Genomic DNA, 65,447 nt, shown 5'->3' with positions numbered 1-65,447 from the left:
GCCTGTGCGGGAGGCAGCAGCAGGGGAGGCAGCAGCACAATGTGGCCAGCAGCTGGAGAGCGCCGAGGCTTAATGCATCCCAGCACAGCCCCCGGCGAGGTGCTGGGCCCTGGGAGGTGGGGTGGGATCCTGGGATGTGGCACTGGATCCAGGATGTGGCACTGGATCCAGGGATGTGGTGTGGGATCCAGGGACATGGCACTGTATCTAGGATGTGGCACTGGATCTAGGATGTGGTGTGGGATCCAGGGATGTGGCACTGGATCTAGGATGTGGCACTGGATCTAGTACATGCTGCTGCATCCAGGGACATGGTGTGGGATCCAGGGACATGGCACTGGATCTAGGATGTGGTGTGGGATCCAGGGACATGGCACTGGATCCAGGATGTGGCACTGGATCTAGGACATGCTGCTGCATCCAGGGACGTGGTGTGGGATCCAGGGACATGGCACTGGATCCAGGATGTGGTGTGGGATCCAGGATGTGGTGTGGGATCCAGGGATGTGGCACTGGATCTAGGATGTGGTGTGGGATCCAGGTTGTGCCACTGGATCCAGGGATGTGGTACTAGATCTAGGATGTGGTATGGGATCCAGGGATGTGGCACTGGATCTAGGACATGATGCTGCATCCAGGGACGTGGTGTGGGATCCAGGGATATGGCACTGGATCTAGGACATGATGCTGCATCCAGGGACGTGGTGTGGGATCCAGGGATATGGCACTGGATCTAGGGATGTGGTATGGGATCCAGGATGTGGCACTGGATCTAAGATGTGGTGTGGGATCCAGGATGTGGCACTGGATCTAGGACATGATGCTGCATCCAGGGACGTGGTGTGGGATCTAGGATGTGGCACAGGATCCAGGGATGTGGTGTGGGATCCTAGGACATAATGCTGCATCCAGGGATGTGGTGTGGGATCCAGGATGTGGCACTGGATCTAGGACATGATGCTGCATCCAGGGACGTGGTGTGGAATCCAGGATGTGGCACTGGATCCAGGGATGTGATGCTAGATCTAGGATGTGGTGTGGGATCCAGGGATGTGTCACAGGATCCAGGATGTCGTATGGGATCTAGGATATGTCGCTGGATCCAGGGATGCAGTGTGGGATCTAGGATGTGGCACTGGATCTAGGATGTGATGCTGCATCCAGGGACGTGGTGTGGGATCCAGGGATGTGTCACAGGATCCAGGATGTGGTGTGGGATCTAGGATATGTTGCTGGATCCAGGGATGTGGCGCTAGATCTAGGATGTGGTGTGGGATCCAGGATGTGGCACTGGATCTAGGATGTGGTGTGGGATCCAGGGACATAATGCTGGATCCAGGGACATGGTGTGGGATCCAGGGATGTGGCACTGGATCTAGGATGTGGTGTGGGATCCAGGGACATGATGTGGGATCCAGGGACATGGCACTGGATCTAGGATGTGGTGTGGGATCCAGGGACGTGGCACTGGATCTAGGATGTGGTGTGGGATCCAGGGACATGATGTGGGATCCAGGGACGTGGCACTGGATCTAGGATGTGGTGTGGGATCCAGGGACGTGGCACTGGATCTAGGATGTGGTGTGGGATCCAGGATGTGGCACTGGATCTAGGATGTGGTGCTGGATCCCAGGGCACAACCCCAGGAAGTGGTGCTGGATCCTGGGACCTGATGCTGGATCCCAGGCTGTGGTGCTGGTGAGGGGCAAAGGGACATGCAGCCCTCTGCTGCTGCCCTGGCCAGGGGGGACTCAGAGCTCAGGCTGGTGGGGGCCAGTGGCAGAGGTTAGGGTTTAGCTTTGGGGGCTAAACCCCAAAAGAAGGTGATCTGGGGGACAGCAAGGCCAGAGGCAGGAATTTGAGCTCTCCTGGGATAAAGTCATCCCTGGGGAGGGAATTTTCCTGCTGGGGTCTGCACTGAGGTGTGGGTTTTGGCAGCAGTGCTCCTGACAAAGCTCCAGTCCCAGCTCCTGGATTCAGGAGGGGGCTGCCACCAGCTCCAGCACCTCCAACCATCCCCCCACAAACCCACTGACTCCCCTGAAAGGAGGCTGGGGTGAGGTGGGGGGCAGTCTCTTCTCTCCTAGTAGCAGATGAGAGAACAGGAAGTGGCCTCAGGTTGCCCCAGGGGAGGTTTAGGTTGGACATGAGGAGCAATTTCTTCCCTGCAGGAGTGGTCAGGGATTGGCACAGGCTGCCCAGGGAGGTGGTGGAGTCCCCATGCCTGGAGGTGTTCCATAAGCCTGTGGCACTTGGGGCCATGGTTTGGTGGCCAGGGTGGTGCTGGGTTGCTGGTTGGACTGGATGCTCCTGGAGGGCTTTCCCAACCCAGTCATAGAATTCTCAGGGCTGGAAGGGACCTCAAGGCTCAGCCAGTCCCAACCCCCTGCCATGGCCAGGGACACCTCACACCACAGCAGGTTGCTCACAGCCACATCCAGCCTGGCTGCAAACACCTCCAGGCAGGAGGCTTCCACCACCTCCCTGGGCAGCCTGTGCCAGGCTCTCACCACCCTCATGGGGAAGAACTTCTTCCTCACATCCAATCTGAATCTCCCCACTTCTAGTTTTGCTCCATCCCCCCCCAGTCCTATCCCTCCCTGACACCCTCAAAAGTCCCTCCCCAGCTTTCCTATAGCCCCCTGCAGATCCTGGAAGGCCACAATTAGGTCTCCTCAGAGCCTTCTCCTCTCCAGCCTGCACAACCCCAACTCCCTCAGTCTGTCCTCATAGCAGAGCAGCTCCAGCCCTCTGCTCCTCCTCGTGGCCCTTCTCTGGACACCTTCCAGCACCTCCAGATCCTTCCTGTGCTGGGGGGCTCCAGACCTGGACACAGAGCTCCAGGTGGGGTCTCCCCACGCAGCTGTGATCTGCTGGCAAACCCCAAAGCCTTTGGCAGCCCTGGGTTTAATTACCCCCCCCCAGGCCTGCCATAAATCCCCAGCAACAGGAACTTGAGGTGGCTTTGAAACGACAGCCATCGGAAGTGCCTCGCTCCCGGGTCGGCCCCGAGCAGGATATTTGCTTCCCCTCCTCTGCTGCGGAGGATAATTCAAACCAGGGCAGGATAATGGGAAACAGCACCCCCAGCACGGCTCCAGCAGCCCCACCAGCGCTTCACTCCCTCCTCCTCCTCCTCCTCCTCCTCCTAGATTCATAGAATGGGCTGGAAGGGACCTTCAAGATCATCCAGTTCCAACCCCAGGCTCCAGCAGCCCCACCAGTGCTTCACTCCCTCCTCCTCCTCTTCCTCCTTCTAGATTCATAGGAAGGGTTGGAAGGGACCCTGAAGGGCTCCAGCAGCCCCACCAGCACTTCACTCCCTCCTCCTCCTAGATTCATAGAAAGGGCTGGAAGGGACCTTCAAGGCCATCCAGTTCCAACCCCAGGCTCCAGCAGCCCCACCAGCACTTCACTCCCTCCTCCTCCTAGATTCATAGAAAGGGCTGGAAGGGACCTTCAAGGCCATCCAGTTCCAACCTCAGGCTCCAGCAGCCCCACCAGCGCTTCACTCCCTCCTCCTCCTCCTAGATCCATAGGAAGGGCTGGAAGGGACTTTCAAGGCCATCCAGTTCCAACCTCAGGCTCCAGCAGCCCCACCAGCGCTTCACTCCCTCCTCCTCCTCCTAGATTCATAGAAAGGGCTGGAAGGGACCTTCAAGGCCATCCAGTTCCAACCCCAGGCTCCAGCAGCCCCACCAGCGCTTCACTCCCTCCTCCTCCTCCTCCTAGATTCATAGGAAGGGTTGGAAGGGACCCTTCAAGATCATCCAGTTCCAACCCCAGGCTCCAGCAGCCCCACCAGCGCTTCACTCCCTCCTCCTCCTCCTCCTAGATTCATAGGAAGGGTTGGAAGGGACCCTTCAAGATCATCCAGTTCCAACCCCAGGCTCCACCAGCCCCACCAGTGCTTCACTCCCTCCTCCTCCTCCTAGATCCATAGGAAGGGCTGGAAGGGACCTTCAAGGCCATCCAGTTCCAACCTCAGGCTCCAGCAGCCCCACCAGCACTTCACTCCCTCCTCTTCCTCCTCCTCCTAGATTCATAGGAAGGGCTGGAAGGGACCTTCAAGATCATCCAGTTCCAACCCCAGGCTCCACCAGCCCCACCAGGACTTCACTCTCTCCTCCTCTTAGATTAATAGAATGGTTTGGGTTAGAAGGGACCTCGAAGATCATCCAGTTCCAACCCCCCTGCCATGGGCAGAGGCTTCTCCCACCAGCCCAGGTTGCTCAAAGCCTCCTCCAGCCTGATTTTATACACTTTCAGGCTTGGAGCTCCACAACCTCCCCTGGGCAACCTGTTCTAGTGTCTCACCACCCTCATGGTGCGGAGCCTCTACCTAATGTCCCTTCCTAATGTCAGAGACATCCCAGTAATCATAGAATCACACAACTGTCAGGGGTGGAAGGGACCTCAAGGCTCAGCTAGCCCCAACCCCCCTGCCATGGGCAGGGACACCTCACACCACAGCAGGTTGCTCACAGCCACATCCAGCCTGGCTGCAAACACCTCCAGGCAGGAGGCTTCTACCACCCCCCTGGGCAACCTGTGCCAGGCTCTCACCACTCTCCTGGGGAACAACTTCTTCCTCACATCCAATCTGAATCTCCCCACTTCTAGTCTTGCTCTATCCCCCCCATCCCAAGTCCTATCACTCCCTGACACCCTAAAGAGTCCCTCCCAAACCGAATCCACCCAGCCCTAAACTGGCACTCCCAACCCACAGGTGGTGCCAGCTGGGTAGCTGCCAGCCTGGGAAGTGGCCCCAAAACCTCACTGATTGGTTTTTTTTCCCCTCCTGGTTTTGTTGTGTCCTCCCCCAGCTCCAGGTCCCCCGGTGGCAGCGGCGGTGAGGTCCCACTTCAACGACTGTCCTGACTCCCACAGCCAGTTCTGCTTCCACGGCACCTGCCGCTTCCTGGTGCAGGAGGAGAAGCCAGCGTGTGTGTGAGTGCTGGGGGTGAGAGCTTCCAGGCTGGGCAGGGCCCTCACAGCTCCCCCTGGGGGGATCCCCCAGGAGTAGAGCTGTTGAAGCTGGGATTGCTGGGATCCAAGTGGATTCTTTGGTCCTTGGGCTGATGCTGAGGCTGCCCTCGGTCCCTGTGCCTCTGGGTGATGCTGAGGCTGCCCTCGGTCCCTGTGCCTCTGGGTGATGCTGAGGCTGCCCTCGGTCCCTGTGCCTCTGGGTGATGCTGAGGCTGCCCTCGGTCCCTGTGCCTCTGGGTGATGCTGAGGCTCCCCTCGGTCCCTGTGCCCCTGGGTGATGCTGAGGCTGCCCTCGGTCCCTGTGCCCCTGGGTGATGCTGAGGCTGCCCTCGGTCCCTGTGCCCCTGGGTGATGCTGAGGCTGCCCTCGGTCCCTGTGCCCCTGGGTGATGCTGAGGCTGCCCTCGGTCCCTGTGCCCCTGGGTGATGCTGAGGCTGCCCTCGGTCCCTGTGCCCCTGGGTGATGCTGAGGCTGCCCTCGGTCCCTGTGCCCCTGGGTGATGCTGAGGCTGCCCTCGGTCCCTGTGCCTCTGGGTGATGCTGAGGCTGCCCTCGGTCCCTGTGCCTCTGGGTGATGCTGAGGCTCCCCTCGGTCCCTGTGCCCCTGGGTGATGCTGAGGCTGCCCTCGGTCCCTGTGCCTCTGGGTGATGCTGAGGCTGCCCTCGGTCCCTGTGCCTCTGGGTGATGCTGAGGCTGCCCTCGGTCCCCGTGCCTCTGGGTGATGCTGAGGCTGCCCTCGGTCCCCGTGCCTCTGGGTGATGCTGAGGCTGCCCTCGGTCCCTGTGCCCCTGGGTGATGCTGAGGCTGCCCTCGGTCCCTGTGCCTCTGGGTGATGCTGAGGCTCCCCTCGGGCCCTGTGCCTCTGGGTGATGCTGAGGCTCCCCTCGGGCCCTGTGCCTCAGGGTGATGCTGAGGCTCCCTTCGGGCCCTGTGCCTCTGGGTGATGCTGAGGCTCCCCTCAGGCCCTGTGCCCCTGGGTGATGCTGAGGCTCCCCTCGGTCCTTGGCCCTCTGGGTGATGCTGAAGTTCTCCCCACCCCTGGTCCTCAGGCAACCGTTGATGTCCTTCCCCACCCTTCCATCAAGTCATGGAATGGTTTGGTGGCAGGGATCTTTAAGCTCATCCAGTCCAAGCCCCCTGCAGCCAGCAGGGACATCCCCAACCAGAGCAGGTTGCTCAGAGCCCCAAACAGCCTGGCCTGGGATGGGGCAGCTCTCACCTGTTGATGGTTCCTCCCGCCCTGGCCTGTCAAGGGCTCCTCACCCCCCAGCCTGTTGATGATTCCTCAAGCAGATGGTTCCTCACCCCCCAACCTCCCAAGGGCTCCTCACCCTCCCTGAAGCTCTTCACCACTGGCCCTCAGGATGCTGCTGATGGCTGTTCTGTTGTCCCCCCCCTTGCCCCTGCAGATGCCACTCTGGGTACGTGGGCACACGGTGTGAGCATGCTGACCTCCTGGCCGTGGTGGCTGCCAACCAGAAGAAGCAAACCATCACTGCCCTGGTGGTGGTGTCAGTGGTGGCCTCGGTGCTGCTCATCGGCGTCTGCGTCCTCATACAGTGAGTGTGGGGAGAAGGCTATCACAGTATCACAGTATACTGTGTCAGGGAAGGCTGTGACAGGGAAGGCTGGCGGGGAAGGGGAGTCCAGGGCTTGATTTGGGGCTGGGTGCCACCCAAGGAGAGGTGAGGGACATCAGCCCTTGATAGTCCCCACCCTACTTTCTTACAGTGAGTGTGGGGAGAAGGTTGGGGGGGTGGTCCAGGGCTTGATTTGGGGCTGGGTGCCACCCAAGGAGAGGTGAGGGACCCCAGCCCTTGACAGTCCCCACCCTACTCTCTTACAGTGAGTTTGGGGAGAAGGTTGGGAGTCAGGGGGTGAGGTAGAGGGAGAAGGTTGGGGGTCAGGGGATGAGGTGGGGGTCCAGGGCTCAATTTGGGGCTGGGTGCCACCCAAGGAGGGGTGAGGGACCCCAGCCCTTGACGGTCCCCACCCTACTTTCTTGCAGTGAGTTTGGGGAGAAGGTTGGGGGTCAGGGGATGAGGTAGAGGGAGAAGGTTGGGGGTCAGGGGGTGAGGTAGAGGGAGAAGGTTGGGGGTCAGGGGATGAGGTGGGGGTCCAGGGCTCAATTTGGGGCTGGGTGCCACCCAAGGAGGGGTGCGGGACCCCAGCCCTTGATGGTCCCCACCCTACTCTCTTGCAGTGAGTTTGGGGAGAAGGTTGGGGGTCAGGGGGTGAGGTAGAGGGAGAAGGTTGGGGGTCAGGGGATGGGGTGGGGGTCCAGGGCTCAATTTGGGGCTGGGTGCCACCCAAGGAGGGGTGAGGGACCCCAGCCCTTGACGGTCCCCACCCTACTCTCTTGCAGCTGCTGCCGGCTGCGGAAGCGGTGCCAGTGGTGCCGGGCACCCATGGGTGCCCAGGAGAAACCAGGTGGGCTCCTCAAAGGGGGCACCTCCTGCTGCCACGCTGAGACGGGTAAGGGGCCTGGGGGGCACCAGGGTGGCACACCGCCCACCAGCCCCCTCGGGGTGTAACCATGCTCCCCTCATCCCCTTCCCCACAGGGGTCTGACGGAGCCAAGAGGGGGTGCCCACCATCGCCCCCCCCACCCCGGGAGGCCCACACCAGGACCAGCACAGCGTCTCCCCCTCTGCTTTGGGGCTTTCCTTTGAGTTTGGTTTCCTCCTTTTGGGGTTGGGGGTTGGGAGGGGGGTATTGGCCCCCTTTGCCTGCCTCCCCCCCACCTTCCCCATCTCACCTTGCCAAGGGAGATGGCAGCAAGCACCCAGGGCTGGGCATTGCCCACGCTGCAGAGCCAACGCCTGGCAACTGGGGGCAGACTGGGGGTTGTTTGGGGCTTGTCTTTTAGGTTTGGTCGTCCTGATTTTAGTTCTCCTCTTTTTTTTTGGGATATTTTTGTTTGTTTGTTTGTTTTTTATTTGTTTGGTTGGGATTTTGCCCCCTTTACACCCCTCCCCCCAAATAAAAACCCTTGCCAAAGATGGCAGCTGGGCATCACCCTCTCCACGGATCCAAACCTTGGCAACTGGAGGCAAACTGGGGGTGGTTTGGGGCTTTTTTTTTTCTTGGGTTTGCTTTGCCTGAATTTAGTTTTCCTTTTTTGGGGGTGTTTTATTTTTTTCCCCCCCCTCCCTTCATTCCTCCTCCACCCCCCAAAAACCTTGCCAAGGAAAATGGCAGCTGGGCATCACCCGCTCCATGGAACCAAACCCTGGCAGCTGGGTTGCAAACTGGGGGTTGTTTGGGGCTTTTTTTGCTCTTGGGCTTGCTTTGCCTGATTTTAGTTTTCCTTTTTGGGGGGTGTTTTATTTTTTTCCCCTCCCTTCATTCCTCCCCCACCCCCCCAAAACCTTGCCAAGGAAGATGGCAGCTGGGCATCACCCGCTCCATGGAACCAAACCGTGGCAGCTGGGGGCAAACTGGGGGTGGTTTGGGGCTTTCTTTTTTCTCTTGGGTTTGCTTTGCCTGATTTTACTTTTCCTTTTTGGGGGGTGTTTGGTTTCCCCCCCCCCCCGCCTTTCATACCCCCCACCCCACCCCCCAACCCTTGCTGAGGAAGATGGCAGCTGGGCATCGCCCGCTCCATGGAACCAAACCCTGGCAGCTGGGGGCAAACTGGGGGTGGTTTTGGGGCTTTCTTTTTCTCTTGGGTTTGCTTTGCCTAATTTTAGTTTTCCTTTTTTGGGGGTGTTTTATTCTTTTTTCCCCCCTCCCTTCATTCCTCCTCCACCCCCCAAAAACCTTGCCAAGGAAGATGGCAGCTGGGCATCGCCCGCTCCACAGATCCAAACCCTGGCAGCTGGGGGCAAACTGGGGGTGGTTTGGGGCTTTCTTTTTCTCTTGGGTTTGCTTTGCCTGATTTTAGTTTTCCTTTTTTGGGGGTGTTTGGGTTTTTTTCCCCTCCCCCACCCCCCAAAACCTTGCCAAGGAAGATGGCAGCTGGGCATCGCCTGCTCCAAGGATCCAAACCCTGGCAACTGGGGGCAGACTGGGGGTGGTTTTGTTTCTCTTTATGGTTTGGCTTTTGGGTTTCCTCTTTTATTATTATGATTATTGCCCCCCCCCCCCCCCCCCCCCTTTTTTCCAACCCCCTCCTTACCACCAAAAAAATTGGCAGCAAGCCCCCCAGAACCATCACCTGCAGAGCCCAACTAGGGGCAAAGCTGGGGGGGAAGTTTGTGTTTGGTGGTTTGTTATTGGTTGGTTGTTTTTCCCTTTAAGTTTGGGTTTGGTTTGGGGTTTTGCCCTGCTGGTTTTTTTTTTTGGGGGGGTGTTTATTTCCCAGATTTCATTTTTAGGCACCCAGAAGCCTACCCTCCACCCCTGTGGGTTTGGAGCTTTATTTTTCTAGCAAGACAAAGAAAAGCCACAGCTCAGGCTCCTTATTTTTGTTTTCTGGGGGGGGGGGGGGGGGGGGGGGGAGACAAATCCGAGCTTCTTATTAACAAGAAAATGAAATGGAATCCTTCAGCCTCCTGAGGTTGGTGCTTTAACCCTCCCCAGCACCATCCTCCTTGTAGTTTGGTTCGGGGGTGTTGGGGTTGTTTGTTGGGGTTTTTTTTTGCCCCCTCCTCATTACCAACCCCAAAGTTTGGGATTTGGGGAGGGTTGGGGTTTTATTTTGTTTGGGGTTTTGGGGTTTGGGTTTGTTTTTTTTGGTCCTTTGGGTAATTTGGTTTTGGTCATTCTTGATGGCTTTGATGTTTTAAAAGTCCTGGTTCCTCTTTGTTGTCTTCTGTATATGTTGCACTGAAAGTTAATATTTAATGTTTTAATTTATTTTGTGTGCTTTAAATTAATGGTTTTTGATTTCTATAAGATGTTATTGTGATCAGACCCTTCTCTTCCCCCTCCCTTCCTCCCTCCTCCCCACCCCCCCCCACCTCCCAATACCTGGATTAGAGATATTTAAGTGATATAAAGGACACTTTTTTTCAGAAAACTTCGACTTTTGGGGCATTTTTGGGGGGCAGGAGAATGTTTGGGAAGGAGATTTTGGGGGGTTCTGGGGCTGGCTGGTAGGGATCTCCCAGGGCAGGGCTCAGTCCCAGGCTGGATGTCTCCAAACAGCACAGCACTGACACACACATCCCAGGGATGGGCTCAGCCCCATTTCCACACCTTTTCAACCCAAATAATGAAGTGAAAGGGGGGACGGGTGCTGGGCCTGGGGGCCATACCCAGGTACTGTGCCTGGGGCTTGTGCTTGGGTATTGTGCCCAGGGCTGTGCCCCTGGCTGGGTGCAGTGCCTAGGAGCCATGCCCAGGTCCCTGGGTGCTGTGCCCCTGTTCAGATGCTGCCATTGGGGTCCCTGGGTGGATGTATGTCCTGCCTGGGTGCTGTGCCTATGCCTGGGCGCATGGCTAGGTGTGGGCTCTGTGCCCGAGTGCTAGGATACTGTGCCATGCTGGGTCCTGTGCCTGGGCGCGGTGCCCCGGATTGCTTTGCCTAGGTCTGGCTACTGTGCCTGGTGCCCGGGTGCTCCGCTCACGCCCGGGTACCGTGCCCGGTATCGCATCGCTGCGTAGTGCAGGGCCGAGCGGACCCGTGCCTGCGCTGCGCAGCGCTGAGCCGAGCGGAGCCCAACACCTCCGCGTACGTCTCAGCGGCCTCCAGCGCCGCGGGGCAAACACCGAGCCGGGCCGACAGTAGCCGAACACACCCGAGCCCGGCCTTGGGCAGCCGAGCAGCCCCCGAGCCGGGCCGAGCGCGGCCGAGCAGCCCCCGAGCTGGGCCGAACGCGGCCGAGCGCAGCCGAGCAGCCCCCGAGCCGGGCCGAGCGCGGCCGAGCAGCCCCCGAGCCGGGCCGAGCGCAGCCGAGCAGCCCCCGAGCCGGGCCGAGCGCGGCCGAGCAGCCCCCGAGCCGGGCCGAGCGCAGCCGAGCAGCCCCCGAGCCGGGCCGAGCGCGGCCGAGCGCAGCCGAGCGGCCCCCGAGCCGGGCCGAGCGTGGCCGAGCGCAGCCGAGCAGCCGCCGAGCGCGGCCGAGCATCCCCCAGCCGGGCGGAGCGTAGCCGAGCCGATCAGCTCCGCCTGGCCCAGCCCAGCCCGCGGCGGTGTTCGTCCCCCCGCGGGCGGAGCCGGGGCCGGCATGGCGGAGGCGGCGCAGAGCCGAGCGGAGGCGGCGCAGGTTCGGGTGCAAGCAGCGGTGGAGAGCGCGGTGCAGGCCCTGGAACGGGACCGGATCCGGGGCATGCAGGTAGCGGGAGGGTAGCCGAAGAGAGGGGCCCGGGGAGCAGGAGGTGGGACACACACACGAGGGGTCCTGGCCCTGCGAGGCAGCCGCTGCCCGGCCCCGGCCCCGATCCCTCCCCGTCCATGTGCCCGGCGGGAGCCGCGGGTCCGCCCCGGCTGCTCCCGGGTCTCTGCACCCTCTTGTGTCAGCCCTGGCCCCGCCAAATCCGCAGGGTATGGCCCTTGCCCCCCACCCCCATCCCCGCATATCATGCCCTGTGCCCTTTACACGCTGCCTGTGCCCTCTAAATGTGCCTTGTGCCCCCCCTGCCCCGCAGTACATCCTGTGCCCTAGCACACACCCCCGAATGTGTCCTGTGCGCCCCAACATGTCCCGTGGCCCCTACACATACGCTGCCCCCCCCAGCATATGTCCTGTACCCCCTCAATATACCCTTTGCCCCTCAGCACGTGCCCTGTGCCCCCTAAATAAACTGTGACCCTCCATTGTATCTCCTGTGCCCCAAACACATACCCTGTGCCCCTCAAAATTTGTCCTGCGCCCCCTAAACCTGCCCTGTGCTCCCCCCAGTTCATGTCCTGTGTGCCTATAAATGCTCTGAGCAACCCCAGCACGTTTCCTTTGCCCCCTACATGTACCCTGCGCTCCCTGCATCTGCCCTGTGACCCCCCCAGATATCCTGTGCCCTCTCCCCACAATGCCCTCTGATCCCCCCACATGCCTTGTTTCCCCTAAATCTGCCCTCTGACCCCCTCCCATACCTCCAGCACCTACCCTGTGCCCCCCCCCAGCACATACCTTGTGCCCCCACATACCCTGTGCCCCACTCCCATACCCTGTGGCCCTTCCAGCACATGCCCTGTGCCCCCCACTGTATGCCCTCTGACCCCCACACATGCCTTGTTTCCCCTAAATCTGCCCTCTGACCCCCTCCCATACCCTGTAGCCTTCCAGCACCTACCCTGTGCCCCCCACTGTATGCCCTCTGACCCCCCCACATGCTTTGTGCCCCCTAAATCTGCTCTGTGAGCCCCTCCCATAACCCATGGCCCTTCCAGCATATACCCTGTGCCCCACCCAGCACATACTTTGTGCCCCCACATACCCTGTGCCCCCCCTCCCATGCCCTGTGCACCCCTCTGCAGTAACTTCTGACCCCCCCACATGCCTTGTGCCTCCTAAATCTGCCCTGTGAGCCCTTCCCATACCCTGTGGCCCTTCCAGCACATACATTATGTCCCCCCTAATGCCCTCTGACCCCTATTCATGCCTTACACCCCCCTAAATCTACCCTGTGGCACCCCCAACACATACTTTGTGCCCCCACACACCTCATGTCCCCCTTCCATACCCTCTGTCCCCCACACCTGCACACAGCTGCAGCCTCAGGGTGCAGCCCACTCCTCCCAGGCTGCTCCCACCAAGCAGGGGGTGTCCTCACAGCCTGCACCTACCCACCCACCACCACCCCCCCCTCCATTGCCTCGATGTGACCTTCCCCCCCCCCCGACCCTTCCCCCTCAGGGTGCCATGTTCCGGTGCAGCGCTCGGTGCTGCGAGGACGCCGCAGCCTCCATGCAGGAGGTGCAGCGCTGCATCGAGCGCTGCCACGCGCCCCTGGCACAGGCCCAGGCCATCGTCACCTCGGAGCTGGAGCACTTCCAGGTGAGAGAAGAAAAGTGATGGGTGGGGATAGAACCACAGAATTGTCAGGGCTGGAAGGGAGCTCAAGGCTCAGCCAGCCCCAGCCCCCTGCCATGGGCAGGGACACCTCACACCACAGCAGGTTGCTCACAGCCACATCCAGCCTGGCTGCAAACACCTCCAGGCAGGAGGCTTCCACCACCTCCCTGGGCAACCTGTGCCAAGCTCTCACCACCCTCATGGGAAAGAACTTCTTCCTCATATCCAATCTGAATCTCCCCACTTCTAGTTCTGCTCCACACCCCCAATCCTGTCACTCCCTGATGCCCTCAAATGTCCCTCCCCAGCATTCTTGTAGCCCCCTTCAGATACTGGAAGGCCACAATTAGCTTTCCTTGGAGCCTTCTCCTCTACAAACTGAACAACCCCAACTCCCTCAGTCTGTCCTCATAGCAGAGCAGCTCCAGCCCTCTGCTCATCCTCCTGGCCCTTCTCTGGACACCTTCCAGCACCTCCAGATCCTTCCTGTAATTGGGGCTCCAGAACTGGACCATCTATGAAGCTTCACTGATGTCCAGCTGTGGAGCTTCACTGATGTCCATCTATGAAGCTTCATTGATGTCCAGCTGTGGAGCTACACTGATGTCCATCTGTGAAGCTTCATTGATGTCCAGATGTGGAGCTTCGCTGATGTCCATCTATGAAGCTTCATTGATGTCCAGCTGTGGAGCTACACTGATGTCCATCTGTGAAGCTTCATTGATGTCCAGATGTGGAGCTTCGCTGATGTCCACCTATGAAGCTTCACTGATGACCACCCTGTGACCCTGCTCTGCTGTCCCTGTGTCCCTGCCCCCCCGCAGGACCGGCTGAGCCGCTGCACGCTGCACTGCAACGACAAGGCGCGGGACGCGCTGGACGCAGGGGGCTCGGAGGCCAAGGTCCGTGGCCAGCTGGATGCCTGCCTGGCTACCTGCGGCGAGGACCACCTGAGGCTCATCCCTGCCATGGCCAAGAAGATGCAGGACAGCCTGGCTGCCCTCAAGCAGTGACGGTGGCACCCAGGGCTGCCAGCCTCGACACGCTCGTTCCAGGCGAGGTGCTACGCTGCCCGCTGCCCACGGGTGCTGGAGGGGTCGGGGTGGGGCGAGGTGCTGGGTGCCCCTGCTTGGCACCTGTGCCAAGGGGTGAGCCCTTGTGCAGGGTGACCCTTAAAGATGTGTTGGCTGCCCCTGCTTGGTGCCTGAAGCCACAGGGTGTGCTTGTGCAAGGTGACCCTTAAAGATGTGTCGGGTGCCCGCTGGGTGCCCGTGCCAAGGGGTGAGCCCTTGTGCAAGGTGACTCTTACAGATGTGTTGGGTGATGCTTTTGAGGGCTGTGGGTGCAAGGTGGAGGGGAATCTGCTCTAGGGCTTCTAGGTACTGGGGGTGCTGGTGCTTGTGGAGGGTGTGGGGTGACCTGGGATGTGCTGTGGGATTGGGAGATTGCTGCTAGGTGCTTGGGGTAACCCTCGTGTGTGTGCAATGCTTCAGGTGATCCCCGCAATAGTCCACTGCATGGGGGTGACCCCTGCACTGCACTGGGGGACCACACACACACACACCTGCCCAGCATCGGGTAGCCACTGCACTTGTGCCACGCAGGGGTGACCCCACGCTTGCCCAGCGCACGGGGGTGATCCGTGTGTGGGTGCACGGCACGCAGCTGACCGCTGCATGTGTATAATGCTTGGGAGTGACCCCCACACGTCTGCATAGCACCTGTAGTGGCTGGGGTGACCCCGCAGCCGTTCGCCACTCACCGCCCCCAGCGTGGGGCCGGGGCCGGGGGCCGGGGCGTGCCGTAGTGCCGCGTGTAGCTGCGCTTTGCCTGCCGCTGCCCTATTTTCCGCTTGCCGCCGCTCTAGTTCCCGCTTCGCGCTGCCACTCGGGGCAATACGGCGCCTCGGGCGCTGATTGGTTGCCGGAGAGGCGAGAGGGGCGGTGGGAAAAGCAGGAGGAGGGAGAGGGGCGGCTGCTATTGGCTGCCTTGGGAGGCCACGCGGGCGCCCGCGCTGTGACGTCAGAGCGCGGCGCTGAGCGGCAGAACGAGGGGCGCGGAGGAGCCGCCATGAGCAAAGCGCACCCGCCCGAGCTCAAGAAGTGGGTCTGGGCGTGAGGACGGGGCCAGAGCGGGATGGGGCGGCCAGGGGAAGCCGGGGGGTAACGGGGCGGGAAGTACCCGGCGTGATCCGGGGCCTGCCGGTGTCCCGACGCGTGCTGGTGTCCCGGCGTGCACTGCGGGCCCGCCGGTGGCATGGCGGCCGGGGGGGTGGTGGGAGGGGAGGCTTCTCCCTTTCCCCCCGCCGCTGCTGACCCGCTGCCGCCATCTCGTTTCAGGTTCATGGACAAGAAGCTGTCATGTGAGTGCCGCCCGCCCGGAGCTGAGCCCACCCTGGGGGCTTGCGCTTGGTACCGGGGAGTCCCCAGCCCGGCCCTGCTGCCCCCCGTCACGGTGCCCTGCGGCGGGGAGGCGGGAGGGAGGCAGACTGCCTATGGCTACTCTCAGGCTTAAGAATCTATTCATTTGTGTTAAAGTTGGCAGTTATAGCTCCTAGGGCAGGCCTTTCATACCGCATCAGCTGTGGTGCCCCAAGGGATGCACTAAACTGCCCCAACTCTGTGGGTGTAATGTGGTCAGCAGGAGCGGGGCAGGGATTGTTCCCCTGGGCTGGGCACAGCTGAGGCCACATCTTGAGTGCTGGAGTCGGTTTTGGGTCCCTCGCTCCAAGGACACTGAGGGGTTGGAGCAGGGCCAGAGGAGAGCAACAAAGCTGGGGAAGGGTGTGGAGAACAGGGCTGGGGAGGAGCAGCTGAGACCTGGGGTTTGTTGAGCCTGGAGAAAAGGAGGCTGAGGGGAGATTTGGCTCTCTACAACTCCCTGAAAGGAGCTTGGAACCAGGTGGGGGTTGGGCTCTTCTCCCAAGGAACAGGACAAGAGGAAATGGCCTCAAGTTGCTGCAGGGCGGGTTTAGGTTGGACGTGAGGAACAATTTCTTTCCCCTTGAGGGCTGCCCAGGCCTGGCCCAGGCTGCCCAGGGCAGTGATGAAGTCTCCATCCCTGGAGGGCTTCCAGAGCTGTGGTGCTGAGGGCTGTGGGTTGGTGGTGCCCTGGCAGTGCTGGGTTAAAGGTTGGACTCAAGGATCTGAAAAGATCTCTTCCAACACAAACTACTTTACGATTCTGAAACTTTCCCAGCACTACAAGAAGCTCCCTGGCTGGGTTTGAGAGCTGCAGCTGTGGGGAGAAAACACCAGCTGGTGGCTCTCAGCAGCCCCCTCCTCTAAACCTGCTCTGGTTGCTTGCAGTGAAGCTGAATGGGGGCCGCCACGTCCAGGGCATCCTGCGGGGCTTTGACCCCTTCATGAACCTCGTCATCGATGAGTGCGTGGAGATGGCACCAGGGGGCCAGCAGAACAACATTGGCATGGTGGTGAGTGCAAGCTGTGGGGTGGGCTGGGCTGGCCTGGCAGGGAACTGCATCAGAGACCAGTGTGGCTTGGGAGGGACCTTTGGAGGTCATCCTTCACCCCCCTGCAGTCAGCAGGGACACCTACGCGGTTGGGCTTGATGAGCAGGGAAGGTGCTGGGTTGGAAGGGAGCCTCAAAGGTCCCTCAATGCCCCTGCAGTCAGCAAGGACACCTCCAGCTAGAGCAGGTTGCTCAGAGCCCTGTCAAGCCTGACCTTCAATGTCTCCAGGCATGGTGCCTCCACCACCTCCCTGGGCAACCTGGTCCAGTGTTGCACCACCCTCAGGGAAAAGAGCTTCCTGATGGCCAGCCTGCTCCACTTTCAAACCATTGCCCCTTCTCCTGTCCCCACAGGCCCTTCTGAACAGTCCCTCCCCAGCTTAAAACACCTCTTGGGAGGCCTTTTCCAACCCAACCCAATTCTGTAATCTTTCAACTAGAGCAGGTTGCTCAGAGCCACAACCAACCTAACCTGAAACGCTTCCAGGGCTGCAGTATCCACAGTTTCTCTGTCCAAGCCTTTGAGGAACCTGTGGAGGTGTTTGTTGTCATCACACAAAGCAATCCCCATCTCACCACCACCTCTCAACTCTCATTTTCAGGTGATAAGAGGAAACAGCATCATTATGTTGGAAGCTTTGGAGCGAGTATAGCAGGGGAGGATCCCACCTCACTCCCAGACATCCCAACTCCAAGCTGTTTCCTTTCCTCTCCCATTCTGCCACGAAGCTTCCCCAGGGCTTAAACTTATTTTGGGTTTGGTTTGGTTAAATAAATTTTGTACTGGTTGATGTAACCTTGTGTCAGTTGTGCTGGGTGATGGGCAGCAGCTGAACCACACAATCCCAGCACAGGGAGGGGTGGGAAGGGACCTCTGGAGATCATCCAGGCCAAGCCTCCTCCTCCTCCTTCAGCAGGGCACCCCCAGCAGCTTGCCCAGCAGCACAATGCCCAGGGGGGGTTGGAAGCTCTCCACACCAGCAGACTCCACAACCTCTCTGGGCAGCCTGCTCCAGGCCTCCAGCACCCTCACACCAAACAACTTTCTCCTCAGGGGCAAACAGAACCTCCTGGCTGCCACTTTCTGCCCCTTTACCTGGCCCTGGGCACCACTCAGCAGAGTCTGGCCCCAGCCTCTTGCCCCCACAGCTCCTTTAGCTCTTGCTGAGCATTTCTCAGCTGCCCTCTGGGGCTGCTCTTCTGCAGGCTCTCAGCCCCAGGGCTCTCAGCCTTTGCTGCTGCCAGAGCTGCTCCAGGCCCCTCAGCAGCTTCCCAGCCTGCCCTGGACTCTCTCCAGAACTTCCCTGTCCCTCTGCAACTGGGGAGCCCAGAACTGGACCCAGGACTCCAGATGTGTCCTCAGCAAGGCAGAGCAGAGGGAGAAACCTTCCCTTGACCTGCTCCAGGCCCCACTCTCCTTGATGCAGCCCAGGAGGCATCCCTGGCTACGAGAGCACATGCAGGGCTGGGATGGTTACTCCTGCTTGGAGGAGGCCTTCGGGAGACTTCATTTACTGAAGTGTTCAGTTTGGGCACTTTTGGTGTCCTTTCCCCCTGGTGTCTCATGGAAGATGTGTGGTAAAAAGCTCCCCTTGGTGATTCCAGTGCAGCTCTGCCCAGCTGGGCTGTCAAAAGGAGGGATTGGGGTGGGGGATCAGTACTGATTTTTAACTCTTCTCTCTGTATCACCAAGTTGTGGTGAAGAAACCAAAGCCTGCTGGTGCTCAGCTGGACCAAAGACACCTTCAGGAGCAAGGGAAAAAAGGAGCTTTTGGGGTTCATTTTGTGGCAAACTTGTACCTGCAGGCCCTTACTGGCCTTGTATTGATCCTAACTTGTTAACTGTTGTGGACTCTGATGGATGTTGACCTTTTCTATTGCTCTTTCTTCTGGCACTGTGGCTTTATGTTGGGCTTTGGAAGACCTTTGTGAGCACCATTAATGATGGCAAGAGCTGCAGAAAGCAACTTTAGGCAGAGGTCAAAGTGGGCAGTGGGATCTGAAGGGGGCCTACAGGAAGGCTGGGGAGGGACTTCTCAGGATTTCAGGGAGTGATAGGACTAGGGGGAATGGAATGAAGCTGGAGGTGGGGAGGAAGTTCTTCCCCATGAGAGTGGTGAAGCCCTGGAATGGGTTGTCCAGGGAGGTGGTTGGGGCCCTGTCCCTGGAGGTGTTTAAGCCCAGGCTGGATGAGGCTCTGGCCAGCCTGATCCAGTGTGGGGTGTCCCTGCCCATGGCAGGGGGGTTGGAACTAGATGGTCCTTGTGGTCCCTTCCAACCCTGACTGATACTGTGATGCTATGGAGGCTCCCTCAGCAGGGTTGCAGCTGGCACCAATCTGTATGGGGTGGCTGAGATGCTGGAGGGGTGAGATCCATTCAGATGGACCTGGGCAGGCTGGAGAGGTGAGCCCAAGCCAGCCTCAGGAAGCTGACCAGAACCACATGCAAGGTCTTGCAGCTGGGGTGGGACAATCCCAGGCACTAATCCAGGGTGGGGAGGAAGGGGCTGGAGAGCAGCCCTGGGGAGAAGGAAGGACTTTGGGGTCTCTCAAGGCCCTGACTTCCACACTGCATTAATTTTATTGACCCACGAGCTCCAGACAGGGTGGAGGCATCACAGTGACCTCACACAGGCAAGGGACACAACATTCCCAGCAAGAGGGATTTTCTCCCACTCAGAGCCACCTTCTCCTGCCTGTAGGAGCTCAGCTCACCCAAATTAATGCTTCCAAAGCTCCACAAAGCAAAAATCATGGATTCTTCCACCTGTTTTGGCACACCCAGCCCCACCACCCCAAGCTGCTGCTGGAAGCAAATGAAGAACATGGGCCCAGATTTCCACCCAGAACTGGTTGAAAATGGCTGAGGCCACGACTTGACAGCCAGGAATTGATTTGCCTGGCCTGAAACATGTCCAGAGGAGGGAATTGATTTGCAGGGGTTCATCACAGTGAGGCAGATCCTAGGTCTGGTGGGTTCCTGGCTGCACTTCTGGGGTCAACATGGCCCTGAGAACTACTTTAATCTCACTCAGGAAGGGACTGAGGAACTTCCTCGAGGAAGGGTTGGAGGATTTTGCTTGAGGAAGGGCCAGGCAAGTGTCCTTGAGGAAGCCCAAGGGTAGTTGCCTGAGGAAGGGCCAAGGAGAATTCCTTGAGGTAGGACCAGAGGAACTTCCTTTAGGAAGGGTTTGGGGAGGTTCTGTGAGGAAAGGCTGGGGAAGTTTCCTTGAGGAAGGGTTTGGGGAAGTTCCATGAGGAAGGGTCAGGAGAGGTTCCTTGAGGAAGGGTTTGGGGAGGTTCCTTGAGGAAGGGTCAGGAGAGGTTCCTTGAGGAAGGGTTGGGGAAGTTTCCTTGAGGAAGGGTTTGGGGAAGTTCCTTGAGGAAGGGTCAGGAGAGGTTCCTTGAGGAAGGGTTTGGGGAGGTTCCTTGAGGAAGGGTCGGAGAGGTTCCTTGAGGAAGGGTTGGGGAAGTTTCCTTGAGGAAGGGCCAAGTGTAATTCCTTGGGGAAGGGTTGGACACTTGAGAAAGCTTCTTCCCCCTTGGCTCTAGGCTCTCTTCAGTCAGCTGAGCATCTCCCTTTGGGGACCAAGCGAGGAGGCCTTTGCTCAGCAGCTCCAGTGGCAGCTCAGCAGCTGCAGTAGGTGGATCTCTCTCTCTCTCTCTCTGAACGCTGCCTGCTGGAGGCTGTAGCTGAGCTCAAAGCTCTGTCTTCAGCTTCTCCTGCAGGTCCTCCTGGTCGATGTGGTGGCTGCTGCCGTGCCAGCGGTGGTAGGCGAGCAGGGCCGCATTCTTGGCCGCGATGGAGCTCATCTCCATGGCGCTGGCAGCTCGCTCCACGCTGCTCACGTAGTAGAGGTTGTCGTGGAGGATGATAGGAGAACACCTCTCTGGGGGCCTGTACTCGGGGTAGGCCAACCACTGCTTCACTTTGAGGGAGTCATAGGAGGAGAAAAGCAAACTGAGCTGCTCCTTGGTGAGCACCTCGTTGGAGAACACCTTCCAGACGGCCGAGCGCGAGGGCAGCGTCGCTTGGCCGCTCGCGCCTTCCACCGGGGACACCTTCCCCACGCTGTTGATGAAGAGCTTGGGGTTCTCCATGGTCAGGATGACACCAAAGGGAAAGGCTGAGGGGTCTTGGTACCCAAAGAAGGAGCTGTTCAGGCGTCCATGCACCAGAGTGGTGATGGTCTGGTGGTAGCGATTTGGCAGCTCGGGAATGGGAGGCTCAAAGTTCTTGAAGGTGATGTTGGCCATTTTGGGGCTCAGGGGAGCAGCGATGAAGACCATGTCGTATGTGTCCCCTGTCACCCCTGATGTGGTGTTGTAAGTCACCTGGTAGAACTTCACTGGGTCCCCTGGGGTCATACAATCATGGAATTGTTTGGGTTGGAAAAGCTCTCTGAGAGCATCCAGCCCAAACATCAACCCAAGCCCAGCGCAGCCTCCAAACCATGGCCCCAGGTGCCATGGCCACAGGTTCCTGGAACACCTCCAGGGACAGGGACTCCACCACCTCCCTGGGCAGCCTGGGCCAATCCCTGACCACTCCTACAGCAAAGAATTTTTTTCTAATCTCCAACCTAACCCTCCCCTGGCACAGTTCCAGGGCATTTCCTCTCCTTCTGTCACCTCATAGTGGGGAGAAGAGCCCAACCCCCACCTCACTGCAACCTCCTTTCAGGGAGTTGTAGAGAGCCAGGTCTCCCCTCAGCCTCCTCTTCTCCAGGCTGAACAATCCCAGGTCCCTCAGCTGCTCCTCTGTTCTCCAGACCCTTCTTGGCCACCTGGGCACCCCCTAACTCATCTCCAGCTGCTGGCACCCAGCACCCCCAGGGCCTTTCCCACTGGGCAGTTTCCACTCTGCCCCCAGCCTGGAGCCTTCCTGGGGTTGCTGTGACCCAAGGGCAAAACCCAGCCCTTGGCCTTGTCGAGCCTCAACCCATTGGCCTTGGCACATCCAGCCAGCCTGGCCAGGTCCCTCTGTAGAGCCTCCACCCCTCCAGCAGATCAGCAGTGCCACCCAGCTTGGTGTCATCTGCAAACTGGCTGAGGGAGCCTCATTGCCTTCATCCAGCTCATTGTTGAAGATGTAAAAGAGAACTGCCCCTAGTACTGACCCTGGGGAGCCACCAACTGGAGTTAACTTCCATTCCCCACCACTCTTTGGGCCCAGCCATCAGCCATTTCTTAACCCACTGAATCCAGTTTCAGCTCCAGGGCTGGAGGAGATCCTACCTGTCCCTCTGACCTTTAGGCTCACCACACCCTGCTGCCAGCTGAAGAAGTGTTAGCTGTGAGCTGGGGTGGTGAGCAGAGCCCACTGCTCATCTTAACAGGCCATGGAAGTCCCAAGGCTTTGGTTCAGTCTGCCAAGAGCTGAGCCCTGAGGGAGGCCAACATGGTCTCCAGCTGTTCCTCCCCACCAAAGCAACCCCAACTCACCTGTGCGCCTGGGCCTGACTTTGGGCTCTATGGACAACACAGTTCCAGGGATAACTTCAGCCTTGGAGGCAGAGAGAAGACCACTGCAGACCAGTTTGTTCCCTCCTTTTACTGACCAAAGGCCTGAGTCCACCCCTGCCAGCGAAACAGCACCTACAAGGAAGCCACCAGCAGTGCAGGGAGGTTCTGAAGGTCAGCATTGGAAACACAGAGGGGGAAAACCCCAAGGCTTTGTGGCACAGAGCTTGCTGAAGGGCAGGGACTTGGGGGAGTGAGGCAGTAATGCAGCCCAGGAGGTTCTGCTGCACGGGAGCTGGAATCCCAACACCCACAGGGAGCACCAGGGCCTCAGGATGGCCACGTGGGGAGCTCAGGCTATGGACCACTCACCTACAAAACCATTGATGTTGACACCCTGCCCGTAATTGACTCTCATGGCTGGACAAACCACCTCATTGATGAACTTGTGAGAGAAGCCAGCCCTCTGCAGGGCTTCATCGATGGTCTGGTTGAGCAGGAGGGTGAAGTCATCCCCTCCAAGGGCATGCAGCAGCCTCTCGTGGGTGCTGAAGGCGTAGTCGTGCGTCTGGAAGCGATAGATCCTGCAGGCAGGGGCAAGAGGGAGGTGCACAGAGCTGGTAAGCATCTTTTGGGCCTCAGAAGCCAAGGAGGATCTCAGTGGGGCTCTCAAAAGCTTCACAGCTCTTCATGGCAGCAGCAGCTCCTCCAACCCAGCCCTGGCCTAAACAGATCTGGACCTCCCTCACCCATGCCCAGCGAAAGCACTTTGTGCAGTGATCAACTGAATCCTCTGATCACTTCTTGGTAGCATTTAATGAGTGACCACAGGGGAGAGGGCAACCAGGGACTGGCTCAGCACTGGTTAGGCCACACCTGGAGTCCTGTGTCCAGTTCTGGGCTCCTCAGTTTAAGAAGGACATTGAGACTCTTGAAGGTGTCCAGAGAAGGGCAACAAGGCTGGGGAGAGGCCTGGAGCACAGCCCTGTGAGGAGAGGCTGCGGGAGCTGGGGTTGCTTAGCCTGGAGAAGAGGAGGCTCAGGGGAGACCTTCTTGCTCTCTCCAACTCCCTGAAGGGAGGTTGGAGCCAGGTGGGGGTCGGTCTCTTCTCCCAGGCACCCAGCACCAGAACAAGAGGACACAGTCCCAAGCTGTGCCAGGGGAAGTTTAGGCTGGAGGTGAGGAGAAAGTTCTTCCCAGCAAGAGGAATTGGCCATTGGGATGTGCTGCCCAGGGAGGTGGTGGACTCACCATCCCTGGAGGTGTTCAATAAAGGCTTAGATGTGGCCCTTGGAGCCATGGTTTAGCTGTCAGGAGGTGTTAGGGGATAGGTAACAGGTTGGACTCGATGATCTCTGAGGTCTTTTCCAACCTGGTTGATTCTATGATCCTCTGACTCCTTTCCCACAGCCAGTGGCCCTCCCTTCCCCTCCACAGGTGCCCACTGTACCTCATGAACTTGTCCAGGATGTCCTCCACCCACATGTACATGCGCAGGGGGTTGAGGCCATAGTGCCAGAGGAGCTTGAGCAGGTTGATGATGTACCAACTGCTCTCCTCAAAGACAAAGTGCTCCCCGTTGTAGATGCCCAGCAGGCTCCCTTGTGCCGAGGCGACCGAGAGACCTCCAGGATTGGGGGGGAAAAAAGGTCATTCAATGAAAGGTTTCACCTCAGGTTTTGACTCCCAGAGGCAACCTCTCTGTGCTCTGGGTGAGCACTGGAGGACTGCCATCTCCAGGACTTGGAGAGGGGAATTAGGCCCTCACCAGGAGCCAGGGTGCTGTTTGTGGTGATTTTTGGACCCTCATGATGGGGCACCCTTGGGGTGGGAGGTCCCAGTCCCACTGCTATGTTTCCCAGGGGATGATTTGGGGTTTTGCAGGAGGGATAGGAGGGGAAGGATGGGAGGGGGAATATTGGTGGGGGTTAAGAATATTGGGGAAGGGTATGGTGGGGCATATGGGGGGCTGTGGGGGAAGGATCTGAGGGGATATGGGGACTAAGGATATATGGGGAATACTGGGGGGATGGATATGGGGGGGGATTAAGGATAAGGATATTGGGGGGAACATATATGGGGGTAAGGATATGGTGGGGGATATGGGGACTAAGGATATATGGGGAATACTGGGGGGATGGATATGGGGGGGATTAAGGATAAGGATATTGGGGGGGACATATATGGGGGTAAGGATATGGTGGGGGATATGGGGACTAAGGATATATAGGGAATACTGGGGGATGGATATGGGGGGGATTAAGGATAAGGATATTGGGGGGACATATATGGGGGTAAGGATATGGTGGGGGATATGGGGACTAAGGATACATGGGGAATACTGGGGGGATGGATATGGGGGGGATTAAGGATAAGGATATTGGGGGGACATATATGGGGGTAAGGATATGGTGGGGGATATGGGGACTAAGGATATATAGGGAATACTGGGGGATGGATATGGGGGGATTAAGGATATTGGGGGACATATTTGGGGGTAAGGATATGGAGGATATTGAGGTTAGAGATGTGGGGGTGGGTGAGGATAGGAGAGGGGATATGGGGGTGAGGATAGGGGGGATATGGGGGTGAGGATAGGATGGGGAATATGGGGTCTGAAGATATGGGGGTAAGGATCTAGGTAGGATACTGAGGGTAAGAACATGTTGGGTTGTTGGGGGTAAGGATATGGGGAGGCATTAAGGATATGGGGGGGGTACTGAAGGTTCAGGATACAGGGGGGTATTGAGGATAAGGAGGTGGGGGGGATATGGAGTGTAATAATACGGGGGGACATTGGAGGGAGGATATTGAGGGCAGGAGGGGAATTGAGGGGAGGAGTGGACATTGAGGCAGGAAGGGGAACAACCATGGCTGGTTTTTTCTCTCTGGGGATGTCCCCCAGCAGCGCTGGGGCCGGGGCACCCCCGGGGGGCCGTGTGTGCGGTGATCTGTGGGGTGGGGGCAGCCGGGGGTGCGCCCGTGTGTCCCCCTCCCCCCCCCGTCTCACCCAGCTCCTGGACGAAGTGCTTCATGTGCAGGTTGAGGGGGTGGATGACGGAGCCCCCCGCCTCGTAGGCAGCCCCCTCCAGCTGCTCGGTGGCCAAGCGGCCTCCCACCGCCGCCTTCTCCAGCACCTGGATCCGCAGCCCGGTGCCGAACTTCTGCCTCAGGAAGTAGGCAGTGGCCGCTCCGCCGATGCCGCCGCCGACCACGGCTGCGAGAAGCGCGGCGGGGCGGTGAGCGCAGCCCCTACGGCCGCCCCCCGCTGCGGCCGAGCTCTCCCTCCCCCCCTTCCCCCGCTGCCGGCGCCTTGCCTACCGATCCTGGCGGGGCCCTGACGGGCCGGGGCGGACGGGCAGAGCGCGGCGAGCAGCAGCAGCAGCAGCGGCAGGCAGGGCCCCGGCATGGCGCGGACCGGGCGCAGCCCTGCCCCCAGCCCGGCCCCGCAGCGGCGACCGGCGGCGACCCGCGGCTGCAGGGCGGCCGCAAATAAACCGTCGGCAGTTGTGCCCTGCAACAGAATCCGGAGGAAAACGAGCGCTCGGGGGTGGGTGTTGTAGGAGATTGGTACTCGCAGGCCTTTATTGATCCCGGAGTTGTTACCGTTGTGGACTCTGATTGCTATCGACCTCTTTTATTGCTCTTTTCCTTCTGCCGCTGTGGCTTTATGGTTGGCTTCGAGAGAGCCCGAGGAGCAGCTCGAAGGGTGCAGGAGGAGCTCAGGAAGCGACTTTGGGCCGAGCTCAAAGTGGTTTCGTCAGGAAATGGGCAGCGGGATGGAGGCTCCCGCAGCCAATTTGCCCAGGGCTGGGAGCTGTGTGGTGTGGTTGAGATGCAGGAGGGATGGGATCCATCCTGAGGGACCTGGGCAGGATGGAGAGCTGGGGCAGTGCCAGCCTCAGGAGGTTCAAGGAAGCCAAGTGCAAAGTCCTGCAGCTGGGTCAGGGCAATGCCAGGCACAAATCCAGGCTGGGGAGCAGCCCTGAGGAGAAGGAATTGGGGGTGCTGGGGGTGCAAAGCTGGACAGGAGGCAGCAGCTTTTTGGGGGTGATGTGGGCAGTGGGCTGGAGGCAGCACCACCAGTGTGGGGATGGCACCAAGCTGAGGGCTGGGGATGGCACCAAGCTGTGTGCTGGGATGAGATGCTGGAGGGATGGGATCCATCCTGAGGGACCTGGGCAGGATGGAGAGCTGGGGCAGTGCCAGCCTCAGGAGGTTCACCAAAGCCAAGTGCAAGGTCCTGCAGCTGGGTCAGGGGATTCTGCCTCTCCGCTGTCCTCTGCTGAGACCCCCCCCCTGCAGTGCTGGGACAGCTCTGGAGCCCTCAGCACAGACAGGGACCTGGTGGAGAGGGCCAGAGGAGGCCACAGCGATGCTGGCAGGGCTGGAAGGGCTCTGCTGTGAGGCCAGGCTGAGAGAGTTGGGGTTGTGCAGCCTGGAGAGAAGGCTCCACAGAGACCTTCTGGTGGCCTTCCAGGATACTTAGGGGGCTACAGGAGACCTGGAGAGAGACTTTGAAGAAAGGTCTGGAGTGAGAGGACAAGGGGTGGGTGATGGCTTCAAAGTGGAAGCAGATGGACTGAGATTGGACATTAGGAGGAAATTCTTCCCCAGGAGGCTGGTGAGGCTCTGGGAGAGGCTGCCCAGAGAAGCTGTGGAGGCTTCAAACCTGGAGGTGTTCAAGGCCAGGTTGGATGAGGCCTTGAGCAACCCGAGCTGGTGGGAGGTGTCCCTGCCCATGGGAGGGGTATGGAACTGGATGAGCTTGAAGGTCCCTTCCAGCCCAACCCATTCCATGCTGTTACGAAATGTGACAATCAGTACCTGGAAGCATCACTGCAGCCCTGCTGAGGGGGCTGTTGGACACCACAGGTACTTCATTTTCCAGATCTGGAATAGCAGGAAGCCTGTTCCATGGGGATAACACAGGCTGTGAGCAAGAGAACCTCAGATTTTAGCTGCATCCAGCCTGGCACAGCGAGGATGTGGCTGTGGGGTGGCTGAGGAGGAACTCTCACAGGATCACAGGATGTTAGGGGTTGGAAGGGACCCAGAGATCATCGAGTCCACCCCCCCTGCCAGAGCAGGAGCAGAGAATCCAGCCCAGGGCACACAGGAACACATCCAGACAAGGCTGCACAGGTTCCACAGAAAGAGGCTCCACAACCTCTCTGGGCAGGCTGTTCTACTGCTCTGTGACTCTTAGACAGTAAAGAAGTTCCCCCTTGTGTTGAGTTGGAACCTCCTGTGCTGCAGTTTCCATCCATTGCCCCTTGGCCTATCCTAGGATGCAGCTGAGCAGAGCCTGTCCCCTCCCTCCTGACCCCCAGCCCTCAGCTCTTGAGAGACATTGATCAGATTCCTCTCAGCCTTCTCCTCTCCACACTCAGCTCCCCCAGGGCTGCAGTGCTGCAGTCCCTTCAGCAGCCTTGGAGCTCTCCCTTGGACTCTCTCCAGCAGCTCCCTGTCCCTCCTGACCTGGGGAGCCCAGAGCTGGATGCAATATTCCAGGTGTGGCCTCAGCAGGGCAGAGCAGAGGGGGAGGAGAAGCTCCCTGGCCCTGCTGGACACATTCCTCTCGATGCACCCCACGCTGTTGAAAGTCTCCAGAGAAGGAGACTCCACAACCTCTCTGGGCAGCCTGTTGCAGTGCTCTGTGACCTCTACAAGTAAAGAAGTTCCCCCTCGTGTTGAGGTGCAACCTGCTGTGCTGCAGCTTGCATCCATCGCTCCTTGTCCTATCCCAGGGTGCAGCTGAGCAGAGCCTGTCCCCTCCCTCCTGACCCCCAGCCCTGAGATCTAACCACTTATTAAATCCCCTCTCAGTCTTTTCTTTTCCAGACTACAGAGCCCCAGGTCCCTCAGCCTCTCCCCACCAGGCAGTGCTCTCAAGGCTCTGACTTCCACACTGCTTTAGTTTTATCGAGCCACGACCTTCACCCGGGGTGGGGGCATCACAGTGACCCCACACAGGCAAGGGACACAACATTCCCAGCAAAAGGTATTTTTTTCTCCCACTCAAAGTCAGCTTCTTTTTCCTGCCTGCAGGCTCAGCTCATCAAAATTATTATTTCAAGGCTCCACAAAGCAAAAATTAGTGATTTCCCCACCACCACCACCCCCCTTTTGGGCACCTGCTGCACGCCCCGCAGCCCAGCCACACCACCCCAAAGCTCCACGGCTTGTCCTGGAAGCAAACGAAGCACATGGTCCCAGATTTCCACCCAGAACTGGTTGAAAATGGCTGAGGCCACGACTTGACAGCCAGGAATTGATCTGCCTGGCCTGAAACATGTCCAGAGGAGGGAAATTGATTTGCAGGGGTTCATCACAGTGAGGCAGACCCTGGGTCTGGTGGGTTCCTGGCTGCACTTCTGGGGTCAGCATGGCACCGAGAACTACTTTAAATCTCACTCAGGAATGGAGTGAGGAACTTCCCTGAGGAAGGGCTGAGGGAGTTTGAGGAAGGGCTGCAGGATCTTGCTTGAGGAAGGGACAAGGAAAGTTCCTTGAAGAAGGACCAAAGGAAAGTTCCTTGAAGAAGGACCAAAGCAAAGTCCTTGAGGAAGGGCTTGGGGAAGACCCCTTGAGGGAGAGTCGATAAGCGCAGCCCTAAAGCCACCCCCCGCTGCCGTTAAGTTCACCCCCGCGCCGCTCCGTGCCAGCGCGTTCCGTGCCGATCCTGGCGGGGGCCTGTCGGGCCGGTGCGGGCGGGCAGAGAGCGGCAAACAGCAGGAACAGGAGCAGGCAGGGGCCCAGCATAGCACAGTGTGAGCAGGCAGGAGCCTGACATAGCACAGTATGAGCCGGCAGGAGCCTGACATAGCACAGTGTGAGCCGTCAGGAGCCTGACATAGCGCAGTGTGAACATGCGAGGCGCTGCCGTCGGCCGTGACCGCGGACGAACCGGGCGCGAAGCTTTCAGGGGTGGGCGGAGGAGCGCGTCCATCCGCGCCGCTGGTGTAGTGGTATCATGCAAGATTCCCATTCTTGCGACCCGGGTTCGATTCCCGGGCGGCGCACTCCGCTTTTTCAAGCTTTGATCCCTCTATATACATTGAATTATTTTGTTTTATCCCTCCATATTTTTCCTATCTCTTAATCCCTAAATATATGTTTTAATTTTCTCGCCTCGCAGCGCTGAGTAAGCACCGGGGGCCGAGGCGCGGGAGGCAGGCAGCGTCCGGCCGGCGGCGGTTAGCGGCGGCGGCGCGCATGCGCGGGCGCGGCGGCCAGGGGCGGTCCTCGGGGCGCAGGCGCGTTCCCGCCCCTGCTGGGCCGGCCGGGCCCCTTCGCCCGCCGCCCGCCATCTTGCGAGGAGCGCCCCGCTCATTGTCCGCCGCTCGGGCTCGGCGGGGCCGGCCGCGCTCGGGCTGCCCAAGGCGTTGAACGGGGCCGCGGGGCCGGCTCGGATTGAAGAGCCGGGGCTGGGCGGGGGCGGCAGCGGCGCCATGGAGGATGAAATGCCCAAGACCCTGTGAGTGGGGAGGGGGCGAGACCGCCTATTGTTCCCGGCTCCGCGGGGAGGGGCGGCCCCGGGCTCCCCTCACGCACGGGTCGGTGAGATCGGGGCTCCGCGGAAGGGCAGCGCCGGTCGCCCCGGCCCCGCAGCCGCCTTCGGTGCCAGAAGAGGTGGGGTGGAGCGGCAGCCGGCCCCGGCTCCCCTGAGGGCAGGGGGAGAGCCGCCCGGGGCCGGCTGCGGTGCCTCCGCCCCGTGTGCCGCTGTGCCTCGTCCCCTGCCGGCCTGCCCCGGGCCCGCCCGGCGCCCCTCTGCGGGGCGGCAGGCCGGGGAGCTGTACCCACACCCCCGGACCCCCTTCTCGCGAGCATCTGGCTGAGTTTGGCCATCCCGGGCTTCTCCTCAGCCCCCGGGGGAGGCGGGGAGGAGGCTGCCCCGGCCTGGGCGCCGCCGCCCCGGTGCCATGTCGAAGACACACGGGGGGTGGGGGGGGTCCCACCAGAGGGGCACTTGTCCGAGTGTTCGAAGCACGCCGCAAGCCTGTGAACTTCCCCAGCAGCTCGTCCCAGCCCCAGGGCACCTCCTCGCCCTGGGGAAAGAGCTCTCCTGTGATGCCAACCAACTTCCCTGGCGGCGCCGGGCAGCTGCCGCCCGCAGCTGTCAGCAGTTGGCCTTTGGGCTTCGGCTCTGCCGCGGGTCCTGCAGCTTGGCTGTGTGAGAGGCACCAGAGAGCTCCTGGGCTCGGCTGGTTTGTGCCTTTCCCCTCTCATCTTCTGGGCTGCTTTTGTCCTCCTCTAGATCAGGGCAATCCCAGACTCCATCCTTTCTGTCCCACCTTGGCTTTGATCTCTTGTTCCAGTGCAGGAGTTGGGGCTCTTCAGCCTGGAGAAGGCTCCAGGGAGACCTCAGAGCAGCCTTCCAGTACCTGCAGGGGCTCCAGGAGAGCTGGGGAGGGACTTTGGGCAAGGGCTGGGAGTGCCAGGCTGAGGAACAATGGCTGTGAGAGGGGAGAGGGGAGACTGAGACTGGAGATGAGGAAGAAATTCTTGAGAGTGAGGGTAGGGAGAGCCTGGCACAGGCTGCCCAGGGAGGCTGTGGCTGCCTCCTGCCTGGAGGTGCTGAAGGCCAGGCTGGATGAGGCCTGGAGCAAGCTGGGCTGGTGGGAGGTGTCCCTGCCCACGGCAGGGAGCTTGGAACTGGGTGATCTTGGAGGTCCCTTCCAGCCCAACCCATTCCATGGGGCTCCATCCAGTTGAGGGGAGGAAAGAGAAGCAGCTGAGGGACTCTTTCAAGGTGAGGGGAGAGTTTAGCTTCTGGGTGGTGGCTGCCCCTACCCCAGGGGTTGATAAACGACTTGGCTGAGCGTAGCACAACACAGCTCTTACGTGACTCGGGCCAGCTCCTCTGCTCCGGGCTTGCTGGGGCTGTAAACACCTCCTCCACCTCCCCCTGGCTCCACCAGCCCTGTTGTCTTTCTCCTCTCTGCATTCTTGGCACTATTCTTGGGCATCTGCAAACACAGCTCAGACCTGCTGGCATGTTTGTGTGTTCAGTTAGGAAAATGTTTGGGCTTTTTCTTTTTGCTTTGCTTAGGTTTGGGTTATGTTTTGTTTGTGTTTTTTTTTCTTCCCACCCCAAACGCTCCCTTCCCCCCCAGTGCCCATGAAATGGGTGCCTGGAGTCTGGTGGGCACCACCTGTGCCCCAGGGAATGGATTGTGCCATCCTTGGGCACGTGCAGCTGCTTGCACAAAACAGCCACGGGTGGGTTTTGGGGAGGGGGGCAGGGCAGGGTGTTGAGCAACATCTCCCCCCCAACCAACCTTTCTGTCACCCTGAGTGACTTGATCAAGTCACACAAGGTGTTGGGGAGGGGGAGAGAGTTGTCACAAGCTGAGCTTCACAGCTTGTGGCTTTGGAAGGGAAGGAGCAGCTTGAAGGCAGAAAGTGCTGCTGGAAGGGATTGGAGCCCAGCTGGGCTCTCGAGCCCGTGGGAGAGATCTGCTCACCACTTTTGGTGCTGCTGCTGCTGCAGGACCCCCACCTGGCCCGTGGGGCCTGGGGAGTGTTGGCTTGCTGTGTCAGGAGGGGGCCACCAAAGTGGTCTGCAACCTCCCTGTCGTTTCTTGAGGACCTTCAGCACGTTTAGGTTGTTTTCCTGGAGCAGATTCCAGGCTGCTGGTTGGGAGGGACTTGTTTTTAGCTGGTTCCACGTCAGCTGTTCCTCCAGGCTGTCAGAGCCTCGCTGGGTGCCTGCTGTAAATGAGTTCCTGGGTAGGCAGCTCCCTTCCACGTGCCAGCAGCCTTCCTTGAAAGCCACTCTTGAGGCAGAGATGATGAATGAGAAGAGCAGGCACAAGGCAGACAGTGTTTGGGACTTGACAAAGCCCTCTTGTGTCTGCCTCTCCTCTCAGGAGGTATTTGTGTGTGCAGGTCGTGTGCTTCTGGTTTACTTTGGGTGCCTGAACCCATGCAGCGGTGCCAACACCTCTCAGTTTGCAAAGGAACATTGACCAGCTCCTTCAGCAGCCTGGTCTAGTGGAAAGTGCCCCTGCCCAGGGCAGGGCGGGGTTGGAAAATGGATGATCTGGAAGGTCCCTTCCAACCCAAACTGTTCTGTGAATCTGTGAGTTAATGAGATTCCCATGAGCAGGGAAGTGAGGGGCAGGAGGGGAGAGAGATCTCCTGTGTGTGCTGTCCCAGCCTGGCAGGGTCACCTCAGCACTTGGGTGGTTATTACATAAGAGGTCCAGGACAAGGTCCAGGTGTGGTGGACCCTGCCTCTTGTACCAGGGAGGCTCCATGGTGTGGTTCAGGCACAGCCCCAGTGCAGCACAGGGAGAGCACAGCAGGGAAACCCCCCCCGGGGTTGTTGCTCAAGGGAGTCCCAGCTCTGTGCTTTTCCATCCACCATGGCACTGCCATGTCCAAGCTAAACCTGCCCTGGCACCACTGGAGGCCATTTCCACTTGTCCTGGCACTTGTTGAGGAGAGCCCAATCCCCTCCTGCCTCCAATCTCCTTTCAGGGAGTTAGAGAGCCTGAAGGTCTCCCCCTCAGCATCCTCTTCCCCAGCTCCCTCAGCTGCTCCTCCCCAGCCCTGTTCTCCAGACCCTTACCCAGCTTCCATGCCCTTGGCCTCAAGCTGCACCAGAGGAGGTTTAGGTTGGGTATTAGGAGCAATTTCTCTGCTGCAAGAGCGCTCAGGGATTGGCACAGGCTGCCCAGGGCAGTGGTGGAGTCCCCAGCCCTGCAGGTGTTGAAGAAACCTGTGGCTCTGGCAGGTGGGGCTGTGGTTTGGTGGCCACGGTGGGGTTGGGTTGCTGGTTGGACTCGGCCCTAGGGGTCTTCACCCAAACAATCCCTGTCTGAAATAGCTCAGGCTATTAATACAGAGCTCCCCAGGTCATGCCAGCACAGCCAGGCTGCGTGGCTCCTGCCCTCCTCTCCTCTGCTCAACCTCACGTTCAGCAGGCTGCTCACAGCCTTGTGTCAACAGGAGGAGCAGGACAAGGCCTTGGGTTCGCTGCCTCCTTGTTGTCTGATGGTGTTTTTGTGCCTCTTGCAGCGGGCTGGGGGGGGAGGCTGGGGCTTGGACACGAGCTCTGGCCCAGCTGCTCCTCTCAGGGGTTTGCCACACAGCGTGCCTGTGGGAAGGTGCTGCCACGCCTCTGGAGCTGAGGTTTCCCTCTGTGCTGCTTTTACAGATCTTGTGACTGGGGTTCAGCAACAACAAATCCACCCCCACCTGTGGCTTCAGGTGCTGTTTGTCACTGAGTGCCCACAGCTCACCTTGGAGCAGGGCTTTGGGTTCTGCTCTGGCCTAGGGAGTCCACCTATGGAGTCCTGTTCTAGGCTCCCCAGTTGCAGAGGGACAGGGAAGTGCTGGAGAGAGTCCAGGGCAGGCTGGGAAGCTGCTGAGGGGCCTGGAGCAGCTCTGGCAGCAGCAAAGGCTGAGAGCCCTGGGGCTGAGAGCCTGCAGAAGAGCAGCCCCAGAGGGGAGCTGAGCAATGCTCAGCAAGAGCTGAAGGAGCTGTGGGGGGCAAGAGGCTGGGGCCAGGCTCTGCTGAGTGGTGCCCAGGGCCAGGCCAAGGGGCAAGGGGCACAAAGTGGCAGCCAGGAGGTTCTGTTTGCCCCTGAGGAGAAAGTTGTTTGTTGGGAGGGTGTTGGAGGCCTGGAGCAGGCTGCCCAGAGAGGTTGTGGAGTCTGCTGGTGTGGAGAGCTTCCAACCCCCCCTGGGCATTGTGCTGCTGGGCAAGCTGTTGTGGGTTCCCCTGGTGGGGCAGGGGGGTTGACCTGGATGATCTCCAGAGCTGCCTTCCAAGCCCTCCACACTGGAGGTGGATGAGGGAAAGATCATCCTTCAGCACGCTGGCCTTGGTTCTTCTAGGCCAATCCAGTGCTCCAGGCAAGTCCTGTTTGGAAAGGAGCTGACTGAACCAACCACACTCCATGTCCCAGTCCTGACCTGCTGGGCTGGGTGCTGGGGGAGCAGCTTTGGGCTGTCTTTGCTGACTTGTGGATGAGCACCAGGGTGATCTCTGCTTTGTCTTTGACCCCACAGGTACGTGGGGAACCTGTCCAGAGATGTGACCGAAGCTCTCATCCTGCAGCTCTTCAGCCAGATTGGACCCTGCAAAAACTGCAAAATGATCATGGATGTAAGAGCCTTCCCCTCAGGATTTGCCTGTTTCTCATAGCTCAGGTTTTGGGCTGTGCTTGTGTGCTTCACAATTCCACTGGGAATACAGCATGAGCATGGCAAAGGGGTGGGATGAGGCTGGAGAGCCCAGGTTGGCATCGTTGGTAGTGAATGGGGTTCACTCCAGTGGGTAGCTGGTCAGCAGTGGTGTTCCCCAGGGCCCACTGCTGAGGCCAGTTCTCTTTAATACCTTTATCAGTGATCTGGATGTGGGGATCAGGGCTCCCTCAGTCACTCTTCAGGTGACACTAAATTGGAAAGGACCTACAGAGGGACCTGGCCAGGCTGGGTGGATGTGCCATGGCCAGTGGGATGAGGTTCAACAAGGCCAAGGGCTGGGTCCTGCCCTTGGGTCACAACAACACCAGGAAGGCTCCAGGCTGGAAAGTGCCTGGTGGGAATGGCCCTGGGGGTGCTGGGTGCCAGCATCTGGGTGTTATAGTATAACCTCTTCCCACAGCTGGAGGTGAGCCAGGGGACACCCAGGTGGCTGAGAAGGCCACCAGCAGCCTGGCCTGGAGCAGCAGTGGTGTGGGCAGCAGGAGCAGAGCAGGGATTGTGCCCCTGGGCTGGGCACTGAGGAGGCCACAGCTTGAGTGCTGGGCTCAGGGTTGGACTCCTGACTGCCAGAAGGACTTTGAGGGCTGGAGCAGGGCCAGAGAAGGGCAAGGAAGGTGGGGAAGGGTCTGGAGAACAGAGCTGGGGAGGAGCAGCTGAGGGAGCTGGGGGTGTTGAGCCTAGAGAAAAGGAGGCTGAGGGGAGGCCTTCAGGCTCTCTACAACTCCCTGAAAAGAGGCTGGAGCCAGGCTGGGGTTATTAACCCAAAGAAAAAGGGGCAGGACAAGAGGAAAAGGCCTCAAGTTGCCCCTCCCTGGAGGTGTTCAAGGCCAGGCTGGATGAGGCCTCGAGCAGTCTGGGCCGGTGGGAGCTGTCCCTGCCCGCGGCAGGGGCTTGGACATTTCAGGTCCCTTCCAACCCAACCCATTCCATGCTCCTGTGACCTCAGGATGTTCAGATGTGCCTAGGAAGTAGCTGGGGAGGGCAGGGAGGCTTGCAGCTGTGTGGGGGCTGTGTCAGTCACCCCCTGGCTGTCTCTCTCCTCAGACAGCTGGCAACGATCCCTACTGCTTCGTGGAGTTCTACGAGCACCGGCACGCGGCGGCCGCGCTGGCTGCCATGAACGGCCGGAAGATAATGGGTAAGGTAAGCTGTCCTGTCTACAGGGTGAGTTGGAGCTGGCAGCAGGCTGACTTGGATGGCCTGGGGGGCAAATCTTGTCACCTGAGGCCGAGTGGGTGCCCTGCAGCGGGCACAGACCCTCTGCCTGGAGAGGTCCCCGTGACGCGAGCGAGAAAAGCTGGTTCAGAGGGTTGAAGGGAGGGAGGTGGTGGTGTGGAGCTGGGAGGGCTCAGGGGCAGGGAGCATAATGAGGGTTTGACTGCCAGGCTGAGCAGGAGATTCCTCACTTCCTACCCTGAGAAAAGGGCTTTTGCCATCTGAAAGTGAGGAGGAACACCTCAGGAAGTTCTGCCTCGACATGAGAAAGTTGTTTGGTGTGAAGGTACTGGAGGCCTGGAGCAGGCTGCCCAGAGAGGTTGTGGAGTCTCCTTCTCTAGTGAGCTCCCAGCCCCACCTGGCCACTGTGATGTGGGGCAAGCTGCTGTGGGTGCCCCTGCTGGAGCAGGGAGGGCTTCCAGCCACCCCAGAATCCCCAGGCTGCAGGTCTGTTTCCCAGCTTTCTTCTTAACCAGTGTAAGAGGGTCTGGAAGAACAAACCCTCTGCTGAGGAAGGGACCTTAACCTTTAGCTTTTTCCTCTCAAAGCTGCACCTCTGGTGCCCCTGTAGTGTTGGAGGTAGCTTGAGCTTGGGTGGGACTTGGTTGATCTAATCTCAGCCACTGACATTTGCAGGAGGTCAAAGTCAACTGGGCGACCACCCCCAGCAGCCAGAAGAAAGACACCAGCAGTAAGTGTTGCTTTCAGAGCCTCTCTTGATTTGCACCACCAGCACTCCTGAAAACCTAACCAGTTACAGTCCTCTGCTTGGCTGCAGTGAGCTTGGGATCCTCACCCCAAGAGATCAATTAATGTCTCAGTGTTAATCAATTCAAGAACAAATTGAGATAGTACCCTTGGCATCACCTAGCTGGCACAAGGTAATGGTGAGCTCTTAAACATAGAGTCACAGAATCCCAGCCTGCTTTGGGTTGAAGGAACCTTTAAGCTCATTCAGCCCAGCCCCCCTGCAGTCAGCAGGGACATCCCCAACCACAGCAGGTTCCTCACAGCCCCCAAAAACCTGAGCTGGGATGGTGCCAGGGTTGGGGCAGCTCTCACCTCTCTGGGCAACCTGGGTTACCCTCAACATCAAAAATTTCCTCCTCCTCTCTGGTCTGCATCCCCTTCTTTCAGCTCAAGCCATCCTCCCTTGTCCTGTCATGGCAGCCTCTGCTCAAAACTCTGTCCCCAGCTCTCTTCTTGGCCCCTTTAAGCACTGCAAGGCCACCAGAAGGTCTTCCTGGAGCCTTCTCCTCTCCAGGCTGAACAACTCCAACCCTCTCAGCCTGGCCTCACAGCAGAGGGCTTCCAGAAAGTTCTTCACAGGGGAGGGTTGTCAAAGCCTGGCCCAGGCTGCCCAGGGAGGTGGCTGAATCCCCATCCCTGGAGGTGTTTCAAAGCTGCAGAGGGGTGGTGCCGATGGCCATGGCTCAGCCCCAGCCTTGGCAGAGCTTGGACTGGATGATCTCAAAGGGCTTTTCCACCCAACCCCACTCTGTGCCTCTGTGAAGCCAAAGGTTTCAGAAGTTGTTCAGTGAGCACTGACTGATCCCAGGAGCAGTTTGTAAAATCCAAAGTGTCGCTTGCAACACCCTTCCCACCACTGGCCCTGGCACTGCCCAGTGAAGGATCTGTTGGGAGCAGCTGTCCCACTGAACTGGCAGCAGGGTTGGGCTCCTCACTCCAAGAAGGATGTTGAGGGCTGGAGCAGGGCCAGAGAAGGGCAAGGAAGCTGGGGAAGGGTCTGGAGAACAGGGCTGGGGATGAGCAGCTGAGGGAGCTGGGGAGAAAGAGGCTGAGGGGAGAGCTTCAGGCTCTCTACAGCTCCCTGAAAGGCTGAAGCTAGGTGTGGCTTGGGCTCCTCTCCCAAGGGACAGGACAAGAGGAGATGGCCTCAGCTTGCCCCAGGGGAGGTTTAGTTGGATATTAGGAAGAATTTCTTCGCTGCAGGAGTGGTCAGGCATTGGCACAGGCTGCCCAGGGAGGTGGTGGAGTCCCCATGCCTGGAGGTGTTGAAGAGCCCTGGGGCCATGGCACTTGGGGCCATGGCTTGGTGGCCAGGGTGGTGCTGGGTTGATGTTGGAGCGGGTCAGCTCAGAGGCCTTCTCCCACCCCAAGATTCACTTAGTGAGAATTAGCTTTGTGGTCCCCTCTGTTTCTGGTGTGGTTTTGCACACCCAGTGGGCAGCTGTGCTCTCTGAAGCCCTGACCTCCTTTCTTTGTCTTCCCTTCCCAAGACCATTTCCATGTCTTTGTGGGAGACCTCAGCCCAGAGATCACCACCGAAGACATCAAAGCAGCCTTCGCGCCCTTCGGCAGGATATCGTAAGTCCTCTGCTACTCGCTCTGCCTTCTCTCTCCTCCTGCATGGAGGCACCTCAGGGTTCAGTGAGGAACTCCAGGAGTTGGCAGCAGCTCACCTTGAGCTGCTCATCCAGCAACTTTGGCCACCAAGCAGGGATGTTGGAACCAGAGTCCTTTAGAGCAGAGGCATCCAGCGCGGGCTGGCTGTGACTCCTGCGCCCGGGGTCCGTCCCTCTCTGCTCAGGTCACCGTCACACCACGCAGCTTGTGGCTGCTTGAATCCCTTCTTGGGAGGCTTTGCAGTAACCCATATCATATTTTTTTTTCCACTTAAATCCCTTTTTCCCTCCCCCCTCCCCTTAAACCAAACCATTTTTATAACCTCCTCAGGGCCATCCAGAGGCTACCTTGAAGCATCTGGTGCTGGGGGCAACACAAAGCCATGAGCTGAAGGGCTCAACCCAAAGCTGTGGGACATTTTGGGGGCAAGGAGATGCCCAGATGCCCCTGGTGCCCCTTGGTGGCACAGTGTGTGGCACTCAGGGTGTAGCAGAGTAAGGAGAAGATTCCTTCATTCCAGCCTCCAAATGTAAACCATTAATTTTCCTTGTAGTGTTGTCTGTACTGGACATTGGAGTTTCTTGATGGTGGTGTAAGACCATAAAGTGCTTTGGAGTGTTGGGTAGTGAAGCATTTAATTGAAGTAAGTTTGGTTTATTTTGTTGCTTTTTGTTATTTCATTTTTTTTTACCATCTCCCCCACCCACCCCTCAGAGCCCAGTGGTTTACTCTCCTCAATGTCAGCCTCGTGTCTTCTTCTGCTAAGGGCTGGAAACCAAAGGTGTCACCAAGAGCCTGACATGCTTCAGGCCATGAAACACTCAGCTGCACCTCTTGTCACCCAGGGAGGGCTCCCAAGGAGTCACAGAATCATGGAATGGTTTGGGTTGGGAAAGACCACCAAGATCATCCAGTCCAACCAGAACCCAGCACCACCATGGCCACCAAACCATGGCCCCAAGTGCCGTGGCCACAGGTTTCTTGAGCACCTTCAGGGATGGGGACTCCACCACCTCTGGTTTATCCTCTGGCCAGGTGTGCTCTGGGTGGAATCACAGAATGGTTTGGGGTGGAAAGGACCTTAAAGATTTAGAATGAATTTAGAATAAACCAAACCAGGTTGGAAGAGACCTTCAAGATCATTGTGTCCAACCTATCAACTAATCCAACCCACCCAAACAACTAACCCATGGCACTAAGCACCCCATCAAGTCTCCTCCTGAACACCTCCAGTGATGGGGACTCCACCACCTCCCTGGGCAGCACATTCCAATGGGCAATCACTCTCTCTGTATAAAACTTCTTCCTAACATCCAACCTGAACCTCCCCTGGTGCAGCCTGAGACTGTCATCATCCAGTTCCAAGCCCCCTGACACCTCCCACCAGCCCAGGTTGCTCAGGGCCCCATCCAACCCAGTCTTGAACACCTCCAGGGAGGGAGCATCCAAAAGGGATGTGGAGTGTCAGCTGGGGAGTGTGAAATCACTGCTCCAGGTTCTTGGGGCCATCCCAGCTGTTCCATCCTTGGGTGGATTTAGACTGGACATTAGGGAGAAGTTCTCTACTGTGAGGGTGGTGGAATGCTGGAACAGGTTGCCCAGGGAGGTGGTGGAGACCCCATTGCTGGAGGTGTTCAAGATCAGGCTGAGGGAGCTGGGGGTGTTCAGCCTGGAGAAGAGAAGACTCCAAGGGGACCTCAGAGCTGCCTTCCAGTACCTGAAGAGATCCTCCAGGAAGGCTGCAGAGAGACTTCTCCTGAGGTTGTCTAGAGCCAGGCCAAGGGGGAATGGTTTGAAGCTGCGGCAGAGCAGGGTTAGAGTGGAGCTGAGGAAGAAGCTCTTCAGTGTGAGGGTGGTGAGAGACTGGCACAGGCTGCCCAGGGAGGCTGTGGCTGCCTCCTGGCTGGGTTTGTTCAAGGCCACATTAGATGAGGCCTTGAGCAGCTGAGTCTAGCTGAGAGGTGTCCCTGCCCATGGCAGAGAGTTTGGAGTATGTGATCTCTGAGGTCCCTTCCAACCTGAGCCATCATTCTATGGTTGATGGAGCTCTGAGCAACCTGCTCTAGTTAGGGATGTCCCTGCTGACTGCAGGGGGGTTGGACAAGATGACCTTTAAAGGTCCCTTCCAATCCAAACCTTTCTATGATTCTGTGTTCTTTAGGAGAACTTCCTGTGGTGGTGACAGAGAGGGGGAAGTGCTGCCTCTGCTTTGAGGGGCACTCAGCACCCAGCCTTGGACCTCACCCATGGAAAACTCTGGTTCATCCTGACCCTCCAGCCCCAAAACTCAGCTCTTTTCCTCCCACAAAAGCCATAGGTTGAGAATGATCCCCATGAGGAGGTCTCCTTCCAAACCCCAGGGCCTGAACACACAACCCAAGGAGCCTCCAGCCTCTCCTTGTTTACATCCCACCTGGGTTAAACCCCACTGCTGCTGTCTCCTCAAGTGGTGGAATGAAGTGACTGTAACTTCCCCTGTTCCTCCTCAGCTCCTCATTTCCTGCAGTGTGCTGGACATACTTCCTGAGTTTTCTTGACTTTGCTTCAGGTTATTTTTTGGGGGGTGGGGGGAGGTTCAAACTCAGCTTTTGGTTGAACACCAACCCAAGAGCTAAAAAACCCCGGGGGATGCTCTGCCTCTGGGGGGTTTGGAACACTGTTTGCAGCCCATTGGGGTGTTTTTTTGGTTGTGGTTTCTCTTTGTGCTGGCTCTCCTCAGCTTTTCACCACTTCTCAAGCCTTTGGTGGGGGGTTGGTTTTTTTTTTGGCAAACTTTTCAGTTGAGGGTAAGTAGAGATGAGTTCTGCCACCCCCACCCCACCCTGCCTCCCCAGGCTCTTCAGAGCAAGCAGCTTCCAAGTTTCCCTGAATGGCTCTCCTCAGGCAATTTGGGATGTAGGACCCCAGCTCTGAGCTAAAATGGGGGGGGGGGGGTGACCCTCAATTTGGGCTCAAAGAGGGGAGGTGGCCCCAGCTCTGAGCTCAAACAGGGAGATGTGACCCCAAATCTGAGCTCAAACAGGGGAGGTGACCCCAGCTCTGAGCTCAAACAGGGAGATGTGACCCCAAATCTGAGCTCAAACAGGGGAGGTGACCCCAGCTCTGAGCTCAAACAGGGGGATGTGACCCTAAATTTGAGCTAAAAAAGAGGGGTGACCCCAAATCTGAGCTCAGAGGGGGAGGTGACCCCAAATCTGAGCTGAAACAGGGGAGGTGACCCTAAATTTGGGCTCAGATGGGGGTGTGACCCCAAATATGAGCTCAAATGGGGGATGTGACCTCCAATTTGAGCTAAACATGGGGGTGTGACCCTAAATCTGAGCTAAACTAGGGAGATGTGGCCTCAAATTTGAGCTAAAACAGAGGGATATGACCCCAAATCTGAGTTAAAATGGGGATGTGACCCCAAATTTGGGCTAAACCAGGGGAAAGTGACTGCAAATTTGGGCTAAACCAGGGGAAAGTGACCCCAAATTTGGGCTAAACCAGGGGGATGTGCCCCCAATCTGAACAAAAGGAGGAAATATGAATGGAAGGGGGGATTAAAAAGGGGCAAAGGTGGAAGAAAAGGGTGAAGGTGAAGAAAGAAGGGGGAGGAGGAAAGCAGAAGATGAAGAGGGAAGGGGAAAAAAGGGCAAAGGGAAGAAAAAGGGGAAGGAGGAAGAATAAAGGGTGAAGGGGAAATGCATAAGGGTGAAGTGAGGAAGAAAAAAAGGGGAAGGGGGAGAAAAGAGATAAAAGGATGAAGGGGGAAGAAAAGGAAGGGGGAAGAAGGAGGATCAAAGAAGGGGAGAAGAGGGAAGGAAAAAGAGGGAAAGAGGGAGGAAAAAAATGAAGGGGAAGGAAAAAAGGGGGGGGGAAGCAGAAAGGGCAAAGGGAGACAGAAAGAAGAAAGGGTGCAGTGGGAAAAGAAAAGGGCAAAGGGGGGAGAGAAAAGGGCAAAGGGGAACCTCCCAGAGAGGAGAGCAAGAAGGTTTCTGCTGGAGCTTTGGCTGAGGCCTTCCCCTGGGGCCTGTGGTGCTGGAGTCAGCTCTGTGGGCCAAGCTTGGCCATGGTTTGGCTGTAAGGCTCCACAAGAGGAGTCTAAGCAACCTCCTCATGGCTGTGACTTTCCTGACCAGCACACCAGGGGTTGGTTGCCACAAGCCTGAGCCCTGCTTCACCTCTCCCAAGTGACCCCACAGCAGGAACATCTCCCAGCCAGGAAATTGCCTGAGGAGAGCCAGGGAGCAGCCTGCCAGCAGCAGGGCTTAGCTCTGCCTGGCTGCCTTCTGCCTCTCCCCTCCATCTCCCAACCACAGGCCTGTGGTGGTTTTGCAGAGTGCCTCTGCAGAAGGAGACAGAATGGCCTTGGCCAACCACAAGCTCCACTTAACAAGGGACAAACTTTATAGTTCCTCCTCTACTCCTTTGCCTTTAAACATCTCCCTGCTTGCCAACCAGTCCCTGGGTGCCTGCTGGCATGCAGCTGCAGTTGATGTGTGCTAACCTTAGCTCCAAGGCTTGGCTTTGGGAGAGGGGGGTTTGTTCCTTCAATCTTGGTGGGTTTTTTTTTCCCCCTCAATCTCTCTGCCCCTGGTCCCAGCAAGGGGGAAAGAAGTCAAGCATTCAGTCCATTCTTCTCATTCTTTCGTTGTTGTTTGTTGGGTTTGGGTTTAATCCTTTTTTGGCCTCTTCTAACCAGCCTTGAGGAGGTGGAGATGATGTGTGGACAAACCTGCACGGTTCAAGAGAGCCCTTCAGCCTCCTGCCCTCAGCCCTTCTCCTCCAGAGCTGCTCTGCTCATGCTTTTCTGTCCTTAAAGAGCCTTTGGGAGTGGGAGCTGGTTTTCCTTCATTAATTAGAGGAGCTCTTTGGTTTGCATGTTGACACCAGTTCAGTTTTCATGTGGCTGCTGGCAGAGCCTTTAGCCAAGCTGGTTTGGGGTGGTTGTTTTTGAGAGCTGAGGAGCCTTTTGCTGTGCAACCCAATCAAAAGCAGCTGCTGGTAGTGAAGGTGGAGGATGAAGATGAAGCTGTTAGGTGTGGCTTGAGTTGTCCTTGTTGGTCCCAGGTGTCCTTTGAGAGGTGCTGAGCTGCTGCTTGTTTCTCCCTTGTAGAGACGCCCGGGTGGTGAAGGACATGGCCACAGGGAAGTCCAAGGGCTATGGCTTTGTCTCCTTCTTCAATAAGTGGGTGAGTGGCTCCTAGAGTCATGTGGAATGGCTTGGGTTGGAAAGGGACCTTCAAGATCATCCAGTTCCAACCCCCCCCTGCCACTGGCAGGGACACCTCCCACCCAGCCCAGGCTGCTGGGCTGCTCAGCTCCTTGCAGCAGCCACACCAGGGAAGGAATAGAGTCAGGGAATCCAAAAGTGGTTTGGGTTGAAAGGACCTTTAAAGCTCATCCAAGTCCAAGCCCCCTGCAGCCAGCAGGGACATCTCTAACTAGAGCAAGTTGCTCAGAGCCCCAAGCAACCTAATCTGGATTGGTGCCAGGGATGGGGCAGCTCTCACCTATATGGGCAAGCTGGGCCAGGCTCTCACCAGCCTCAGTGTCAAACACTTCTTCCTTCTCATCAGTCTGAATCTCCCAGTTTGAGTTCAGACATCCCCCCTTGGTCTGTCACAGCAGGCCCTGCTAAAAACTCTGTCCCCAGCTTTCTGATCAGCCCTTGAAGCACTGAAAAGCCACCAGAAGGTCTCCCTGGAGCCTTCTCCAAGCTGAACACCTCCAACTCTCTCAGCTTGGCCTCACAGCAGAGCCCTTCCAGCCCTCCAGCATTGCTGTGGCCTCCTCTGGCCCCTCTCCACCAGGTCCCTGTCTGTGCTGAGGGCTCCAGAGCTGCCCCAGCACCACAGGGGGTCTGAGCAGAGCACAGCAGAGAGGCAGAATCCCCTCCCTGCCCCTGCTGCCCCCACTGCTGGGGATCAGCCCAGCCCAGGCCAGGCTGGAGTTGGGCTGGGAGCAGAGTCCTATGGTCCCAACCTCCCTCCAGCTTCACTTACCCTCCTGCTTCTTGCTGTTGCTGGGACTCAGCTGTGGCTTTAGCATTCCTAAAGCAAGTGGTGGGTGACACCCATGTGAGTGATGCCCAGGCATGGCCAAGTGACCACACCTCTGGTGTGCATCAGGAGAGGCACTGGGTGAAGCCTGTCAGTGTCCCTCAGCCTGCCTCAGTCCCCTTCTGAAGCTGGGCTGCCTCTGGCACCTTGCAAGCATGGGGCAGGGTGGGTGTGGAGACATCATTCAGTTGGCTCCAGCACCACTGGTGGCTTTTCTTCTCTCCCCACCTGCTGGGCAGGATGCAGAGAATGCCATCCAGCAGATGGGTGGCCAGTGGCTTGGGGGAAGGCAAATCAGAACCAACTGGGCCACCAGGAAACCTCCAGCTCCAAAGAGCACGTTTGAAAGTAAGTCCTTGGGGATGTGGGACTTGGGCAGCCTCCTGAGGAGGGGAAAAGGGCAGGTGCAGGACTGCAGGAGGGGGAGAAGCAGCTACAGGGGACAGAGAGTCCCTTGAACAGTGTCCAGCCTGCTGAGTTAAGGAGCTTAGGAGCTTCCCAGTTCCAGCGGGGAGGGGGCTCGCGGCTGCCAGCAGGGAGGGGGCTCCCAGTTGCCACCACAGAGGGAGGGTCCTTTGGCTTCTGCCCCATCTTCTCACCTCTGCTTGTAGTGCTTTTTGCGGGGATCCAAAGAGGGATCTGGGAGGAGGGCCCTGTGGGGACGCAGGAGCTCCTGGGCAGGCGTTTGCTGTTGGTGCTCAGCCTGTGGAGCCAAGCTGGGCTGGGGATGATGTGGCTGTGCCAGGTCTCTGCTCCACTGACCAGCTCCTCCAATCTCTTGAAGCAAACACCAAACAGCTCTCCTATGAGGAGGTGGTCAACCAGTCCAGCCCCAGCAACTGCACGGTGTACTGCGGGGGAGTGACGTCAGGGCTCACAGGTACTGTGGCCTCCTCCACTGCCAGCCCCTCCCCTCCCAGCTCTCTTGGGCTTGCAGGCTGGGTGGCCCTCACTCTGCTGCTCTCTGTCTCTTCTCTCCCTGCTGCAGAGCAGCTCATGCGCCAGACCTTCTCCCCCTTTGGGCAGATCATGGAGATCAGAGTCTTCCCGGACAAAGGCTACTCCTTCGTCAGGTGGGTTCCTGGGGTGCTGAGGGGGTCAGGGAGCTCATGGAGGCATGGAATGGCTTGGGTTGGAAAGGACCTCCGAGGTCAACCACTTCCAAGCCCCCTGCTGTGGGCAGGGACACCTCCCACCAGCACAGCTTGCTCATTCAGCCTGGCCTTGAACACCTCCAGGCAGGAGGCAGCCACAGCCTCCCTGGGCAGCCTGTGCCAGGCTCTCCCCACCCTCACTGCAAAGAATTTCTTCCTAATCTCCAGTCTAAGTCTGCCCTCCTCAAGCTTCAATCCATTGCCCCTCATCCTACAAGCCCTTGTCAAAAGTCCATTCCCAGCTCTCCTGTAGCCCAGATACTGAGCTGCTCAGGTACTGCAAGGCAGCTCTAAGGTCTCCCCCAAGCCTTCTCTTCTCCAGGCTGAACAGCCCCAACTCTCTCAGCCTGTCCCTGTCTGGGAGGTTCTTCAGCCCTCTGATCATCTTCGTGGCCTCCTCTGGACCCACCCCCGCAGCTCCAGGTCCTTCTTCCCTTGGAGCACCATAACTGGATGCAGTGCTTCAGGTGGGGTTTCACCAGAGCAGATGATTGATGGTTTCAAGCCATTTTCATTCAAGTTGTGGCTTCCCCCTCCTTGGAGGTGTTCAAGGCCAGGCTGGGTGAGGCCTTGAGCAGGCTGGGCTGGTGGGAGGTGTCCCTGCCCATGGGAGGGGGTTGGAACTGGATGATCTTGAAGGTCCTTTCCGACCCAACCCATTCCCTGCTGGGTGGGAGTACGCCAGACTGGAGGGGGGTTGTTAGAGCAGCTGGCTGGATGTTTTCCCAGCACCCAGCTGGGTGCTGAGCTGTGGGGATGACTCCCTGGGGGTGGCCTCTGGCTGTTCCTCACCCAGCAAGGTGTCCCTCTCAGCAGCATCTGTGTGTGCCACAGGTTTAACTCCCACGAGAGCGCCGCTCACGCCATCGTCTCCGTCAACGGGACCACTATAGAGGGTCACATTGTGAAGTGCTACTGGGGCAAGGAGACACCAGACATGATCACTCCTGTCCAGCAGGTCAGAACTTCTCCTCTGCTACCTCAGTCTTTGCTGGAAACCTCTTGAAGTGGTTGTGAATCCTCTGCTGTGCTGCATGTCACTGCTGATAGGGCTTACACCCAAGCGAGTCACTGAAGGGTTGTGGTGGAAGGGAGCTTCCGGGCCTTTAAACAAACAAATTCTTGACAAGGGGGTGAGACACTGGCACAGGTTGCCCAGGGAGGTTGTGGATGCCAGGCTGGATGAAGCCTTGAGCAACCTGTGCTGGTGGGAAATGTCCCTGCCCATGGCAGGGGGTTTGGAACTGGATGATCTTGAAGGTCCCTTCTGACCCAACCCATTCTGTGACTCTGAATCATCAAGTCCAGCCCTTAACCCAGCACTGCCAGGGCACCACTACCCCATGGCCCTCAGCACCACAGCTCCAGGGCTTTGAAGCCCCTCGAGGGATGGGGACTCCACTACTGCCCTGGGCAACCTGGGCCAGGCCTGGACAAGCCTCAAAGGGAAGAAATTGTTCCTCCAACCTGAGCCTGCCCTGGGGCAGCTTGAGGCTGTTTCCTCTTGTCCTATCACCTATTCCTTGGCAGAAGAGCCCAACCCCCACCTGGCTCCAGCCTTCTCTCAGGGAGCTGGAGAGAGCCAGAAGGTCTCCCCTCAGCCTCCTTTTCTCCAGGCTGAACCACCCCAGGTCCCTTGGCTGCTCCTCCCCAGCCCTGCTCTCCAGACCCTTCCCCAGCTCTGTTGCTCTTGTCAAAATGTCAACTTCTGGAGATAGCTCCCACCACAGTGTGCAGCAGCCTGTGACCTGTTGGTGGCTGGAGCTGCTGCTGACTCTGGGTGCTTGCCTTGCAGAGCCAGATCAGCTACCCTCCGGCCTATGGGCAGTGGGGGCAGTGGTATGGCAGTGCCCAGCTCGGCCAGTATGTGCCCAACGGCTGGCAGGTGCCTGCCTACGGCGTGTATGGGCAGGCCTGGAACCAGCAGGGCTTCAAGTGAGTATTGCATGGAGTGCTTCAGGTTGGAAAAGACCCTTAGGATTCAGCCCAACATCACCCCAGCACTGCCAGGGCATGGCCAGGGCACCAAACCATGGCCCTCAGCACCACAGCTCCAAGGCTTCAGTCCCTCCAGGGATGGAGACTCCACCACTGCCCTGGGCAGCCTGGGCCAGGCCTGGAGGACCCTCAAGGGGAAGAAATTGTTCTTCATGGCCAAGCTGAACCTGCCCTGGGGCAACTTGAGGCCATTTCCTCTGGTCCTGTTCTTTGGCAGAAGAGCCCAACCTCCACCTGGCTCCAGCCTCCTTTCAGGGAGTTGTAGAGAGCCAGAAGGTCTCTCCTCAGCCTCTGCTCCAGGCTCAACACCCCCAGCTCCCTCAGCTGCTCCTCCCCAGCCCTCTTCTCCAGACCCTTCTCCACCTTCCTTGCCCTTCTCTGGCCCTGCTCTAGCCCTCAAAGTCCTCCTGGCAGTGAGGAGCCCAACCCTGAGCCCAGCCCTCAAGCTGTGGCCTCCCCAGGGGCACAATCCTTGCCCTGCTCCTGCTGCCCACTCCAGGCCAGGCTGCTGGTGACCTTCTTGCCCACCTGGGCACCCCCTTGCTCCTCTCCAGCTGCTGGCACCCAGCACCCCCAGGACCTTTCCCACCAGGCACTTTCCAGCCTGGAGCCTTCCTTGGGGTTGCTGTGCCCCAAGGGCAGGACCCAGCCCTCGGCCTTGTTGAACCTCATCCATTGGCCTTGGCACATCCACCCAGCCTGGCACAGCGCCCTCTGCTGGAGGCCCATTAGAGGCTAACCGAAATGGGTGGAGATTCGGGGGCAGGGATCGGGGGGTAGGAGGGGAGGGGCATTGATGGAGCGGTGTCGATTGCCCTCGTTAAGCTCTGCCTCACTGACGAGGTTTTGTTCTCCTTAACGACAGCCAAACACAGTCCTCGGCGGCGTGGATGGGCACCGGCTACGGAGTGCAACCCCCGCAGGGCCAGAACGGGAGCGTGGCCGGGTACCGGGTGGCGGGCTTCGAGACACCGTGAGGGGGGAGCAAAGCCCCAGCCTGGGGATCTCCACCTTTTCTAATTTATTGAAGAGAAAACAAACAAACAACAGAGAGAGGAAAAATACCAACCCCACCGTGCAAAACCCGACCTTTTTTTAATCATGGAATTTCTCATCCACTTTGGGTAAAAACGACAGCAGAAGCAAAAAAAAAAAAAACCACCACACCCAGGAAACTTAACCCCACAACGAGATGCTGGATGTCTTGCCAAGCTTGGCCTTTGAGTTTTGTTTTCCCCTTTGCCATGTTGGTGTTTTGGTTTGGTTTCTCTTCTCTTCTTCTGTTCCTCTTTTCTCTTTCCCTCTCCTCCTCTCCCTCTCCTCCTCTCCCTCTCCTCCTCTGCCTCTCCTCCTCTCCCTCTCCTCCTCTCCCTCTCCTCCTCTCCCTCTCCTCCTCTCCCTCTCCTCCTCTCCCTCTCCTCCTCTCCCTCTCCTCCTCTCCCTCTCCTCCTCTCCCTCCCCTCCTCTCCCTCCCCTCCTCTCCCTCCCCTCCTCTCCCTCCCCTCCTCTCCCTCCCCTCCTCTCATTTTATTAGAAACACCAGAAGATGCAGGGACCCCTGCTGCCACCCGGAGAGAGAGATAGAGCAAAAAAGGAGGAGGGAGGCAGCAAATTGCACAACAGCTTTTTCTTTCTTTCTTTGGGGGTGTGTGTGTGTCAGATTTGGTTTTTCCTTCATCATCCCTTCCCTGGGTTTCCCTTTCCCTTCATCCCAAGTGTATTATAAACCCTTGTACAAAAAAAAAAACCCACAACAAAAAAAAAAAGAATAACTACAAAGAGAAAAAGCCAAAACATGCAAATCTTGAAGAGCCTCTTGTACAAAGCCCTCCCTCTCCTCTGCCTTTTCCCCCTAACCCCTTTCTTGCCGACGAAAACGTTCTGTTTACATCGTTTTAGAGGAGGGGTGGGGGGAGGGGGGATAGGGGGTGGGGTTTGTAGCCTATTTTTCAGGGCCTTACAAAAAGAGGGAGGGAACAAAGAGGACTAAATAGGGAGGGGGTGGAGAGGGAAACGCTGCTGGACCCTGGGTGGGGGGAGGAAGGAGGTGACAAAATCATTGCTCCTTCCACACAGTGCCTCAGCTGCGTCCTCAGTAGGGTTTGGGGTGGATTTGTTTGGGGGGAGGGTTTGTTGTTGTTATTGTTGTTGCTGTTTGGGGTTTCTTTTTGAGTTTGGTTTTGGTTTGTTTCTCTTTCTCTTCTGTTTTTTTTTTTACCAATTTCTACATTTTTCATGTACTGATTCTGTACAAAAAAAAAAGAACAAACAAAAAGCCAAGAAAAAAAAGGAGCAAAAAAAAAAGAGATTAATCTTTGAGCAAATTGAATATTTTGCACAACTGTTGGCTTGCCTGTTGGTTGAGTCTTTTATTTCCTGCTCTAGGAGCTGGAGGGGCTTGGGGGGTAGTGGGGGCCAGTGCCAGCTGCCTGAGGTCCCACAGGCACGCTGGAGGGAAGGGAGGCCATCCAGAGGGACCTTGACAGGCTGGAGAGGTGGGCACAAGCCAACCTCATGAGGTTCAACAAGAGCAAGTGCAGGGCCCTGCATCTGGGTCAAGGCAATCCCAGGCACAAATACAGGCTGGGCAGGGACTGGCTGGAAAGCAGCCCTGAGGAGAGAGCCTTGGGGGTGCTGGGGGAGGAGAAGCTCAACAGGAGCTCTCAGTGTGCACTTGCAGCCCAGAACGCCAACCAGAGCCTGGGCTGCAGCAGGAGAAGTGTGGCCAGCAGGGCAAGGGAGGTGATTCTCCCCCTCTGCTCAGCTCTGCTGAGACCCCACCTGGAGTACTGCCTCCAGCTCTGGAGCCTCTATTGCAAGAGGGATGTGGAGGTGCTGGAAGGTGTCCAGAGAAGGGCCATGAGGATGAGCAGAGGGCTGGAGCTGCTCTCCTGTGAGGACAGACTGAAGGAGTTGGGGCTGTTCAGTCTGCAGAAGAGAAGGCTCCGAGGTGACCTCATTGTGGCCTTCCAGGATCTGAACGGGGCCTACAGGAAGGCTGGGGAGGGACTGCTCAGGATCTCAGGGAGTGATAGGACTAGGGGGAATGGAATGAAGCTGGAGGTGGGGAGATTCAGGCTGGAGGTGAGGAGGAAGTTCTTCCCCATGAGAGTGGTGAAGCCCTGGAATGGGTTGTCCAGGGAGGTGGTTGGGGCCCTGTCCCTGGAGGTGTTTAAGCCCAGGCTGGATGAGGCTCTGGCCAGGCTGATCTAGTGTGGGGTGTCCCTGCCCATGGCAGGGGGTTGGAACTCGATGATCCTTGTGGTCCCTTCCAACCCTGAATGATACTATGGTACTATGATTCTATGATGCTGAGTCACAAAGTGCAGCTGCTTCGCCCAGGCTGGGGGCAGAGTGCAGCCCTGAAGAAAGAGCCTTGGGGGTGCTGGGTGCTGAGCAGCTCCCCAGGAGCCAGCAGTGCCCTCCTGGAGCCCCAAGGGGAAGTTTAGGCTGGAGGTGAGGAGAAAGTTCTTCACTGAGAGGGTCATTTGTCATTGGAATGTGCTGCCCAGGGAGGTGGTGGAGTCCCCATCCCTGGAGGTGTTCAAGAGGGGATTGGATGTGGCAGTTGGTGCCATGGTTTAGTACTGAGGTCTGTGGTGCCAGGTTGGACTTGATGATCTGTGAGGTCTCTTCCAACCTTTGTGATACTGTGAAAGGCAGCTGTGTGCTGGGCTGCAGGGCAGGAGAGGGGATTCTGCCCCTGGGCTCTGCTCTGCTCAGACCTCACCTCCAATCCTGCCTCCAGCTCTGCTGTCCCCAGCAGGAGAAGGACACAGAGCTGTGGAGTGAGGCCAGAGGAGGCCACAAAGATGCTCCATGGGCTGGAGCAGCTCTGCTGTGAGCACAGGCTGAGGGAGCTGGGGGTGTGCAGCCTGGAGAAGACTGTGGGGGGAAGGAAAAAATATTAAGGAGAAAGGGAAAATACTGGGGAAAAAATGGGGAAAGGGGAAGACTGGGAGAAAAGGAAGAAATTGGGGGGGGAGAAAAAATGGGGACTAGGAAATGGGGGAAAGAAGGAACTCCATAGAAAAGTACAGAGCAGCAAGGCTGCTCCTTGGCTGCTCCCCCTGGCCTCAGCGGCCCCCCAGGTTGCTGCAGGTAGGAGCAGGCGGCCGGGCAGCGGCTGCGGGGAGCCTTTGGCGGGGGAGAAGCCAGACCCGGGGCTCCTCGTGGAGCCGCGGAGGCTGCTGGGAGCTGTACGCCTTGAGCCCTGCTGCCCTTCCTCCGGTGACTCCGACTCCCAGCAGCCTCCGCGGCGCCACACGTGATCTAAGCGAACCAATCACAAGCGAGCCGCCGCCATTTCGGGGGCGGAGCTCTACTCGCCCTCGCGGTGGGTCCGGGCAGGGAGCGGGGGGCGCGCGCCGCCGCCCAGGTACCGGGAGGGGGGGAGCGGGGGGGAACCGGGCCCTCGGGGCAGGAAATGACATCACAGGGGGCGGGCGAGGGCGCGCGGGGGACGCCGGGAAGCGGCGGAAATAGCGGCAGGCTGCGACGTCATGGTGACGCCACGGTAGTGACGTCAGCGCGGCGCAGCGGGGAGTGGGCGAGCGGGGGGCGGGAGGGGGTTGAGGCTGGCCCGGGGTGGCAGGCGGGCACCGGGGCTGCGTGCCAGCTGACCGGGCCGGCAGGAGGCCCCGCGGGGCCTCTTAGCCTTCCTGTCTGCCGGGGGGGGGTGTCCGGGGAGCCCCCAGGGCGGGACCGAGCGGCCCTGGGCGTGCGGCTGGCGCCCGAGGGACGGGAGCCCCGCAGAGCCCCCACGGGCACCGAGACAGCCTCAGGAGGTTCACCGGAGCCGAGTGCCAGGTCCTGCAGCTGGGCCGGGACACCCCCCGGTACCCATCCGCGCTGGGGATGCAGGGCTGGGGAGCAGCCCTGGGGAGAAGGCCTTGGGGGTGCAGAGCTGGACAGGAGCTGGCACCGAGCGCTGCCTGCCCAGCCCCAGCCCCAGCCTGGGCTGAGCCCCAGCAGTGTGGGCAGCAGGGGCAGGGAGGGGATTCTGCCTCCCTGCTGTGCTCTGCTGAGCCTCCCCTGCAGCACTGGGGCAGCCCTGGAGCCCTTAGCACAGACAGGGAGCTGGTGGAGAGGGCCAGAGGAGGCCACAGCAGGGCTGGCAGGGCTCTGCCCAAAGCTTCAGCGAGACCCTCCCAAAGCTTCAGGTGCCAGTGGCTCCTTGGAGCTGAGGAGAAGTCCCCAGCTCAGTCCCCAGCCCGGGGCAGGACATGGGGGCGATCAGCCCCATTTCTGTGCTCTTCACACAGGGCTTTCTCCCTGTTACTGCTGCCCTGGGCTGTGATTCCCACGGTGGTGTCTCTCAGGTCAGCTCTGGCAGCTGCCTGGGGGGCTCTGGGAGTCCCCACCCATCCCCCAGCCACCTTCAGTGCCTCCCACATCCTTTGGTTAATGTTATTTAAGCCCATGGCTTGGGCTGTGAGGCTGCCCCTGCCAAATGCTCCCTGCTTTAGCCTCATTTTTCTTCCTCAGACTGGGAACTAGCAGGTGCCAGGGTGGAGGTGTCAGGGTCTGAGGCTTCCAGGGTGTCCATAATGGACCTGGTGGAGAGGGCCAGAGGAAGCCACAGCAATGCTGGAGGGCTGGAAGGGCTCTGCTGGGAGGCCAGGCTGAGAGAGCTGGGGTTGTGCAGCCTGGAGAGGAGGAGGCTCCAGGGAGACCTTCTGGTGGCCTTGCAGGACTTAAAGGGACCAAGAAGGGAGCTGGGGACAGAGTTTTGAGCAGGTCCTGTTGTGACAGGCCAAGGGGGGATGATTTTAACTCAAAAGAGGGAGATTGAGAGTGGAGAGGAGGAGAATGTTTTTGATGTTGAGGGTGGGGAGAGCCTGGCCCAGGCTGCCCAGAGAGCTGAGAGCTGCCCCATGCCTGGCACCATCCCAGCTCAGGTTGTTCGGGGCTGTGAGCAGCCTGCTGCGGTTGGGGATGTCCCTGCTGGCTGCAGGGGGCTTGGGCTGGATAGCCTCTGAAGTTCCCTTCACCCCAAACCACTCTGGCTTTCTCTGCCTTGCCAACCTTACCCCTTGGCACACTCAGACTTCACAGCTCCCAGGAGGTCAGGGGTTGGAAGGGACCTCCAAAGATCTCCCAGCCCAAGCCCCCTGCCACAGCAGGAGCAGAGAACCCAGCCCAGGGCACACAGGAACACATCCAGACAGGGCTGCAAAGGCTCCACACAAGGAGACTCCACAACCTCTCTGGGCAGCCTGCTCCAGGCCTCTGGCAGCCTCCCAGGGCAGAAGTTCCTCCTCCTGCTGAGCTGCAACCTCCTGGGCTGCACTTTCCATCCCTTGCCCCTTGGCCTGTGCCAGGCTGCAGCTGAGCAGAGCCTGTCCCCTCCCTCCTGCCCCCCAGCCCTCAGCTCTTGAGAGACATTGATCAGATCCCTCTCAGCCTTCTCCTCTCCACACTCAGCACCCCCAGGGCTCTCAGCCTCTCCTCCCCAGGCACTGCTGCAGTCCCTTCAGCAGCCTTGGAACCTCCCTTGGACTCTCTCCAGCAGCTCCCTGTCCCTGCTCAGCTGGGGAGCCCAGAGCTGGCTGCAATGTTCCAGGGGTGGCCTCAGCAGGGCAGAGCAGAGGGGGAGGAGAAGCTCCCTGGCCCTGCTGGCCACACTCCTCTGAATGCCCCCAGGACCCCCTTGGCCTTCTTGGCCCCCAGGGCACATTGCTGTGCCCTGCAGCCCTTGCTGCCCAGAGCAGAGGAGGGAGGAAGAAGCTCCCTGGCCCTGCTGGCCGCAGCCTCGCAGCCCTCCCTGGGGCTTGTGCTTAACTCCCCCTTGTGCCCTGGCAGGTCGGGCAGAGGATGGAGCCGGCCTCGGTGAGGAGCAAAGTGCCTTCCTTCCTGTCTGACCTGGGCAAGGCCACGCTGAGGGGCATCAGGAAGTGCCCTCGCTGCGGCACCTACAACGGCACCCGCGGGCTGAGCTGCAAGAACAAGAGCTGCGGCACCGTCTTCCGCTACGGCAGCCGCAAGCAGCCGCCCCTGGACGCCGTCAGGATCGTCACCGGCTCCCCCCTGCAGGTCTACTCGGTCCGGCAGCGGGACCGGGGTGCGGAGCAGCGCGGCTTCGTGGAGCTGGGGGTGTCGGAGACGGCCATCCAGACGCTGGAGGGCACCATCCTGACCCGCCTCAGCTCGGGGCGCTGCCACCTGCCCTCCTGCCTGAAGGCTGCCGCCCAGGGCGGGCTGGGGGAGCAGTGCCAGCACGTCAAGCTGGCCCTGGGCTGCCAGACGGAGGCCACCCCGCTGGCCCTCAAGAGCTCGGTGCTGCACTCCCTGCAGGCCTCCCCCGAGACCAAAGAGAGCCTGTGGCGGCTGGCGGCCGAGCCCAGCGGGCCGCTGGTGCAGAGGGTCAGCAGGGACGTCCTGGTGGTCAAGTGCAAGGCCAGCCGCAGGCACAGCCTGGGCTACCTCCACGCCTCCTTCGCACGCAAGCTCGGCCCCAGGGCGCAGGGGGACCCCAAGTTCTCCTGCTCCTGCCGAGCGCTGAAGGCCGGCAAGGGTGGCGCAGCCCAGGAGGAGGGGGAGGAGGAGGAGGAGGAGGAGGAGGAGGAAGCCAAGCCGGCCCCGCGCTGCGTTCACTTCCTGGCCTGCATCTGCGCCTTCGCCAGCGACCAGAGCCTGGCGCAGGAGTTCGCCGACTTCCTCGCCTCTGATGCTGGTGGTGGGTGGGGGGCTCAGGATGCTCAGAGGGGCTTGGGGGGGCACGGGATGCTCAGAGGGGCTTGGGGGGCACAGGATGCTCAGAGGGGCTTGGGGGGGCTCAGGATGCTCAGAGGGGCTTGGGGGGGGCTCAGGATGCTCAGAGGGGCTTGGGGGGGCTCAGGATGCTCAGAGGGGCTTGGGGGGCTCAGGATGCTCAGAGGGGCTTGGGGGGGCACGGGATGCTCAGAGGGGCTGGGGGGGGGCTCAGGATGCTCAGAGGGGCTTGGGGGGCACGGGATGCTCAGAGGGGCTTGGGGGGGCACGGGATGCTCAGAGGGGCTTGGGGGGCTCAGGATGCTCAGAGGGGCTTGGGGGGGCTCAGGATGCTCAGAGGGGCTTGGGGGGCTCAGGATGCTCAGAGGGGCTTGGGGGGGCACGGGATGCTCAGAGGGGCTGGGGGGGGGCTCAGGATGCTCAGAGGGGCTTGGGGGGCACGGGATGCTCAGAGGGGCTTGGGGGGGCACGGGATGCTCAGAGGGGCTTGGGGGGGCTCGGGATGCTCAGAGGGGCTTGGGGGGCACGGGATGCTCAGAGGGGCTTGGGGGGGCACGGGATGCTCAGAGGGGCTTGGGGGGGCTCGGGATGCTCAGAGGGGCTTGGGGGGCACGGGATGCTCAGAGGGGCTTGGGGGGCACGGGATGCTCAGAGGGGCTTGGGGGGCTCAGGATGCTCAGAGGGGCTTGGGGGGGCACGGGATGCTCAGAGGGGCTTGGGGGGCACGGGATGCTCAGAGGGGCTTGGGGGGCACGGGATGCTCAGAGGGGCTGGGGGGGGGCTCGGGATGCTCAGAGGGGCTTGGGGGGGCTCAGGATGCTCAGAGGGGCTTGGGGGGCACGGGATGCTCAGAGGGGCTTGGGGGGCTCAGGATGCTCAGAGGGGCTTGGGGGGGCTCAGGATGCTCAGAGGGGCTTGGGGGGGCACGGGATGCTCAGAGGGGCTTGGGGGGCATGGGATGCTCAGAGGAGCTTGGGGGGCACGGGATGCTCAGAGGGGCCTGGGGGGGCACGGGATGCTCAGAGGGGCTTGGGGGGCACGGGATGCTCAGAGGGGCTTGGGGGGTCCCTGAGGGGCTGGGGGGGCTGATCCTGCCCTTCCCTGGCTCTGCTGGTGCCACCTCGGCTCTTGCTCCTCCCTGCCAGCCCCTCGGCTGGGCTCTGGGGTCCTGCACCCCTCCCTCTCTCAGCAGAGGGCTCTGGGGGCAGGGGGCTGGGTGAGGAAGGGGCTGATGGCCAGCTCCAAAGAGTGGTGGGCAGTGGAGCTGATCAGTGGCTGGTCAGCAGTGGTGCTCCCCAGGGTCAGTGCTGGGAGCACTTCCCTCTAACAGCTTCATCAATGCTCTGGGTGAGAGGATCCAGGCTGCCTCAGGCAGCTGGCACCAGGCTGGGTGGCAGGGAGGGCTGGAGGCTCTGCAGAGGGACCTGTGCCAGGCTGGGTGGATGTGCCAAGGCCAATGGATGAGGTTCAGCAGGGCCAAGGGCTGGGGCCTGCCCTTGGGGCACAGCAACCCCAAGGAAGGCTCCAGGCTGGAAAGTGCCTGGTGGGGAAGAGGCCCTGGGGGTGCTGGGTGCCAGCAGCTGGAGAGGAGTCAGCAGTGCCCAGGTGGCCAAGGAGGTCACCAGCAGCCTGGCCTGGAGTGGGCAGCAGGAGCAGGGCAGGGATTGTGCCCCTGAGCTGGGCACTGGGGAGGCCACAGCTTGAGGGCTGGGCTCAGGTCTGGGCTACTCAGTCCTGTGGGGAGCTCATGGGGACCCCCAAGGCAGGAGTTAGGCCAGCTGGGGGGGTTGTACAAACCAGCAGTCCCCCCTGGATCATCCATCGCTGCCTTTAGGCACCCAAAGGTGAAAAATCCCCACCCTGGTGAGGTAAAATCACCACCCACCTCCATGTGCCCCCTCTGGAAATGCACTGGGAGGGCTGTGGGGCTTCTCTGAGGGGGGTTGGGGGGTCTTGAGGGGGATGTGAGACCCCCATGTCCCCTGGTTGAGGTTCTTTGGGGGACTCAGGCCTCTTTGTCCAGGTCTGAAGGGACTCGTGGTGCCTCCCTTGGTCAGCAGCCCCCAGGCCACCCTGCAGGCTGGGGGGGAGGTGGCTCCAGCCAGGCCCAGGAAGAGGAGAAAGGAGGGGACAGTGCCTGGTGAGTGTCTGTGGGACAGGAGCAGGCAGGACCTGGGGCCAAAAGCCATCACCTGGCTGGCATTACCACAGGAGAGGTGGAGAGGGTTGGGCTTGGTGGTGAGGAGGTGGAGAGGGTTGGGTTTGGTGGTGAGGAGGTGGAGAGGGTTGGGTTTGGTGGTGAGAGGGTGGAGAGGGTTGGGTTTGGTGGTGAGGAGGTGGAGAGGGTTGGGTTTGGTGGTGAGGAGGTGGAGAGGGTTGGGTTTGGTGGTGAGGAGGTGGAGAGGGTTGGGTTTGGTGGTGAGGAGGTGGAGAGGGTTGGGTTTGGTGGTGGGAAGGTGGAGAGGGTTGGGTTTGGTGGTGAGAGGGTGGAGAGGGTTGGGTTTGGTGATGGGAGGGTGGAGAGGGTTGGGTTTGGTGGTGAGGAAGTGGAGAGGGTTGGGTTTGGTGGTGGGAAGGTGGAGAGGGTTGGGTTTGGTGGTGAGAGGGTGGAGAGGGTTGGGTTTGGTGGTGAGGAGGTGGAGAGGGTTGGGTTTGGTGGTGAGGTGGAGAGGGTTGGGTTTGGTGGTGGGAAGGTGGAAGGGGCTGTGGTGACAGCTCCCCATGGGGTGCCTGCAGACCCCCAGGACTTGTGCACTGCCTCCCTTCCCTCCCCCAACCCCTCAGGGGCACAGGCAGGCAGCCCTCTGCTGGCTCAGGACCCAGCTCACAGCCACCCCAGGAGGAGCAGCCTGAAGAAGCCAACTGTCACCTCCTCCCTGAAGAGACAAGGTAGGGCTCAGCCACCCCAGGGGTTGGCACAGGCTGCACCCCCACAGCCCTGGGCTTTGTGCCACCATAACCCCTGGGAGGGCACAGCCAAGCCTGCTCCATCCATGGCTTGCTCTGGGAGGTGGAGCTGGGCTTGGGCACCTTGCTGTGGCTGTGTCTGGTGGAGCTCAGGCTGCTGCTGTGGCTCTGCCTGGCTGTGGCTGTTGGGGGGGGACAGTCCCAGTGCCCTGCCAGGGTGGCTCTTTGGTGGAGCTCTTGATGCTCAGGCTGGCTCTGAGCAGGGCAGGGGCAGTGGCTGTGTCCCCCCAGGGTGGCTCTTTGGTGGTCTCTGGGCAGCCTGCTCCAGGCCTCCAGCACCCTCACACCAAACAACTTTCTCCTCAGGGGCAAACAGAACCTCCTGGCTGCCACTTTGTGCCCCTTGCCCCTTGGCCTGGCCCTGGGCACCACTCAGCAGAGCCTGGCCCCAGCCTCTTGCCCCCCACAGCTCCTTTAGCTCTTGCTGAGCATTGCTCAGCTGCCCTCTGGGGCTGCTCTTCTGCAGGCTCTCAGCCCCAGGGCTCTCAGCCTTTGCTGCTGCCAGAGCTGCTCCAGGCCCCTCAGCAGCTTCCCAGCCTGCCCTGGACTCTCTCCAGCACTTCCCTGTCCCTCTGCAACTGGGGAGCCCAGAGCTGGAGCCAGGGCTGCAGATGTGGGCAGAGCAGAGGGCAGGAGAACCTCCCTCTGCCCACCCTCTCCATGCCCCCCAGGACACCCCTGAGGCCTTCTTGGCCCCCAGGGCACACTGCTGGCTCCTGGGCACCTTCTTGTCCCCCAGCCCTCCCAGCTCCTTCTCCTGGAGCTGCTTCCCAGCAGGTTCCCCTCCCCTGTGCTGCTGCAGGAGGTTGTTGCTCCCCAGGGGCAGGGGAGCCTGCTTGCCCTTCCCTTGCTGCCCCCCTGGGGGTTCTGCTTCCCTTCCCCCTTGCCTTGCAGGCTGCAGCCAGCTGCTGGATGAGTCCCAGGTGTCCCTCTCCTTCCAGGAGTGGCTGGCCAGCGTCACGGAGCGCATCCATCAGACCATGCACTACCAGTTTGAGGGTGAGGCTTTGGGGAGCACCCCTGGGCACCCCCCCAGGCCCTGCACAGCCTCTTGGTGCCAGCAAAACTTCAGCCTGAGGGAGGTGACCAGCAAATGGTTTGCCCCTGGCTTGCCCCTTTGGTTCCCAGAGGTGCTGCTTTGTGTTGGGGCTTGGGGCAGTCCTGCCTGGGATGGACTTGGAGATCTTCTGGCTGCTGGGAGGGGCTGCAGGGCAGCTGGGCCCACCCAAAGGTGGACCTCAAGGCAGCTCTGGAGGAGAAATCTCTGCCCAAGCAACAGGGGAGCGCTGTGGGTGTGTCACAGGAGACAGAGGCACACATCTGCTGGCCTGCAGGCTGGCACTGAGGGACTCTGACAGCTCAGAGTCACCCTTGGGCTCAGTTCATGGTTGGACTCAAGGACCCCCAGGGTCTTCTGCAAGCTAAATGGTGCTTGAAGGCAGTTCTGGTGTCCCTGCATCACCCCAGGAGAGCCAGCAGGGGCTGAAGGCCTCAAGGGGCCTCAAGGTGGACAAGGCTGTGGTGGGGACTGGCTGAGAGAGTTGGGGTTGTGCAGGCTGGAGAGGAGAAGGCTCCCAGGAGACCTAATTGTGGCCTTCCAGGATCTGCAGGGGGCTGCAAGAAAGCTGGGGAGGGACTTTTGAGGGTGTCAGGGAGGGATAGGACTGGGGGAGATGGAGCAAAACTAGAAGTGGGGAGGTTTAGATTAGACTTTAGGAAGAAGTTGTTCCCCATGAGAGTAGTGAGAGCCTGGCACAGGTTGCCCAGGGAGGTGGTGGAAGCCTCCTGCCTGGAGGTGTTTGCAGCCAGGCTGGATGTGGCTGTGAGCAACCTGCTGTGGTGTGAGGTGTCCCTGCCCATGGCAGGGGGTTGGGGCTGGCTGAGCCTTGAGCTCCCTTCCAGCCCTGCCAGCTCTGTGGTTCTGTGCTGGAGCAGGCCCACAGGTGGTGCAGTGCTGGGGCAGCTCCAGCAGGCTGCCTCCTGGGGCTGGCACTGCTCAGGAGGAGCTGAAAGGGACCCATGAGGATCACCAGGCCCAAGTGCCTGCTCCTCACACAGCACAGCAGGATGTGGTGGGAGGGAGGAAAGGCAGCAGCTGCAGGTTCTGCTGCACCATGCCCACAGAGAGGACCTCCAAGCCTCTAAACTCCAGGAGATGCTTCAGTGGGAAGGTGGTCAGGCACTGGCCATGCCCTGGCAGGCCACCCCTGGAGCCTCCAGCTGCAGAGATGATCAAACCTGGGGCAGGAGAGCTGCCAGCAGCCCCTGCCCTGCCCTCACCTGGTGTCTTCTTCACCTCCCCCAGGCAAGCCAGAGCCCCTGGTGTTCCACATCCCCCAGGCCTTCTTCGAGGCCCTGCAGCAGAGGATCTCCAGTGGCAGCACCAAGAAGAGGCTTCCCAACTCCACCACAGGTGAGACACTGCTGAAGGCTGGCAGTGCCCAGCTCCAGCACAGGTGAGACACTGCTGAAGGCTGGCAGTGCCCAGCTCCAGCACAGGTGAGACACTGCTGAAAGCTGGCAGTGCCCAGCTCCAGCACAGGTGAGACACTGCTGAAGGTTGGCAGTGCCCATGGGGCTCCAGCACAGGTGAGACACTGCTGAAGGCTGGCAGTGCCCATGGGGCTCCAGCACAGGTGAGACACTGCTGAAGGCTGGCAGTGCCCATGGGGCTCCAGCACAGGTGAGACACTGCTGAAGGCTGGCAGTGCCCATGGGGCTCCAGCACAGGTGAGACACTGCTGAAGGTTGGCAGTGCCCAGCTCCAGCACAGGTGAGACACTGCTGAAGGCTGGCAGTGCCCATGGGGCTCCAGCACAGGTGAGACACTGCTGAAGGCTGGCAGTGCCCATGGGGCTCCAGCACAGGTGAGACACTGCTGAAGGTTGGCAGTGCCCAGCTCCAGCACAGGTGAGACACTGCTGAAGGCTGGCAGTGCCCATGGGGCTCCAGCACAGGTGAGACACTGCTGAAGGCTGGCAGTGCCCATGGGGCTCCAGCACAGGTGAGACACTGCTGAAGGTTGGCAGTGCCCAGCTCCAGCACAGGTGAGACACTGCTGAAGGCTGGCAGTGCCCATGGGGCTCCAGCACAGGTGAGACACTGCTGAAGGCTGGCAGTGCCCATGGGGCTCCAGCACAGGTGAGACACTGCTGAAGGTTGGCAGTGCCCAGCTCCAGGAGCCTGTGGGGGGCACCTGACTCTCCTCAGTGGTGCCCAGGGACAGGCCAAGGGGCACAGAGTGGCATCCAGGAGGTTTCACCTGAGCAGGAGGAGAAAGTTGTTTGGTGTGAGGCTGCTGGAGGCCTGGAGCAGGCTGCCCAGAGAGGTTGTGGAGTCTCCTGGTGTGGAGAGCTTCCAACCCCCCCTGGGCATTGTGCTGCTGGGCCAGCTGCTGGGGGTGCCCCTGGTGGGGCAGGGGGCCTGGGCTGGGTGAGCAGCAGAGCTCCCTTCCCACCCCCATGCTGGGGTCTCCCCAGGCAGTGTCACTCCACCACCTCCCTCAAGCCCAGGCCCAGCTGAGCCTTCCCCTCAGGACCATCCCAGCCTCACCAAAGCCCTGGAGGAGCTTCAAAGCCATGAACCAAACCACCTGGAGCTGGGGCTGGGGTCAAAATGGGAGAAAAGGCAGCAGAAAGGCCCAGCTGAGGCTGTGGTTTGCTCTTCCCCCTCTCCCTCTGCACCCCCCTGCCCCCAGCTTTCGTGCGCAAGGACGCCCTGCCCCTGGGCACCTTCTCCAAGTACACCTGGCACATCACCAACATCCTGCAGGTCAAGCAGATCTTTGACACCCCTGAGGTAAGGACTGGGGCAGGAGGCCCCCAACAGCCCCACACACAGCTTTCTCATCCTGCTGCTCCCCACCCTGCTGCTCCTCACCCTGCTGCTTCCCTCACCTGCTGCTCCTCACCCTGCTGCTCCCCTTGCCTGCTGCTCCTCACCCTGCTGCTCCTCACCCTGCTGCTCCTCACCCTGCTGCTCCTCACCCTGCTGCTCCCCTTGCCTGCTGCTCCCCACCCTGCTGCTCCTCACCCTGCTGCTCCCCCACCCTGCTGCTCCCCACCCTGCTGCTCCCCACCCTGCTGCTCCCCCAGCTGTGGCTCCTCACGCTGGTTCCCCCCACCTTGGTGTTTCTCCCCCTGCTTCTCCTCACCCTGGTGCTCCTCCCCCTGCTTCTCCCCACCCTGCTTCTCCCTCACCCTGTTTCTCCCTCACCCTGCTTCTCCCTCACCCTGCTTCTCCTCCCCCTGCTTCTCCTCCCCCTGCTTCTCCCCACCCTGCTTCTCCTCCCCCTGCTTCTCCTCCCCCTGCTTCTCCCCACCCTGCTTCTCCTCCCCCTGCTTCTCCTCTCCCTGCTTCTCCCTCCCCCTGCTTCTCCCTCCCCCTGCTTCTCCTCTCCCTGCTTCTCCCTCTCCCTGCTTCTCCCTCTCCCTGCTTCTCCCTCCCCCTGCTTCTCCCTCCCCCTGCTTCTCCCTTCCCCTGCTTCTCCTCCCCCTGCTTCTCCTCCCCCTGCTTCTCCCCACCTTGCTTCTCCCTCCCCCTGCTTCTCCCTCCCCCTGCTTCTCCCTCCCCCTGCTTCTCCCTCCCCCTGCTTCTCCTCCCCCTGCTTCTCCTCCCCCTGCTTCTCCCCACCCTGCTTCTCCTCCCCCTGCTTCTCCTCCCCCTGCTTCTCCCTCCCCCTGCTTCTCCCTCCCCCTGCTTCTCCTCTCCCTGCTTCTCCTCCCCCTGCTTCTCCTCCCCCTGCTTCTCCCCACCCTGCTTCTCCCTCACCCTGCTTCTCCCTCACCCTGCTTCTCCCTCCCCCTGCTTCTCCCCACCCTGCTTCTCCCCACCCTGCTTCTCCCTCACCCTGCTTCTCCTCCCCCTGCTTCTCCCCCCCCACTCTTCTCCCCACCCTGCTTCTCCCTCACCCTGCTTCTCCTCCCCCTGCTTCTCCCTCCCCCTGCTTCTCCCTCCCCCTGCTTCTCCCTCCCCCTGCTTCTCCCCACCCTGCTTCTCCCCACCCTGCTTCTCCTCCCCCTGCTTCTCCTCCCCCTGCTTCTCCCCCCCACTCTTCTCCCCACCCTGCTTCTCCTCACCCTGCTTCTCCCTCCCCCTGCTTCTCCTCCCCCTGCTTCTCCCTCCCCCTGCTTCTCCCTCCCCCTGCTTCTCTCTCCCCCTGCTTCTCCCTCCCCCCTGCATCTCCCAACCTCTGCTTCTCTCTCCCCCCTGCTTATCCCTCCCCTCTGCCTCTTCCTCTCCCTGCTTCTCCTCCCCCTGCTTCTCCCTCCTTCTGCTTCTGCCCCCCCTGCTTCTCCTCACCCTGGCTGTGCCTGTTTGCTGTGTGCTCAGCTGCCCCTGGAGGTCACTCGCAGCTTCATCCAGAACCGGGACGGCAGCTTCGAGCCCTTCCGGTGCCCCCGGGTGGAGGTGGAGACCATCGCCGAGGCCTACGCCCCCCCCCTGGAGAAGCAGCCCCCCATCCGCCCCCTGGAGCTCAAAACCTTCCTCAAAGTGGGTGAGTGGGCAGGCTCCCTGGGGGGGCAGCACCTCCACAGCCCCTTCTGCACCCCTCAGCTGCTGCTCTCCCTCAGGGCAACCAGGAAACATCAGCCCCCCCCCCGCCCCCTACCCCCAAAACCTCAGCCAAGCAGGGGCCGGGGGGGAGGGGACACAGGACAGGGACACAGGACAGGGACAGCCAGGGAGGGATTGGGGGGGGACACAGGACAGGGACAGCCAGGAAGGGATTGGGGGGGGAACACAGGACAGGGACACAGGACAGGGACACAGGACAGGGACAGCCAGGAAGGGATTGGGGGGGGAACACAGGACAGGGACACAGGACAGGGACACAGGACAGGGACAGCCAGGAAGGGATTGGGGGGGGGACACAGGACAGGGACACAGGACAGGGACAGCCAGGAAGGGACTGGGGGGGGACACAGGACAGGGACAGCCAGGAAGGGACTGGGGGGGGACACAGGACAGGGACAGCCAGGAAGGGACTGGGGGGGGGGCACAGGACAGGGACAGCCAGGGAGGGATTGGGGGGGGACACAGAACAGGGACACAGGACAGGGACAGCCAGGAAGGGACTGGGGGGGGACACAGGACAGGGACAGCCAGGGAGGGATTGGGGGGGGGACACAGGACAGGGACACAGGACAGGGACAGCCAGGAAGGGACTCGGGGGGGACACAGGACAGGGACAGCCAGGAAGGGACTGGTGGGGGGAGGCATACAGGCTAGAGCCACCCAAAAAGGGCCTGGGGGGACACACACAAAAGGCCACAGGGACACCCACACATAGAGTGGGGAGGGTGTAGGGCAGGCCAGGGCCACCCAAGGGTGGCTTTGGGAGGAGTGGGGGCAGGGGAAGGGCACAGGGCCAAGCAGGCAGGAAGTGAGGGGGGGCGAAAGGACCGCGGGACCCCCAAGCATGGACTGGGGGTGTGGGGAGAGGGGACACGGTGCGGGGGAGAGGGGACATGGTGGGGGGGAGAGGGGGCACCCACCCGAGGTCCCCCCCCCTCCCTGTGCCCTCCCCAGGCCACACCTCCCCTGCCCAGAAGGAGCCAACCCCCTTCATCATCGAGTGGATCCCCAACATCCTGCCCCGGGCCCGCATCGGGGAGCTGCGCCTCAGGTTCCAGTACGGGCACCACGGCACCCCCCAGCCCGGCTGCCAGCCCCGCCCCGCGCCCCCCAGCGCCCCCCCCCGCGCTGGAGCTCAGCCCCCTCCCCGCCATCACCTTCCCCTGAGCCCCCCCCCCGCCCCACGGCCCGCCTCCCCCCGCCGCAGGGGGCAAACCCCGCAGCGACCCCCCCAATAAAACCAGAGCTTGCTGCCGGCCCTGAGCTCCCTGCACACGGGGGGGGGCTGGGGGCAAAGGGCGGGGGGGGGCTGCACTCGGGGGGACACACACGGGGGGGCTGGGGGCAAAGGGGGGGCTGGGGGCAAAGGGCAGGGGGGGGCTGCACTCGGGGACACACACACTTGGGGGGCTGGGGGGAATGGGGGGGGGCTGCACTCGGGGGGACACACGGGGGGGGCTGGGGGAAATGGGGGGGGGCTGCACTCTGGGGGATACACACACGGGGGGGCTGCACTCTGGGGGACACACACACTTGGGGGGGCTCCCACTGCTGGGGGGGCTCCCACCAAAGCAGCACAGCCTGCTGGGGCTGCAGCCAACACTCAGGGGTTGGGAGGAGGGAAGGGCACCTAGGGGGGCTGGGGGGGCACCCAGGGGGGCAGCACTCACCCACAGGCCTGGAGGGGGGGGCCTAAGCCACACCTGCCCCCCCCCCCCTAAAAAAAATGGGGTGGGGGATCCCCACTCTAAAGTCCAGCAGCAGCTGCCAGGTCCTGGGGGAAAGAGCTGGGGGGGGGGGGAGGGGAGAGAATATGGGGGGTCTCAGGGGATCCCAGCACCCACCCAGGCAGCAGGGACGGGGGGGGCACCTTCTCCAGCAGCCGGGGGGGGGGCACCTTCTCCAGCAGCCATGGGGGGGGGATAGGGGCTGGGGAGGCCCAGCCAAGACCCCCCACACCCCCCCAGGGCAGAAGCGGGGGTGGGAGTCTGCAGGGGTCCTCAGGGGTCTGCAGCAGGCTCCTAATAGCTCCCAGTAAGGATCAAGAGGCTCCCAGCAGGCATCCAGGAGCCCCCAGGAAGCAGCAGGATGCTCCCAGCAGGCTCCCAGTAGGGATCAAGAGGCTCCCAGCAGGCATCCAGGAGCCACCAGGAAGCAGCAGGATGTTCCTAGCTGGCTCCCAGCAGCTCCCAGTAAGGAGCAAGAGGCTCCCAGCAGGTGTTGCAGAGGGCAAGGGGCACTGCCTGGCATGCCCCATCAGCTGGCACAGGGCTTCCCATGGGCAAGGAGCATCAGCTGGCACTTGTGCCACTCAATAACCCCTTGGGCTGGTGCCCATCCCCCTGTGCCCAGCAGTGTGCCCCTTCCT

The 65,447-nt window shown here is 60.0% G+C and overlaps 6 protein-coding genes and 1 non-coding gene across 12 annotated transcripts in view; 6 read left to right on the top strand and 1 right to left on the bottom strand.

Moving 5' to 3' along the window:
• TGFA (transforming growth factor alpha) overlaps window positions 1-9,075 on the top strand; it is a 17,529-nt gene extending 8,454 nt beyond the window's left edge. Inside the window, exons 3-6 of one of the 2 annotated variants that reach the window (XM_068156643.1) lie at window positions 4,827-4,950; window positions 6,399-6,548; window positions 7,355-7,464; window positions 7,553-9,075. In XM_068156643.1, coding sequence (XP_068012744.1) covers window positions 4,827-4,950; window positions 6,399-6,548; window positions 7,355-7,464; window positions 7,553-7,560 — 392 coding nt within the window. In that variant the 3' untranslated portion in view covers window positions 7,561-9,075. Of the gene's footprint in view, window positions 1-4,826; window positions 4,951-6,398; window positions 6,549-7,354 lie in introns of both variants that reach the window. The other variant, XM_068156642.1, reaches the window with a different exon arrangement.
• A 1,979-nt stretch (window positions 9,076-11,054) lies between these two features.
• On the top strand, window positions 11,055-13,900 carry FAM136A (family with sequence similarity 136 member A). Its single transcript, XM_068156653.1, has 3 exons — window positions 11,055-11,207; window positions 12,729-12,869; window positions 13,712-13,900. Exons 1-3 carry the CDS (start codon window positions 11,100-11,102, stop codon window positions 13,898-13,900), a joined length of 438 nt encoding a protein of 145 aa, XP_068012754.1. The 5' UTR covers window positions 11,055-11,099.
• A 995-nt stretch (window positions 13,901-14,895) lies between these two features.
• Window positions 14,896-17,154, top strand: SNRPG (small nuclear ribonucleoprotein polypeptide G). Its single transcript, XM_068156659.1, has 4 exons — window positions 14,896-14,989; window positions 15,227-15,249; window positions 16,196-16,320; window positions 16,961-17,154. The coding sequence occupies exons 1-4, from the start codon at window positions 14,958-14,960 to the stop codon at window positions 17,009-17,011; spliced, it is 231 nt and encodes a 76-aa protein (XP_068012760.1). The 5' UTR covers window positions 14,896-14,957; the 3' UTR covers window positions 17,012-17,154.
• A 1,767-nt stretch (window positions 17,155-18,921) lies between these two features.
• PCYOX1 (prenylcysteine oxidase 1) lies at window positions 18,922-25,569 on the bottom strand. Of its 2 annotated transcripts, XM_068156584.1 has the most exons (7): window positions 25,429-25,569; window positions 25,144-25,336; window positions 24,833-25,039; window positions 23,273-23,447; window positions 22,195-22,406; window positions 21,805-21,957; window positions 18,922-20,717 (listed from the first exon to the last, which is right to left on the bottom strand). In XM_068156584.1, exons 2-7 carry the CDS (start codon window positions 25,229-25,231, stop codon window positions 20,059-20,061), a joined length of 1,494 nt encoding a protein of 497 aa, XP_068012685.1. In that variant the 5' UTR covers window positions 25,232-25,336; window positions 25,429-25,569; the 3' UTR covers window positions 18,922-20,058. The 2 variants fall into 2 exon arrangements, with proteins under 2 accessions (XP_068012685.1, XP_068012683.1); XM_068156582.1 differs by having other exon boundaries at window positions 25,144-25,569.
• A 3,207-nt stretch (window positions 25,570-28,776) lies between these two features.
• TRNAG-CCC (transfer RNA glycine (anticodon CCC)) lies at window positions 28,777-28,847 on the top strand. Its single transcript has one exon. It is a non-coding gene; the product is annotated as a tRNA-Gly (tRNA).
• Window positions 28,848-29,111: 264 nt separating this feature from the next.
• TIA1 (TIA1 cytotoxic granule associated RNA binding protein) lies at window positions 29,112-49,163 on the top strand. Of its 4 annotated transcripts, XM_068156601.1 has the most exons (12): window positions 29,112-29,302; window positions 33,847-33,943; window positions 35,089-35,187; window positions 35,896-35,950; window positions 37,500-37,587; window positions 42,725-42,800; window positions 43,910-44,018; window positions 44,455-44,550; window positions 44,659-44,743; window positions 45,659-45,782; window positions 46,620-46,759; window positions 47,688-47,882. In XM_068156601.1, exons 1-12 carry the CDS (start codon window positions 29,277-29,279, stop codon window positions 47,797-47,799), a joined length of 1,107 nt encoding a protein of 368 aa, XP_068012702.1. In that variant the 5' UTR covers window positions 29,112-29,276; the 3' UTR covers window positions 47,800-47,882. The 4 variants fall into 4 exon arrangements, with proteins under 4 accessions (XP_068012702.1, XP_068012704.1, XP_068012705.1 ...); XM_068156603.1 differs by lacking the exon at window positions 46,620-46,759 and having other exon boundaries at window positions 47,688-49,163; XM_068156604.1 differs by lacking the exon at window positions 37,500-37,587 and having other exon boundaries at window positions 35,089-35,182.
• A 1,966-nt stretch (window positions 49,164-51,129) lies between these two features.
• CUNH2orf42 (chromosome unknown C2orf42 homolog) lies at window positions 51,130-64,342 on the top strand. The gene is given in 10 exon segments (XM_068156575.1): window positions 51,130-51,200; window positions 53,627-54,500; window positions 56,559-56,675; window positions 57,320-57,424; window positions 58,397-58,501; window positions 59,808-59,915; window positions 61,200-61,300; window positions 62,834-62,999; window positions 64,034-64,163; window positions 64,165-64,342. Coding segments are annotated over 9 exon segments (1,776 nt in total). The 5' UTR covers window positions 51,130-51,200; window positions 53,627-53,638; the 3' UTR covers window positions 64,247-64,342.
• Window positions 64,343-65,447: the final 1,105 nt, after the last annotated feature.

This window comes from Melanerpes formicivorus, unplaced genomic scaffold (genome assembly GCF_026170545.1).
Source record: "Melanerpes formicivorus ecotype bairdi unplaced genomic scaffold, bMelFor1.0.p_v2 SCAF_34, whole genome shotgun sequence".
Lineage (NCBI taxonomy): Eukaryota > Metazoa > Chordata > Aves > Piciformes > Picidae > Melanerpes > Melanerpes formicivorus.
Note: the sequence above shows the minus strand (reverse complement) of the source record. Positions and strands in the feature narration are given on the sequence as shown.

Excerpts from the sequence above, each read along its gene's own strand:
- FAM136A (XM_068156653.1), top strand. The coding sequence starts at position 11,100 with ATGGCGGAGGCGGCGCAGAGCCGAGCGGAGGCGGCGCAGGTTCGGGTG. Across the intron at positions 11,208-12,728 it reads ACCGGATCCGGGGCATGCAG|GGTGCCATGTTCCGGTGCAG; the intron begins GTAGCGGGAGGG and ends CTTCCCCCTCAG. Across the intron at positions 12,870-13,711 it reads CGGAGCTGGAGCACTTCCAG|GACCGGCTGAGCCGCTGCAC; the intron begins GTGAGAGAAGAA and ends GCCCCCCCGCAG.
- SNRPG (XM_068156659.1), top strand. The coding sequence starts at position 14,958 with ATGAGCAAAGCGCACCCGCCCGAGCTCAAGAA. Across the intron at positions 14,990-15,226 it reads CACCCGCCCGAGCTCAAGAA|GTTCATGGACAAGAAGCTGT; the intron begins GTGGGTCTGGGC and ends ATCTCGTTTCAG. Across the intron at positions 15,250-16,195 it reads CATGGACAAGAAGCTGTCAT|TGAAGCTGAATGGGGGCCGC; the intron begins GTGAGTGCCGCC and ends GGTTGCTTGCAG.
- PCYOX1 (XM_068156582.1), bottom strand. The coding sequence starts at position 25,231 with ATGCCGGGGCCCTGCCTGCCGCTGCTGCTGCTGCTGCTCGCCGCGCTC. Across the intron at positions 23,448-24,832 it reads GCACTTCGTCCAGGAGCTGG|GTCTCTCGGTCGCCTCGGCA; the intron begins GTGAGACGGGGG and ends CCAATCCTGGAG. Across the intron at positions 21,958-22,194 it reads CAACATCAATGGTTTTGTAG|GTGCTGTTTCGCTGGCAGGG; the intron begins GTGAGTGGTCCA and ends GCTTCCTTGTAG.
- TIA1 (XM_068156601.1), top strand. The coding sequence starts at position 29,277 with ATGGAGGATGAAATGCCCAAGACCCT. Across the intron at positions 44,551-44,658 it reads AGTGACGTCAGGGCTCACAG|AGCAGCTCATGCGCCAGACC; the intron begins GTACTGTGGCCT and ends TCCCTGCTGCAG. Across the intron at positions 44,744-45,658 it reads AAAGGCTACTCCTTCGTCAG|GTTTAACTCCCACGAGAGCG; the intron begins GTGGGTTCCTGG and ends TGTGTGCCACAG.